We start from the raw sequence: 72,089 nt of genomic DNA on the forward strand, positions 1-72,089 counted from the left end.
TATTAGCATGTGTTTGGGACCTGGTGACAGCAGGGACCTGGATTTCCCCCAACAGGGATTCGGTTTCTATGAGATGCCCATGAATGGCTTCGGTTTTGGCCAACTGGTCAGCCAAGTAATTTCCAGTATTTTCTGATACCTCTATTTCCAGTAGATGGTCATATCATTAGAGCTCACCAGATAATCAATTAATTTAATTAATTTCCTATGCTTTAGCGGTTTGTTATTTGCACACAGCATGCCTCGATTTTTCCAATTAATCAGGTGTTCCACGAACCCATTCCTGACATAATCTGAATAAGTGATTATGACCGGTTCTTTGAATTGGTGTTGCACGGAAGTAAGGATGGCTTGATGTACCGCCATCAACTCTGCCACCTGACGGGGACCTATTTTGAACCCAGCAGAGGGTTTTGGGGAGTCATTCACTCAGCTATTCCCAATGCCAGCTGCTAGATCTTTTTCCCTGTGATTATCAACATGGTAGGAGCACCCATCCACATAAACTGTGGGTATACCCTGACATGTGTCTTCCTCATGTACTTTGTGCGGGGAAGTTCGGTACGCCTCCATATTGTCATTAGTCTTTAGACTTTCGTCTTTGAGACAGTTTTCTTGAGCACAGTCATTTAAGTCAGCCAATCCTTGTGCTTGAGGACTCTTCTTGTTTGGTCATATATGACCTCCACAGGAAAGCCTTGCATGGGCAGAATCCAAGAAGTAATTTTAGAATTACTCATGTTCCCGGTTTGGATTTGGTCACTTTGGCGATATTGCAAATGCTGGTGAGGAGTCTCCATTTTGATGTGCCCCCCCTGGATTCGTCAACTCCCACACCATTGCTAGGAGTGCCTTTTTGCAATGGTTGAATTTTTCCACCACAGAGGACAAAGTCTTGCTTGCGTAAAAGATTACTTGGTTGACCTTGTTGTGCTTTTGGTATTATACCGCTGTTAAGCAAGTATCTGAGAACCCTGTCTCCAAGAAGAACTCCTTGTTCTTCATGGGGTAAGCCAAACAAGGGGCTTGGAAAAGGCTTCTCTTGAGTTGTTTTACTGCCTCTCAGACAAAGCTGAGACCAGATCCATGGAAAGAGAAGAGAGCACCAAGGTCCCGCTAAGGGCTATATCTCAGACAAAGCTGAGACCAGATGAATGGAAACAGAAAAGAGCACCAAGGTCCCGCTGAGAGCTATATATCAGACAAAGCTGAGACCAGATCCAGGGAAAGGGAAGAGAGCAACAAGGTCACACTGAGGGTTATTTCTCTTACAAAGCTGAGACCAGATCCAGGGAAAGAGAAGAGAGCACATGGTCCCGCTGAGCGATAGATCTCAGACAAAGCTGAGACCTTATCAGGGAAAGAGACGAGAGCACCAAGGTCCCCATAAGAGCTTTATCTCAGACAAAGCTCAGACCAGATTCAGTGAAAGAGAAGAGAGCACCATTGTCCCGCTGAGGGCTATATCTCAGACAAAGCTGAGACCAGATCCAGTGAAAGAGAAGAGAGCACCATGGTCCCAGTGATAGCTATATCTCTTACAAAGCTGGGAAAAGATCCAGGGAAAGAGAAGAGAGCACTAAGATCCTGCTGAGGTCACTATCACAGACAAAGCTGAGACCAGATACATGGAAAAAGAAGAGAGCACCAAGGTCCCGCTGAGGGTTATATCTCTTACAAAGCTGAGACCAGATACATGGAAAAAGAAGAGAGCACCAAGGTCCAGCTGAGGGCTATATCTCAGACAAAGCTGAGACCAGATCCTGGGAAAGAGAAGAGAGCACCAAGGTCTCGCTGAGGGCTATATCTCAGACAAACCTGAGACCAGATCCAGGGAAAGAGAAAAGCGCACCAAGGTCCAGCTGAGAGCCATATCTCACACAAAGCTGAGACCATATCCAGGGAAAGAGAAGAGAGCACCAAGGTCCAGCTGAGAGCCATATCTCACACAAAGTTGAGACCATATCCAGGGAAAGAGAAGAGAGCACCAAGGTCCCGCTGAGGGTTATATCTCTTACAAAGCTGAGACCAGATACATGGAAAAAGAAGAGAGCACCAAGGTCCAGCTGAGGGCTATATCTCAAACAAAGCTGAGACCAGATCTTGGGAAAGAGAAGAAAGCATCAAGGTCCCACTGGGAGCTATATCTCAGACAAAGCTGAGACCAGATCCAGGGAATGAGGACAGAGCACCAAGATCCCACTGAGGGTTGTATCTCTTACATAGCTGAGATCAGATTCAGAAAAAAAGAATAGAGCACCAAGGTCCTACTGAGAATATATCGCAGACAAAGCTGAGACCAGATCCAGGGAAAGAGAAGAGAGCACCAAGATCCCGCTGATAACTATATCTAAGACAAAGCTGAGACTAGATCCAGGGAAAGAGAAAAGAGCACTAAGGTCCTGCTGAGGGCTATATCTCATACAAAGCTGAGACCAGATCTAGCCAAAGATAAGAGAGGACCAAGGTCCCCCTGAGAGCTATATATCAGACAAAGCTGAGACCAGATCTAGGCAAAGATAAGAGAGGACCAAGGTCCCCCTGAGAACTATATATCAGACAAAGTTGAGACCAGATCCAGGGAAAGAGAAGAGATCACCAGGTCCAGCTGAGAGATAGATTTCAGACAAAGCTGAGACCAGATCTAGGCAAAGAGAAGAGAGTACCAAGGTCCCCCTGAGAGCTATATATCAGACAAAGCTGAGACCAGATCCAGGCAAAGAGAAGAGATCACCAAGGTCCAGCTGAGAGATAGATCTCAGACAACGCTGAGACCATATCCAGGGAAAGAGAAGAGAGCACCAAGGTCCTGCTAAGAGCTATATCTCAGACAAAGCTGAGACTAGATCCAGGTAAAGAGAGGAGATCACCATGTTCCCAGTGAGGGCTATATCTCTTACATAGCTGAGACCAGATCCAGGGAAAGAGAAGAGAGCACCATGGTCCCGCTGACGGTTATATCTCTTACATATCTGAGACCAGATCCAGGAAAAGAGAAGAGAGCACCAAGGTCCTGCTGAGGGCTATATCTTAGACAAAGCTGAGACCAGATCCAGGGAAAGAGAAGAGAGCACCAAGGTCCCGCTGAGGGCTATATCTCAGACAAAGCTGAGACCAGATGAATGGAAACAGAAAAGAGCACCAAGGTCCCGCTGAGAGCTATATATCAGACAAAGCTGAGACCAGATCCAGGGAAAGGGAAGAGAGCAACAAGGTCACACTGAGGGTTATTTCTCTTACAAAGCTGAGACCAGATCCAGGGAAAGAGAAGAGAGCACATGGTCCCACTGAGCGATAGATCTCAGACAAAGCTGAGACCTTATCAGGGAAAGAGACGAGAGCACCAAGGTCCCCCTAAGAGCTATATCTCAGACAAAGCTCAGACCAGATTCAGTGAAAGAGAAGAGAGCACCATTGTCCCGCTGAGGGCTATATCTCAGACAAAGCTGAGACCAGATCCAGTGAAAGAGAAGAGAGCACCATGGTCCCAGTGATAGCTATATCTCTTACAAAGCTGAGACAAGATCCAGGGAAAGAGAAGAGAGCCCTAAGATACTGCTGAGGTCACTATCACAGACAAAGCTGAGACCAGATACATGGAAAAAGAAGAGAGCACCAAGGTCCTGCTGAGGGCTATATCTCAGACAAAGCTGAGACCAGATCCAGGGAAAGAGAAAAGAGCCCCAAGGTCCAGCTGAGAGCCATATCTCACACAAAGCTGAGACCATATCCAGGGAAAGAAAAGAGAGCACCAAGGTCCCGCTGAGGGTTATATCTCTAACAAAGCTGAGACCAGATACATGGAAAAAGAAGAGAGCACCAAGGTCCAGCTGAGGGCTATATCTCAGACAAAGCTGAGACCAGATCCTGGAAAGAGAAGAGAGCACCAAGGTCTCGCTGAGGGCTATATCTCAGACAAAGCTGAGACCAGATCCAGGGAAAGAGAAAAGCGCACCAAGGTCCAGCTGAGAGCCATATCTCACACAAAGCTGAGACCATATCCAGGGAAAGAGAAGAGAGCACCAAGGTCCAGCTGAGAGCCATATCTCACACAAAGCTGAGACCATATCCAGGGAAAGAGAAGAGAGCACCAAGGTCCCGTTGAGGGTTATATCTCTTACAAAGCTGAGACCAGATACATGGAAAAAGAAGAGAGCACCAAGGTCCAGCTGAGGGCTATATCTCAAACAAAGCTGAGACCAGATCCTGGGAAAGAGAAGAAAGCATCAAGGTCCCACTGGGAGCTATATCTCAGACAAAGCTGAGACCAGATCCAGGGAATGAGGACAGAACACCAAGATCCCACTGAGGGTTGTATCTCTTACATAGCTGAGATCAGATTCAGAAAAAAAGAATAGAGCACCAAGGTCCTACTGAGAATATATCGCAGACATAGCTGAGACCAGATCCAGGGAAAGAGAAGAGAGCACCAAGATCCCGCTGATAACTATATCTAAGACAAAGCTGAGACTAGATCCAGGGAAAGAGAAAAGAGCACTAAGGTCCTGCTGAGGGCTATATCTCATACAAAGCTGAGACCAGATCTAGCCAAAGATAAGAGAGGACCAAGGTCCCCCTGAGAGCTATATATCAGACAAAGCTGAGACCAGATCTAGGCAAAGATAAGAGAGGACCAAGGTCCCCCTGAGAACTATATATCAGACAAAGCTGAGACCAGATCCAGGGAAAGGGAAGAGAGCAACAAGGTCACACTGAGGGTTATTTCTCTTACAAAGCTGAGACCAGATCCAGGGAAAGAGAAGAGAGCACATGGTCCCACTGAGCGATAGATCTCAGACAAAGCTGAGACCTTATCAGGGAAAGAGACGAGAGCACCAAGGTCCCCCTAAGAGCTATATCTCAGACAAAGCTCAGACCAGATTCAGTGAAAGAGAAGAGAGCACCATTGTCCCGCTGAGGGCTATATCTCAGACAAAGCTGAGACCAGATCCAGTGAAAGAGAAGAGAGCACCATGGTCCCAGTGATAGCTATATCTCTTACAAAGCTGAGACAAGATCCAGGGAAAGAGAAGAGTGCCCTAAGATCCTGCTGAGGTCACTATCACAGACAAAGCTGAGACCAGATACATGGAAAAAGAAGAGAGCACCAAGGTCCTGCTGAGGGCTATATCTCAGACAAAGCTGAGACCAGATCCAGGGAAAGAGAAAAGAGCCCCAAGGTCCAGCTGAGAGCCATATCTCACACAAAGCTGAGACCATATCCAGGGAAAGAGAAGAGAGCACCAAGGTCCCGCTGAGGGTTATATCTCTTACAAAGCTGAGACCAGATACATGGAAAAAGAAGAGAGCACCAAGGTCCAGCTGAGGGCTATATCTCAGACAAAGCTGAGACCAGATCCTGGGAAAGAGAAGAGAGCACCAAGGTCTCGCTGAGGGCTATATCTCAGACAAAGCTGAGACCAGATCCAGGGAAAGAGAAAAGCGCACCAAGGTCCAGCTAAGAGCCATATCTCACACAAAGCTGAGACCATATCCAGGGAAAGAGAAGAGAGCACCAAGGTCCAGCTGAGAGCCATATCTCACACAAAGCTGAGACCATATCCAGGGAAAGAGAAGAGAGCACCAAGGTCCCGTTGAGGGTTATATCTCTTACAAAGCTGAGACCAGATACATGGAAAAAGAAGAGAGCACCAAGGTCCAGCTGAGGGCTATATCTCAAACAAAGCTGAGACCAGATCCTGGGAAAGAGAAGAAAGCATCAAGGTCCCACTGGGAGCTATATCTCAGACAAAGCTGAGACCAGATCCAGGGAATGAGGACAGAGCACCAAGATCCCACTGAGGGTTGTATCTCTTACATAGCTGAGATCAGATTCAGAAAAAAAGAATAGAGCACCAAGGTCCTACTGAGAATATATCGCAGACAAAGCTGAGACCAGATCCAGGGAAAGAGAAGAGAGCACCAAGATCCCGCTGATAACTATATCTAAGACAAAGCTGAGACTAGATCCAGGGAAAGAGAAAAGAGCACTAAGGTCCTGCTGAGGGCTATATCTCATACAAAGCTGAGCCCAGATCTAGCCAAAGATAAGAGAGGACCAAGGTCCCCCTGAGAGCTATATATCAGACAAAGCTGAGACCAGATCTAGGCAAAGATAAGAGAGGACCAAGGTCCCCCTGAGAACTATATATCAGACAAAGCTGAGACCAGATCCAGGGAAAGAGAAGAGATCACCAGGTCCAGCTGAGAGATATATTTCAGACAAAGCTGAGACCAGATCTAGGCAAAGAGAAGAGAGTACCAAGGTCCCCCTGAGAGCTATATATCAGACAAAGCCGAGACCAGATCCAGGCAAAGAGAAGAGATCACCAAGGTCCAGCTGAGAGATAGATCTCAGACAACGCTGAGACCATATCCAGGGAAAGAGAAGAGAGCACCAAGGTCCTGCTAAGAGCTATATCTCAGACAAAGCTGAGACTAGATCCAGGTAAAGAGAGGAGATCACCATGTTCCCAGTGAGGGCTATATCTCTTACATAGCTGAGACCAGATCCAGGGAAAGAGAAGAGAGCACCATGGTCCCGCTGACGGTTATATCTCTTACATATCTGAGACCAGATCCAGGAAAAGAGAAGAGAGCACCAAGGTCCTGCTGAGGGCTATATCTTAGACAAAGCTGAGACCAGATCCAGGGAAAGCGAAGAGAGCACCAAGGTCCCACTGAGAGATATATCTTAGACAAAGATGAGACCAGATCCAGGTAAAATGATGAGAGCACTAAGGTCCCGCTGAGCCTACATCTCTTACATAGCTGAGACCAGATCCAGGGAAAGAGAATAGAGCACCAAGGTCCCTCTGAGGGTTATATCTCTAACAAAGTTGACACCAGATCCAGGGTTAGAGAAGAGAGCACCAAGATCCCGCTGAGGGCTATATCTCTTACAAAGCTGAGACTGATCCAGAGAAGCAAGAGCATGCTGGGGGCTATACTTCAGATTCTTGCACAGCCCAAACCCAGAGAAGAAGAGATGGTGACAATTCAGCGGAGAGCTTTATCTCAGACAAAGCGAAGACCTGAACCAAAGAAAGAGACATGAACTCACCATTCAAGCTCATACTTCGTACTGACTCAAACACAACTCTTTGGTAACACTGAATTCGAGGATACTGATACAGTATCCTAGATGTACTATTACTGGTGGCTAAGAAAATGAGACTACATGGACATACGAATGAATACAAATAAAAAAATGTAGAGGATGTGCTGTTTCATTTCTTCTCCAAAAAGATGATATGTGCATTTTGGGGAGGGTGTTCTGTGCGGCAGCACAAATGATGCCCTGTCCAGTCCGCTAGTGTAAATTATTGAAGGGACAGTGGACAGGTAAAGAGCATCTGCCACATCCTTTCATAAAATACACATGCATTTGAAAATTGTTAAAACCAGTTTGAGCCATTCTGACATATGGCTTGAACAGTCCTGAGGTGAAAAGGACATTTACCGGCTCAACTTGGTGCGACTCGCGATCCAATACTATGGAGCTCGAATGGCATGAAGCAATTTAAACCTTTTATTCAAATGTTTGAACAAGTATTCAAGTCATGCACTTCAGAGCTTGCCTAACCCTAATCCAATAAAAAGCTGAGATCTGATCCAGAGAAGGAGAAGAGAACACCAACAACCTGATCAAGCTTTATCTCAAATGCTGGAAGAGCCTAGAAAGAGAAGAAAAGAGAATGAGTGGGCCTGCTGATTGATGTTGCTCAGACAAATCTGGGACCAGATTTAGAGAAGGAAGACACCATGAACCTGCAGAGAGCTATATCTCAGAAAACACTAAGGCCAGATTCAGGGAAGGCAAAGTAAACACTAGGAGGCAGATGAGGGCTATAACAAGGACAAAATTGAGATCATATCTGGAGAAGGGAAGCGGACACCAAGAGTCTGCTGAGGGCTAAACCTCAAACAAAGCTTAAACCAGATTCAGAGAAGGAGAGTAGAGCAATAAGAGCCTGCCGAGGGCATAACCTCAGATGCTGGCAGAAACCCCAACTCAGAGAAGAAGAAGAGAAGACAATGGGCCAGTTTAGGGCTATATCCCAGACAAATCTGAGACCAGAGAAGGATAAGCAGATTTAGAAGATGATGCCAAGAGGCCATTTAGAGCTATATTTCAGACAAAGCTGAGAAAAGACCCAGAGCTGTGGAAAATAACACCAAAAGCCTGATCGGTCTATATCTCAGACCCTGGAAGAACCCAGATTTGGAGAAGTAGAAGAGAAGGCATTCAGCCTGCAGAGAGCGATTTCTCAAATAAAGATGAGACTTGATCCAGAGCAAAAGAGATCTCACCAAGCCTGGCAAGGGGTCTATGCACTACATATGCAGAATAACTATTTACATGGGATAAATATACTTCATTCTAAGAAATCATTCAACATAGCAAACAAATGAAAACATTTTAAAAAAACAGCAAGAAGGGAAAAATGTATTTAAAAAAGAACAATTGAATGCACATGGATATGTATAAAAAATAGATGAACAACCAATACAGTATTTTAGAGAAAGATGTATACAAATGAATGACCCACAATATAAGTAAGATAACACATAAATCAATTCACACATAAGTTTAAAAAAAATGATGGTTATAGTCAAATAAATGAGGACTAGAGCTGCTATCCTTTCTTTTGTGCAAACCTAGCTGAGAAATAACTGAGCACTGTACGGAGCGGACACATCCATAACATTACAGGTAGGGTGTGGGTGTAACTGAGATTTCTGAAATGGGTTGAGAGAGCCGAGAATGGGGCAACCTGGAGGGAGAGAAGTATAGTTGAGTGGAGTGATCAGTGATTAGAGAAAACAAAGCTGGGACAGCATCCAAACATTCAAATCGTGTTGTTCTCTAAATGTAAATAAAAACAATTGCTTAAATACTACAAATGTGTCATCAATGATGTCCCAATATAATCTCTGTTTACAAAACCTATGGGAACACGGATAGGTTAGTGGGTTTGGCAACATATAGATTCCATAGGGGTTAAACATTTAATTGGTTTACAAGTATCTGATGGCTCCACCCGGAACCACCCCTTAATGGATAAGGGTAGAAAATGGATCATCTCTATGAGAAGTGGTTGGTTGGCATACTAACAATGGGTGGCACGACACTAAGGATTTTGATAGGTTGGATTTCTGCTAAACAACCTTGAACACTTGACAGGTCGTCAAGATATGAGCCAGGTATAGAGTAGGGGGAGAGAGGCTCATGGACTGTTCTTTCTTCAATTAAAAAGTTACCATTCCTCATTCTCAGGCCATGAGACCGAGCAATCCTTTTGTACTTGGCCTTGTGTGGCATCTCGTGCCTATGTGTGCATTTAGGGAGCACTGCAGGTGTTTTATCTATGTTGGCATCTAATTAATAGTCAGTGTTCTCTAATTATGGGCCACATGCTAAAAGACTATATACAATTGAATGATCTCCTATTTATTGAGATTTTAGGTAATATTAAGGTGTGTGTCCTTTTTCCTATTGCCACCAGGGACACTGTTGAGTTATTCGTCATGGAGTTTTTTGGCCAACATTTTTACTGCACCTGGCTAACAGAGACTGGTTGTACCCTTTGTAAGGGATCAAGAGTAAGATTCGGACACAGAAGTGAGTTTCAATACAATGTTGATACTTTATTGGTATAAGGATAATAAGAGGGGTTGGGGAAATCCTTTCTGATCCTAATTCTAGGAGTGATTTCCCTCCCTCAACAGGACTAATGAACATCTGTGTCAGGATGTTTAACAAAAGAGGCCCTCTCTCCTCTGTCCAAAAATTCTAATCTGACCATTACACTCTGAACTTAATACAATGTGTACAGGAAGGTTCTAATAAGCTATATACTTTTAGCTTGTTTCAAATGTTCGCAACACAAAGGTTCAAGGTGCATAACAGAAAAAAAAGATATAAAGGTTTTGATAGAGAAAAGGGATCCTCCCTTCCACTAGGGTTCCTCTCCGGCGTATTGTTATTTTCACGGATTGTTCATTCAATGTTCACGGGAAAGTGATTGGTCCCTTGAAACTCCTTACTTCTTTACAATTCCATAGGTTTATGAAAATATACTTCTCCTTTATAACATTCCCTCTCAGCATTCAACACTTTAACATTGGGGAATCTTCTCTACCAGTTGTATTGTTTTATTTGTACTTGGTCTCAATTTGGTTTTACTCCTTGGGTATGAGTCTTCCCTTGAATTCCATTTTTATGTATATGCAATTTCCTTTTCTGTTCAGTCTCTCTCACTCATTCCTTTTTTTCCACCTCTGACATTTGTTCTTATTAGAATATGTGTGTCTTTCCTTTCAGTCCTTGAAAGGAGTTTAGATCTTCCCTATTGTGGTTGCAACTTCTGGTCGCTCTCATGTCTCTTCTCTCCTGGTTTGATCCCTTGCCAGGACACCACTCTATTTCTCTTCTCATGAAAAAGTTTCACTTCTCTCTCCTGGCCTACTCTTTAGCCAGGATATTACTTCTCTTTTTACTCCTGGTTTACTCTCCTGCCAGGATAGGACTTCAATTTCTATTCCTGTTTCACTCTTTTGCCAGGACGTCACTGTGTTTCTCACCCCTGGTTTATTTTTCTGCCAGGGTATCACTTTGCTCCTTATATATCTCTCAGACTCAACATTTATTTTATGCATTAGCTTGTTAGGGCTTTCGCCTTCTTTATTTACTCTTTATTTTATCCAGTTCACAAAAGCTTTTGACAGTTGTGTCACTGATTCCTTTCCAACATTCACGTTGTGTCCTTTGCGTCTCTGACCCATTTTCAAACTTTTTTTTTTTTTGTTCAACTGCAGACAGTCATCACATTATGTTATACTCTATAGTACATTTGCATCATCCTTGTTTGTTTAAACCTCACACAATCCCCAACTCCCCCTTCCCATAGCCTAATTTACCCCATATATTCCTATACCACATCAACATCTATATTCCGTACCACACCAGTTTGTCCATCGCTGTCCGGGTCATGTGCCGGCTCTTGTCCACTTGTCCACCTACTGTGGAGGGAATCAGCTCCTCAATTAACTGACTCCAAGCAACCACCCCTCCATCCTACTGATCTTCATTTTCAACCTTGTCTATATTTGTATCAGTTCTTTTTGAGGCTTGGGTCTCTGATCCCTTTTCACCTTTGTCAATATTTGCATCAGTTCCTTTTGTTAAAATGTGTACTTTCATTTTGTTTTCACCAAGATTCATATGCATGTTATCCTCTCCTTTGGAATATTGGGGCACCAACCCTCTTTTCAAAGTATTGTCATTTACATCCGTTCATTTGTTAATTTCAATGAGTTCCTCTTGCATTTTCAATGCAACCCAAAATCTGATCATAGCCACCCTGATAACCCATTCAGTATCCCTGGGCTTACCAGATGTCTCTGGCTGTGATCACAGCTTCTCTATGGTTTCTTGTTCAGTCCAGTCAGCCCGGTTCATCTTTCCTCTGATCTCTCTCAGTTCGGGCAGCTTCTATTGCTCCTGGCTGGCAGGCGGCAGCCTGCTTTCAGCACGGCTTCTACTTGCGTTGTCTGTCCTCACTTCTGTGATGCAATTCACACTATTTCACTTTCTCACGCCCTCTTCAGCGCTCTCACAGATTCCTGACAGTTTTCTACTCAGTCACGCTTCCCATTCCCATCAGCTGTGTCAGTTTTAAACTTCCCGACAGAAGTTGAAAGTTTCCAAAGACTAGTGTGTAGCGTTGGCTTCCCACCTCTAGTCCTCTTCATTTCTCCCACTCTTCCTCGTCTCAGTACTTACATGGGAAGAGGAAGGCAAACAGGGTATTTGACTGAATAAACCTGGGATGTCTTCATCTATGCTGCAATAGGCCATACAGGTATGTTGTAGAGGTGTATGGGTGTCACGAGGAGTTAAGGTTTTCAAGTTACTTCAACTATGGATTCACTCCCTCCCTGGAGTTGGTCTTCACCCATGAGGTCCTCATTCAGATAGCCAACCCCAGGGTCAGAGACAGGTAGCATCTGCCTTTCCCTGGCCACAAAGGAGAAGTCAGTGTGCCTATAGTGCTTGCATCTTGGGAATTGCGATCTCGTGCTTCCGTTATGACATTCCAACCCTCTCTTATTTCACTGTAACCTTAGTTCTAGTTGCCAGCTACTGTCTAAACTCTGCATGTATGTATTTCTGCAGATTCAGACTTTTGAGTGTTCCAGAGTGTCTTGATATGGGCAAAATCTTCCTCGGGGCCAGCCCTTTGAGAGCAAAAATACCCAATTCAGCCCAAAATACAGGTTCTATTGTGCTGAGCAGTGATCTCATGCTAGTGACAAATGACACCCTCAAAGTTTTAGCATATTTATTCTAAGCAGTGAATTTCATATACATTTGGGATTCAAGTTAAAGAATATTACAAAGCATAAAACTTAGAGCAATGCAAAATATAGTGAAACATGGAACTTAGATAAACATAGAGAAACATAGAGAAATATAGAGAAACATAGAGAAACACAGTCTTACGTCCCTTTAATCAGCACTGGGAGACCCTGGGCTCTCATAAGCTAGCTGTAAACAAGCTGTAAACAAGCCCCGCTCAGAGAAACAGTGCTGCAGGACGCCGTAAGAGCCAATTCCGGGCACTTGTTTCTGCACGAATCAAGTCCACAGGACGATCTCCCACCGAGTCATGTGTGCATGGATATTTTATAATCTCGTGCTGTCAGTCACCATGACGCATAGTTCCAGAACTTTCCCTGTGCAAAATATGGGCTTGCTCATGGAAAAAACCCAACCCTCTCTGAGATGCTCCCTGCTCGCTCCTACCCCTCCCTTGGAGCCTTCTCCGCGAAAACACTGGAATGTCCTTATCAGCGTGTGGGCAAGGCCGTACCAGGCCTTCTCAGGGGAACAGGATTTGTTTACGAAGCCAAGCAGGGCTACAGTTAGAAAGGCAGAATATTCAGATGGAAGCAGGGATGTATTAACCCCATCTGCAAGCTCTAAAAGGCATGCACTCATAGCTTAGTGTTTATAGCGCTTAAGACTGGCTATCTAAGCGCTATATAGGTGCCATGATGTTCCAAACACTCCAAAAATACCTATTAGCTACAGAGCTAGGGGCCCTCTCCCTGCCTGTCTATCAACAATGCATAATGTGACCTATTTCATACTAGGCCTGCATATTCCTTGTAGCTCACTACTGCATAATGGAAGTGCTACAACAGACTACTGTCAGCATTTTTAGCACATACTTTGAATACACTATTGGCTTTCAGCGGCTAATGCTGTCATCTAAAGCCCTGATTGGCAAGGTTGCAATTTCGTGTATCACTACACAGAGGTCATGAGGTCTTTGCTCATTCAAAACCATGCTGTGGCTTCCATTTTAAAGAAGATGGCTGCCCAATTACACTCTTGTTTCTGTGTTAGCAAACTAAATTCATGTGTCGTTCATGTTGCATTCACCTTCTACATCAGTCATGTTAATGTTCTTCATGTATGTGGTTGCTATGTTAATATTCTTCATGTCTCAATGCATATATTACCTATTGTATGTGTTCTTCATGTAGAGTGTATGTTTGCTTCGTGTCAAATGCATGTGCTGTTTCTGGGACAATGTTAGTTTGAATATTTTTGCCATCTCCACCTCACATTGTCCCCAAGTCCTGTTGTATCTGCAGGGGATAAGGGTGGAACGGTTGTCTCAGTGAGTAACGTCTCTCACCCTTGCAGTATTGTTGCGGGGAAGAGGCAGAAGTTATGGATGACATATTCATCTGCTTCCCAACACTCCCTCCTCTGGTTAAGTCCTCAACCACACACATTCTTTGCCTCTCCCCCAGATGGGGCTCAATGGGGATCCATATTTTACTCCACCCCTCAAGCTACCTCCACGTCTAATGTGTTCCTCTGCACTCCAGGGCATCTAGTAACGTTCCCCAGAGGAGTCAAAATGCCCACAGGGCTTTGTGTAATTGTGGGGATCTTGAGGATATGTAAGTTTTGACCCAGGAGGTGCAATAGGGCTTTCCATTGTTTGACTACGGGGGAAGTCATCCATTTGTGTATACTCATGCACGTGAGTATCCAAGTTTATTACTATTTTCATTCCTACTGCCTATTTGGCAGTCTTTTTGCATTGGCTTATTATTATTCTCAAAGTACACAAAGCTAGCTGTACTAGTACCAGTATGGACAGTACTATTTTGAATGTGTTAGCCAGCCGGTGAGTATCTATGAGAACAGGTAGGTAAACCAGTCATCATCCGCAGTGTCTTCCACCTGTTCCACCATTTGTGTGTGCAGTTGTTTCAAGGTGACTATTCCCTCAATGAGGTCCCATTTTCCTCATCGTAAGCAAATTGTATGCCTGCAAGATGGGCCAATTTTTCCACACACACCACCTTTCATGGCTGTAATAAGGTCAAAGACAAACCTGTTTTGGAATGTCATGAGCCTGACTGCTCTCAGCTCTTCCCTTATGGCATTGAAGCCATTCACAGTTGCATTTATAGCCTGCAGCAGTTCCCATTGGGTAATTTGCAACCGTTTAGCATTTGTATGTGCCTACATCTGGCAGTTAAGAACTGAACAATGTATGCTTGTCTGATATGTCGCCATACACCTTTGCTGCTTTTACTGAGGGATAGTTATATCTCTGTGCATTTAAGGGTGAGGGACCTCTTACTTCTAGGTGTGCGTTCATCTGGGGAAAATCACCAATCTGCACCTCACTCTGCGGCATTACTACGGACAGTGCACTTATTACCACTAGGGAGCACAGGCATCCCAATCCGGTGAGAGCTGTATGTGCGCTCCGGAACCACGAGCCCAATAATGGTCCAGTAATGCTGCTGTGCCTACTTTAATTCCAGGCTCATCAAAAATGTGTTTGTACCCTTTGTGTTGTCCTATTTTTACTGTGCCCATATTTCTTATGTATAGAGTGGAATTCCTCAAGGGTACTATGTGGAGTGGGCCTGCTTCATACTCTACCCATGTTAGTATTTTAGTGTATTTTGTCCATTCATGAGGCATTCCTTATTTTCCTTTTGCACAACCACTCACGTTTTTTGTTGCTATCCTTGATTTTACCTAATTCCAGCTGCACCTGCAGGGGATAAGGGCCGAACGGTTGTCTCAGTGAGTAACGTCTCTCACCCTTGCGGTCTTGTTGCGGGGTAGGGGCAGAAGCTATGGATGACATATTCATCTGCCTCCCAACAGCAGAAGCTGATGAAGATTTGTCAGTGCTGATGGGGGAAGATTTCAACATGATGTTTGGAGGCCCCCCCCCCACCTTAAAACTGGGAAACCATTCCAGGGCACCCATGGGGTGAGCATAATAATAATAATATTAATAATAATAATGCATTTCTAATATAATGCTACACTGCCATAGGTCCCAGAGAGCTATATAATAAATAAGTCAAAAGGAAAGTTGTAGATTATCATGGGAAGCAGCTAGCAGGGAGCTGAAGCACAAAATGTTTGCTGAAAAGCTATTAATCACTCTTTGACAGCAAGGTGCTGATGTCAGGGAATCCAGAGCAAAAGGGTCAATGATGTGATAAGAGGGAGGTGATGGCCCGAGTGTGCCAGCAAAAGGAAGCCTCTAATGTGTATTATGCACAAATTTAATGTCCCATATGGACATGCTTCTGTGTCAGGTGACTGCCAACATGAGGCCGCTGCTCTCGTCCCCCAGTGTCTAGGGCTCATTTCAACTGAAAAAGCTGAAAGGCCCTCCCACATCTGATTTTTCTTTAATTCAGATGTGAGTAACTAACATTTGGGAAAACTCTTCACCCAGTTCTGAGTTTGACCGCAGACTTAATTCCTTCCAGACCCTATGTCTTGGGCTGCACGCCTCAGCAGGCCCACTCTCACAGGTCAGTCTTGTATAACAGGGGTTCTGGCAAAACTCAAGCTCACCATCTGGAGAGAAGAATCCACTCTGTGAGTCTCTTGTATTTCAGACTCTCAGTAATGCTTTGAAAGGGAAGATTATGGTGGCCAACATAATGGAGCTAATTTTCAATGAGACCGTGAGGGGAATCTAATATGTAATATCCTTGTGTTAGGCTTTAATGCACTAGATTCCCATCACGGCTCATTTTCATTCATTTGTATGGCAGAGATGATGGGGCAGAACGTAATCGCACTGTTAGTAGGAGTACACTGTACACACTCACTGTTATTGTAGTTTGAGTTGGAGCACCCTTGCTGTTATCAGGTGTCAAGTCCTAAAAAAAAGTGCTGGGACTCATTAACATACCAATTGAATGTGGCGTCCCCAGAAATTAGCATATCAAGGTGCCCTCCAAAAAAGGTGGCGGGAACCCTGAAAAAAGTGGGGGGCCTCCGTCCACCCGCATGTACCCTAGATTTGAGCCCTGTCACGGTTTTATTACACAGCACACTCTGCCAGGGACTTCTTCTATGACAATGAATGTGGCGTACAATAAAGCGCTTTTATTTTTAATAAACCACCGGTACCATTAGGCCTCCAACCTGTCTCACGCCCAACCCCCAAAAGCACCCTGTGTCACAATGGACCAGGAATCAGGCCGGTGTGTATCAATCAGATATTTATTAATTTATTATTTATGAAAAAGGAAAATGAAACAATTTCACACCCACCATTCTTGTGGTAACACAAATGCACTAATCTCTACAAAACTATTAGGTTACAATATTCTGTTACAATTCACACAATCTTTAATGGCAAAAGAAATATGTTATAAAGAGATAGCACCAACGGTTTAGCACTCCGCCCTGCAACACCCACTCCCAAATATCAGCTAACTTGATCCCTTTGAATGGAAGGCAGTGGCAAGGAGTAGGAATAGAGAAAGAAAATTGAATTTGGGGTAAGGCCCACCACCCCAAGATGGGAAGCCAGCAAGTAAAGTGAAAACCCATTTTTTGGAGCAAAATGGCAGGATGGGATTTTGATTATTAATCACAACTGCTAGGGGAAGAAATAAAAGAAAATGTGTGTTGCTACACTTGATGAGATAGGGAATCGTACATAATACTAATCAGCACGTTAGAGCAAAGTAGAAATAAAGTAGGAAAATCGGTTTTGGGAGAAAGCAAATGCAAAAGGGAAACATGCAATCGCAAATGGAAATTCGGTTTACACCGGATTTTCAATGACAGGCAGCTCAGGGAAGGGTTTTAGCCCAGAATAGGAAACTCGGTTTTCAATGACAAGGACAGAGGCACATAACAGGTCAACTTGTAGGCAAAAGGGATTGCTCTCAACGGGACTATGGTTTGGGGTTTTAATAGGACAGATGCAAATAGGAAATTGTGGGGTGATGCACAAAATACACGGACAAACTCGGTTTTCAGTTACAAGGAGACTAATTCTGTTGAGGCAACACTTTAATTGATATAACAATTAAATAAAGACACCAGGGTCAAGGCGATTAATTTCGAATGTCAACCATCTGGTACTGTGAAATTCAATGGGGGAATTAAATGATATACTTAAAATTATGCTAAGGATTTACACAGACACTGAGAGGTTTACCAAAGGGAATATGCTAACATTCACAGGCTAAACACAGTTCTAGGGGAAGGTGACTGAATTACACTAGCAATGTGGAATTGCCGGGAGGATAGCTCAGCGGCAGCGTGCGCGTCTTGGAAGCAAGACGACACGAAGCAACAACAGGTTCGATCCCCGGGTCCGCGCTTAGAAACCTCTGGGTGTTTAAGCGCGTTATAAATACGTAACTAAGACAAAAAAAAAAATATGCAACTAAGAAAAACAAACAATTCCTGTAACAGCGCCTCGATTCCTGCGGGCTGTGTGAGCGCTTTATAAATGTAAAAAATGTAAATGTAAATGGGGTTTTCAATTGGGGAATTATTGGTTGCAATGCTACAAAAGAAAGGGCTTATACAACTTAGAGCTGGGGTTATTTGCTACTTAAAAAGTAAGCCTTGGTTTAGGATTCAGGACAGCCAGCTGGATCTCAGGGCACTCTGGTCAGCTAGGCCAGGGATCTGGTCACTGCACTCTGCCTTGGTATGGGTTTCCGGAAAAAAAGCCAGCTGGATCTCAGGACACTCTTGACAGCTAAGCAAGGTGTCTGGTCACTGCACACTCAAAGATGGTAAGGTACACCTTCTCTCTGTCCTCCTTCTCCTGTCTCCCCGGATTTCTGTGTGTCTTGAGTGCTCTCTAATTACCCCTACTGCTTGGATAGGACAGTTTACCATTCCTCTCTCTGACCCCTGGCATGATTGGTTCAAAGACAGAGAACACCATCTACGTGTTTGTATTTATTGCTATTTGTTGTTCTCTTTGCCACTTTTTGACAAGAAACAGTTATGTCTCATAACTTCATAATTTTGTTAGCCCCTGCTATTTGCATAGGATATGTGGTTTTAATTGGGTATTGGGAATTAGGTAAGCCAATCAGAAACTCTGTTCGATGTAGCATGGCCCGGTGGCACATTTCTGCACATTTCTGTCCTTTTCATAAAATGTATAACAGTTAAAAAGCATGGTAAAAATTGAATTTTTCATCTTTCCACCAATTGTCATAACTGTCCCAGTTTTAGATCAGCCAGAAAACCATTCTAACTGGCCATTTCAGACTACAAAGTACTAGAAAAATGCACTTTATCTCTTTAAAACCGCCTGGAAATTACACAAAGACATAGCATAAAACAGAATTATTTCTCATTCTAATTGCTGCGAAAAAAAGCCCAAAAATGAAATCAGTCCTTTAATGTCAATTGGGAGGATCTCTCCCCCTTGTGAGTGGGGCACTTCATCCCCCACAGCCAGTGCCCAGAGATTTTTTGACCCCATTTGAAGTTGTCAGTTTGTTCTTTGTATGGGTGCAGGAAGGCGCTCACACACCCTAGTCAAACTTTAGCCACACTTGCTTTCTTTGAAATCCCTGAGCCCCTGCCTTCAAGTCTGGCAGAGCAGGGAATTAAGACATCCTCAGTAACCTCACATTTGACTGCAGAGTGGTTCACTGGTAGGTGTGACTTCCAGTGGGAGCAGGGCTTTTAATTGTGAAGCTTCCTGCCTTAGCCCCAAACTGGTTTTTCCGTTATTGTGTGCCTCTTCAAAGGTGACTGATGTCTTTTGGGTGGAATTATAATGTATGTTACATTTAACCAACCCCCACAGCATATTTCCCTGAAATTTCTGTGTGAGCAGTGCTATTTTTTGCTTTGGCCTTTTAAAGTCATTTTTGTCACACGTGCGCAAGCCATTTTTTTCATCTAATTATTTGAAATCCTGTCTTGTATGTGATGAGATTATTTAATTTCTCCTTTTTGAGCAAGTTTTCATTTGCTGTTGGTCCATTGACAATGTGGCGTAGGCCCCTTTCCACATGGTTCTCCTATTTGACATGAACAAAAGAAAAAAACAAGCTGTTTTTCATTTACAGTATTTTAAGGGCTGCTGTTCAAGTGAAATAGAAAGCAAAAGCTGTGTCTGGTTGTAGTGTTGAAATTCTTGTCCCTCATGTGAATTATAAGTAAAACAAGGCTGTTTTTTCTTAATGCAGTGTATAGCTTCTTGTCATTCAAGTGAAATAAAAGCAGTGCAGGGCCGCTTTTGAATGCGGTTCATAACTTCTTAACATTTAGGTGAAATAAAAGCAACGCAGGGCCATTTTTGGATACAGTGCATAACTTCTTGTCATTTAGGTGAAATAAAAGCAATGCTGGGCTGTTTTTGGGTGACAGTGTTCAACTGCTTGCCACTCATGTGACAGGGAATGCAAAGCACAGCATTTTTTGGTGGCAGTGTTTAAATGCGGTTTTTCAGGTGAACAGGATTTCTGTTTAGGCCCTTTAATTGCACCCCACAGCCCTGGCTGTTATCCAGCTGTGAGTTGAAGCTGCTCCATTTCTGAAGTGCGTATTGAAGAACCCCTCACAAATATTGCAGTGCAGGATGACTTATCACTCACTGTTAACACAGGGTCCAATGTGGTACTCCTCACTGCTAGTCCAGGGTTGAGAGTATGCGTCACTCACTGTTAAAGTGGCGTGGAAAGAAGTACTCCGAATTCCTACTGCAGAGTTGAGAGAAAGTACCATCACTGTTAATGCGGGGTTGTATGCAGTACTCATCTCTGTTAATGCAGGGTGAAGTAGGGTACTCCTCACTGCTACTGCGGGTTTACAGAAGTACCCCACACTGTTAATGTAGAGTGGAATGCACTACTCCTCATTCCTACTGCAGAGTTCAGAGGAAGTACCTATCACTGTTAATGCAGGGTGGTATACAGTACTCATCACTGTTAATGCAGGGTGAAGTGTGGTACTCCTCAGTGCTACTGCGGTTTTAGAGAAGTACCCCATACTGTTAATGTACAGTAGAATGCAGTACTCCTCACTCCTAATGCAGAGTTGAGAGGAAGTAACTCTCGCTGTTGATGCAAGTTGGAAACAGGCACTTCAAAATCCTACTACAGAGTTGAGAGGAAGTACCCATCACTGTTAATGCAAGGTGGAATGTGATACTCATCCCTACTACTGCAGTATTGAGTGGACATAACCCCCTCACAGTTAATACAGGGTGGTAAGCAAAACTCTTCACTGTTAATGCAGGGTGAAGTGAGGTACTCCCCACTGCTACTGCGGTTTTAGAGAAGTAACCCACACTGTTAATGCAGTGTAGAATGCAGTACTCCTCACTAACACTGCAGAGTTGAAAGGAAGTACCCCTCACTTTTAATGCAGGGTGGAATGAGTTACTCCTCACTGTTACTCCAGGGTTTATAGGACATACTCCCTCACAGCTAATGCAGGGTGGAATGTAGTACTCCTCAGTGTTAATACAGGTTGAATTGAGGTACTCTTTATTGCTGTGTTAGGTCTCAAAGGAAGTACCCTCGCTGTTAATGCAGAGTGAAATGATGTACTACACACTGTTAATGCACAGTGAGATAAAGTAGTCTTCACTGTTAATTCAGAGTGGTACAAAGAACTCATGTACATGCCAGGTGAGATGAAGTAATCCTCATTCATTTATTTATTTATTTGTGGTGTTATGTTTCAGATATACCTTTCCCACGCAGCATACATCACACAAATACATCAGTTACAATTAACAATTTAGGACCCGATTAACAAAAGTTAAAATGGCAATATGTCATGAAATTTGCTGCGTATTTATAATATGATGCCAAAATTGGACTGTCATTAACGTAATTTCATGGTGATCAAATCTTCTAAACAAGTACAAATGCAAAGGCATCAGGGGTACACAACCAACTAGTAAATGTGTTAAAGTTTCTACTTCTAAATGACAATAACGACATAGTCTGTCAGACATTGTTGTCCTGTGCCTGGCCCCCACCATGTCCATTGTTAAAAAAAAAAGATTGAATTTAAATCTTAAAAAAACTAATCTAACAATGTGAGGGATGCTTTAATAAATAGCCTAGAACAAATTAAAAGCTTTAGTTTCTAATCTAAAATGATTAAAATGGTGATAGTTCATAATTTGCACTCTATTAAGGATCCAATTGTGTTCATATATTTTTCTTTTAACACTATCCGGCTGGGATAACAACTCCTCTTTATTGTAATAAGTTAATTATTCCAATGTATTACCCAGGATTCTGGCAATTTACAAGAGGAAGTCCCATGTGTTCAAATAGCTTCAAAAAAGACCATCTTTAAAAAAAAAAATTATTTTATTTGGTTAATTTAAACCTTTACAAAAATGAAATTCATCATTATAAAAACACAAAGCAAATCCACAAAAGAAATACCACCATAGACAAAAAAAAAATAAACAAAAATGAAATATAAAATTAACCATGGAATTAGTCTGGTGATAAATCAGATAAAATACTTTCAGATAAAATACTTTCTAAAAACAAACAACCAGGGATTCCAAAAATGATCTAGTCAACTACAGCGGATAAGATTGGGCAGAAAGCACAAAAACAGAGAGGGATACAGTGTAACAGAATATGGCAAATCCCACATCTGCAATTGGATTATTCCAGCCTAAAGATGCAGCGAGTTGATAAAGCCAGCCAGGGCCAGCTGTTTCCATTGTAGATCTTTTTTTTATTTTTTATTTTTATTAAGAATTGATTTAGTTGACAATCAACTTTTTCAATTATGACATTAGTTCTTAAACACATTATTATTGTCAGCTTATATGCATCCAACATTGATAACAGACAATAGATAAAATGGTAATTAAAACATACACAAACATTTATAAAAACCTCAGAACTCAAGCACTAAGCATAATGCATAAAATTGACTAAAAGATACAGAGTGCAAAACAGCTTTAAACAGATACGTTGTTGTCCGCAGATGGGAGGTTAAGTTGACTACAAACTTAACTATGTCAATTATTAAGCTGGTTTTAGAAGCGTTAAAAAATTCATTCCACATCTGTCCCTTTGTTAAAATAATTCTGTGCTTAAAATGTTTATACAAATCATTTTCCCTTAATTCAGATAAAGACTGACATTCAATTATTAGCTGCATCATAGTTTCATGTTGAGCTTCCAAGTACATAATCTACAGATGGGAGAGACAGTCAGCCCCTTAACATATGATGCCATTTTTACAATAGTTGGTAAAAGGTTTAGTCTAAATCTTAAAAAATGTATCAGCATAGGCTCTGTCTGGGAATGCTTGGATGTAAATTGGAACCACATTCAAGAGATTCTCAGGAAATGCTCCTAATTTGAACTCTTGGTAATTGACACACATTTCCCTCGTATCAATCCAATCTTTCGTATACAATTTAAGTTTTGCTTTGTCCAGAGCTTCAAGTAGTAAGTCTACAGATATGGTAGCATCTAATGAAATGTCTAAGCATTGGTTCTTCCACTTAGTTAGAGAGTTAGTGGATGGATTCTTTAAAAGTTGTTTTAGTACGGGAAATAGATTTTTTGTGTTGTCTGATGAAAGGAGCACTTTTCTATACAGGGCCAGCATTGACCAATTTACGGCACTTTGCAGGGAGATGAGGCCCATTTCATGACGTATTACAGCAATTGGAATGCTCTGCGGTACCGGTAATATTGTTTTCCGGATTATGCCTTCAAGGGAGTTCCATCTTACCTCCTCAGTCAGTAACTTGGTCTGTGCACCGTAGGTTATGATGGGCATGGCCTTTTGTAAGTAAAACATACGCACTGGTATTAAGGAAAATCTTCCGTATTTGCGATGAATGGCTTTAGCCTGATTAGCAATCATTCTCATTCTTATCGTCAATTCTTCTTTGTAAGGATAGTCTTGTGGATGAGTGTTCAAATTTACTCCTAGATATTTGTATGACGTGATTTGAGCCAGATTTTCTTTGGCTAACTTCCAATTAAAGCTGAATTTGTGCTTTTTGTTAGCTGCGTTAAACACCAGAATATTGGATTTTTTGGTGTGTATGGTTAGGTTTTTATCTTGCGCAAAAGTGGTAAGTGCAGCTAGTTTTCTATTCAAGCCGATTGGGGTTCTGTCGAACAGGAATAAGTCGTCGGCATATAGTAAGTACGGAATGTGATGGTTGCCGAGTCGGGGAGAGAAAGAACGCGTGTTAGACAGGGCTTTATAGAAATCAGAGATGTAGAAATTAAATGAAATAGATGCAAACGGACAGCCCTGTTTCAAGCCCGTGTTTGTATCAATGGGTTCCGAAAGAGCACCATCCGTTGTTAATTTTACTTTGATAGATGTATTAACATAAAATTGTTGGATTAAATAAAAAATGTATCGAGGACAGTTGGCTTTATCTAGTTTTTCCCATAGTGTATTTCTAGAGACCGAATCAAAAGCTTGTTTAAAGTCAACCAGGGCGATGAAAATAGGATGTTTTTTCCTGAAGGCATCATTCTTGATGGCCACAATAATGAGCAGATTTAGAGCTGTTCCAATGCCTGGGACAAATCCTGATTGAAATGGATCCATCAGGTCATACTGGATCAGCCATTTGGTAAAGTCACGAATGATAAGCCTTGCTATGATCTTCCCACGCACGTCTAGTAGTGCAATAGGTCTGTAGTTGCATGGGTCTAGCCTGTCACCTTGCTTAAAGATTGGAATGACAATTGCCTCTTGCCACGATGGCGGTATTATGGTAGATTGTAAGATGTTTTGAAATATTGTATTCAACAATTCCGCCCATGCTTCAGGATTTGCTTTAAGGATGAAATTTGACAGCATGTCCGGGCCCGGAGCTCTAGATGAGCTTAGTTTTTTTATTATAATAACAATATCCAAGATATCAGGTGGCTCTTGTAGAAGTTGTAGGTCAGTAGTGTCGTAAAAGAGTACATTTCGATAGAAAGTACTCTGCGATTCTTCATTTATACCATTCAACTGCATAGAATTATGTGCATTTCTAGAAGTTGAGTTTATGGTCTGCCATATCTGTGTTGTAGATTTGTTCAGTAAGGCTTTAAACATTGTTTCTGCATCATTTTGTTTTTGAGTATGCAGGATCTGTTTAATTTTATTTTTATATTTTGTTTTTAGGGATGTTTTCAAGGCAGAGTTGGCGTTCCAAGGGAAAACTCTTATAGCTTTCCTGAGTTCTTTTTTTAAATTAGTAATTTCATTGTTTGGTCTGTGTTTGTATACAAGCCTAGGTTTCCAATTTTTTGCATTGTTTTGAGCTATGATCTGAATATTATCATTATAAAACAACTAGGTATGTTGAGGTTCAGCAATAGTTGCGGATTCAACTTTGGTTTGTAAGAAATGAATGGATTTGGAGTTCCATTTGATACGGTTCTTAGCTGAATTTATTTCACTGGAACCTTGAAAGTATTTTTCTGGACTAGTTTGGAAGGGGAGCCACTGTACTTCGAGGATGTTGTGATCGCTTGCCTTGGTGGAAATTACTTCGAATTCTTGTACCAATCTATTTGCGTTACTTGAAACAAACATGTAATAAAGTACAGAATGAGAGGACGCTCTAGACCAAGTTGGTTGTGGCGGGGAATCGCGTTTAGAATTGCCATTGAGGACATAGAACTGCCTTATGTCCATTAAAGCCTTCCATGTGTCCACTCTAGAGTTTTTAAGTATCTTAGAGGAATTTACTAGATCCATGTTGAAATCAACATCAATAATAGTTACAGCGTTGTTGGTATTTAGAAGGATATTGGCTAGTTAATCTTCAATTTTATTAAAAAAGAGAGGTTCAGAAGGAGACTAGGGGTTCCAGTAGATATTTATTACTGTTGTCATAGGGAAGAAAGGGTGATTTTTATTTTTAGTTTGAATAATAACAGGTTGGATACCGTGATCACGAGATGGTAAGGATTCCATGTATTGTTGGGAGTCAAGGCGAACTGCCATTGGTAGCCCTGCAGCTGGTCTCCCTTTTGTCTGTTTAGAAGCCGGAACAGCAAGGATTTGGTGGTCTGGCCAAACTGGAGAAGTAGTCATCCACGTTTCTTGGAGTAAAACGAGATCATATTTATTCAGTTGAGTATTTTTTGAGTTGAGTAAATGTGAGCACCCTTGTGTATTTCACGAGGCCATTGAGCAAGTACGCAGGTCTATTGACCCTGCCAGCTAATGGCTGTTTGCTGTTTTAGCAGTTGCCAGCCAGGACCATTTGGAGATTGGATCAGGTGCTACTGGAGCAACTGACTGATTGCACTTCCAGCCAGAGTTTGATTCTCCTTTGTTGGAAGTTTTGCCCCATGCTATGTTTGTAGCACCAGAGGACGGGTCAGGTTGGCTCAACTTTGGTCGATTCACTAGTTCTAGAGCTAAGCCCTTGTCATAAATGAGATGTCTCTGTTTCCAGATGTAATTCCTGATTATTAATGAAGGTATTTAAATGTCAACGGTGTCTTGGTATGCTGGTTTCGGATAGGAAACTCGTTGAATGTCATTGGAAGTGATGTGTCGTAAAGCAGGAATACACTGGAGCACAGTCAATAAAGTGACTCGGTTAGGAAATGGGTCAGAATGAATTCTGTCAATCATTGTTATTCTTATGTTAGATTTGTCTAAATTCTCCTCTAGGGCCGAATTCGCAGTTGGACATGATTGCAACTGTTCATGCTCTCGGACTGGGGGACATAAGGAGGGCATTTGTGGAGCAAGATTTATTTTGTCCGCTTGTCCAATTGACACCGACGTAGGGGAAATTGTAAAGGGAGTTCTTTTTATTATATCTTTTCGTTTTTGTTCAAGGGTTTTGAAGGGAATACTGAAGTTATTTAAATTAACACAGAACTTGGGGCTGTCATTCGCTTGATTTGGATCATGCAAACTTTGATGGAACAACATCAGCAATTAGATCATTATTGTCCAAGTATACAGACATATTCGTTAGTTCATCTTGAGTAACCGAACTCCCAATGGTGGGGCATGAGACTTCCGGCAAGATTTTATCAACAGGAGGAACATCAAGTGTCTTACCTGGGACGTCAGCCTGGTCGGGCGTAGCCGCAGTCTCAACTGCCGGGGCCACTAGTGCGGAGACTCGGAAACAGCAGAGGCGGGGGATTTGTCATTGTTGCTCAGAGTTGAAAGGTTAGCAACAAATGCCTTCCTTTTAGATATTTTCTGTTTTTCTCAAAGAAAATGCTGGGCTCATTGGAGGTATTTAATACCGCTCTCCACTCATCCATTCACTTCCGATTTCGTCTTTTTTTCCTCTGCATCTTCTGAGATTGGCGACAAAAGACGTCGTAAAGCAGCGGGTCGACCTTGGCGCGGGTTCGATTGTAATTGCTTGATTTTTGGCAATGGGACTATTATCATTGCATTCAAGAATGGACGAAGACTGTCTCAGAATCTCAACTGAGGAATTAATCTCTTCAGTCACTGCCGCGTCGACAGGATGGGACAGTGGAAGCTCTTGTTGCTCAACATTCAGAGATGCATCGATTGGGGCAGTTTTTGGTATAGCTGTCAGATTCCATGCCAACCAATCGACCTTGTTAGTGTTACGGACTTGCTGGTCGTGCAGAGTATAAATACCTCCGTCCCCAAGTACCACACAGGCAATACCAGAAACACTGCCTGTGCAATCTTTAAGGCCACAGGTGTGGTAGTCTGTCGGGCCTGGATTCGGGAACAGCCAGAAGAACCCCTTGAACGCTGTAAGGCAAAAATGTTTATGTACAGGGCAGAAATGTAATAACACAAAAATACAGGAATAGGTATCTAAGCACTGCTTACCTATGAGCACTGAAGGGTCACCCAGAGATGGGAGAAGGACTGGACCCCGGGCAATGATCCGGACTAGCTTCTCCTAGTGGGGGTTTGGCCCAAGTGAGCCACCGGGATAGCTTGATGTCAGGGGCACAGATAGGTAAGCACCTAGCGTAGGGCCAATGACCAGAGTTCCAAAACAAGGCGTAATCCGTAGAGTATTCAAAAGACAATTCCGTGGTCTGGCAACAAGTGTTCAAAGTTCCAAAGCAGATTCGGGGCGTAGGCAAAGATAGTCCGTGAGACGAAAACGTGGTCGAGAGGGAAATCCAAAGTTCACAATGAAAAACAAAGCGTCACACAATCCTGGAGGAAAACAGCTGTTAAGCAAGGCTTCCGTGTTTCCGAACGCATTTAACCAATAGCAGAAGTCATGTGATGCGTAACACGGAAGCGCTGATGCGTGATGGAACGTCACATGATCCGCGACGTGCAGGTCTCCGTGGAAGGCGTCGGTGTGACCAAGCGGGATTCTACAATTTAGTTGCCAATAATGGGAGGGGCGACACACGCCAGGTCTGTCATAACGTGCTCTACTAGGGGCGAGAGAACGTAAAAATGTTCGTGTGCCTGGGTGTGTGTGTCGGGTGATGGGATGAATGGAGGCTGAAGGCGGGTGTAGACGTGTACTTGTAGGGGGTGCACTTGGTTGTGCGGAAGACGTGACAGAGTCCCCCCTCAATGACCCACGACCCCGTGGGCAGGCAGGGCAATCCCTATGGAAACGTGCAACAAGAAGCGGGGCATGGACATCCCGGGAGGGAACCCAAGAGTGATCCTCAGGACCATAACCCACCCAGTCCACGAGATATTGGAGCCGACCTCTGTGAAAACGAGAACCCAAGATGGCACTGACTTCAAAGACATCAGGGGAGGACACAGAGACAGGGGCGGGTGGAGTATTGATACGGGTAGGAGCAAGGCAGGGCTTGAGGAGGGAGGTATGGAATACCGGATGGATCCGCCAAGTAGGAGGAACAGAAAGGCGTAAAGCCACAGGATACAGGACCTTGGCAATCTTGTAGGGACCAACAAAATGAGGCAGCAACTTGCGACAACCAGGGATACGTAGGTGTCGAGTCGACAGCCAAACCCGGTCGCCCACGCGATACTCAGGTGCCACTGCCCGCCTCCTGTCCGCCTTCGCCTTCATTACCGTCTGGGCCTCACGGAGATGGACAAAGGTCTGTGCATGGACTTCGGCCAGATCGCGAGCACAGGCGTTAGCAGCAGGAGTAGCAGAGGAGAAATCAGGAAGTGGAAGGGTGCGTGGATGTTGCCCATACATGGAATAGAATGGGGAAAAACCAGTAGCTGAATGACGTGAGTTGTTGTAAGCAAATTCAGCGAGATGGAGCATGTTGAGCCAAGAATCTTGGTACTGGAGGGTCAGACAACGCAGATATTGTTCTAGGGCTTGATTCACCCTCTCAGTCTGCCCATCGTTTACTGGGTGATAGGCTGAGGAGAAGCGTGCGTCAATACCCAGGAGCTTGGTAAGGGCACGCCAAAAGCAGGACGTAAATTGTGACCCACGATCCGATATGATGACCTGTGGAAGACCAAAGAGACAAAAGATTGATTTGAAGAATAAGCGGGCCAATGTCGGAGCTGAGGGTATGCCGGTGCAGGGAATGAAACGGGCCATCTTAGTGTAGGAGTCGATGATAACCCATATGGTGTCATAACCCTGTTTGCGGGGTAGGTCCGTGACAAGGTCCATAGAGATCGTGTGCCATGGCTTGGGGGGAATGGGTAATGGCTGGAGCAACCCCAGAGGACGTCCTCTACGTGACTTACATTGAGCGCAAATCGAACAGGTGTTTATGTAGTTCTCTATATCCCTTCTCATGGACGGCCACCAGCACCACCGCTGTAGTAGTTCTAGAGTGCGTTGTTGCCCTGGATGACCGTTTATAGCAGCATCGTAAGACCAGACAAGCGCCTGGTTGCGTATGTCGCATGTGGGAAGGAACAGCTTGTTCTGGATGAACGGCAACCCCTCCTGAAGAACAATGTCCCATTCCGCAAGTGCATGTGGGTGTTGAGAGACCCATTGTCTAACGGCAGTAAGCATGGACGGGGATGGTGTACACAACATACAGATAACACGGCCCTTCCCCAACAGTGTGTCTGGGAATGAAGACAGTGGTTCCCCCCCCGGGAGAGCGGGAAAGCACGTCTACCTTGCCGTGGATGAGACCAGGCCGGTGCTTGACTACGAAATCAAATGCGGCAAAAAACAAGTGCCAACGCACTTGTCTACTGTTCACGCACTTAAGAGAGGCCAGGTCTTGTAAGTTCTTATGGTCCGTGTATACCACTGTTTGATGCCTCGCCCCCATGAGATGATGTCGCCATGTTTGGAGCGCGTCCTTGATGGCCAGCAGTTCTTTCTCGGTCACCGTGTAAGGAGACTCGGCTACGGAGAACTTCCGTGAGTGGTATGCTACCGGATGCAAACTACCCGTGGTTGGACAAGGTTGAGATAGTACGGCACCCAGTGCAAAGGAGGAAGTGTCTGCCTCTAACACGAATGGAAGGTCTGGATCAGGGTGTTGCAATACTGGGGCAGAAACTAACCTGGCCTTAAGTGTATCGAAGGCCTCTTGGTGTACAGAGGTCCAGGTGAACGGAACACAAGGGCTGGTCAGAGCAGTGAGTGAAGAAACAATGGAAGAGAAGCCGGCGATAAATCACCGATAGAAGTTAGCAAAGCCGAGAAATGACTGGAGTTGTTTGAGATTGACAGGGGTCGGCCACTCAGTGACCGCACGGACCTTTGATTGATTCATGGACAAGCCTCCGGGGGGAATATGAAAACCCAGAAACTCCACCTCCCTCGAATGGAAAAAACACTTTTCCGGCTTGGCGAACAAGGCGTTTTTCTTGAGGCGCGAGAGAACTTCTCTTACCTGAGCTACATGTTCCTCCAGGGAGGACGAATAGATCAAAATGTCGTCTAAATAACCACTACAAATATATCCAAGATGTCAGAGAAGATTTTGTTGATGAAACGTTGGAACGTTGCGGGGCATTACAGAGCCCGAAGGCCATCACGGTATACTCAAATAACCCCTGTCTAGAGCAAAATGCGGTTTTTCATTCGTCTCCACGCCGCATGCGGATCAAGTTGTACGCCCCTCTTAGGTCTAGCTTGGTAAATATAGTTGCCTTCGTCAACCTATCCAGTAGCGTGGAGATGAGCGGGATGGGGTATCGGTTCTTTACGGTGATGGAATTCAATCGTCTATAGTCTACGCACGGGCGCAAATCGCCTTCCTTTTTTGGCACAAAAAATATAGGGCTGGCAGCTGGGGAACAGGAAGGACGGATGTGACCCAAACGTAAAGCCTGTTGAATGTATTCCTTCAATGCCTGTTCCTCAGACTGCGACAATGAGTAGATCCTGCCCCTTGGTATGGGGGCATCTGGGAGAAGGTCAATAGGGCAATCATAGGGTCTATGAGGAGGCAGACCTTCCGCTGTGGCCTTATCAAAGACCTTGTGATAATCGTGGTAATCAGCGGGGATACCTGCCATAACGGCCCCCACGGTGTGCGAGGATGTGGCGTCCGGTGCTACATCAACAATACGGGAGGAAGCCATAGCGCCAAGGATCATGGCGGATGAGGTGAGCGAGTCAGATTCTGTTAGGCAGAAATGCTGGCATACCTCAGACTCAAACGTTACTTGACCTGTTCCCCAGTCGATCAAATGGTTGTGGTGTCTCAACCATGGAATCCCCAAAATGATGCCGAACTGTGGCGTGGTGATGAGGTCGAAGGAGATGTACTCCCTATGGGTGCTTTGTATAACCACTTCCAGAGATGCGGTCTGATGCTTAATCGGACCAGAAGCCAGAGAAGTGCCATCAACCGCTTGCACCGGTTCCGGGTGTTCTTTTTTAATCAGTGGTAGATTGAGATGATGGGCTAATGCAATGTCGATGAAACAGCCAGTGGCCCCTGAGTCAATCACGATGTGCACAGCATGGACGATCTCCCTAGTAGGCTTCAATAAGGCGTGAACTACAACCGGTCTGATAAAACCGAAAGTGGGCTCAGTGGGGGTTGTAGATCGGCTCGCCGGTGCCCCCTGTCTCATTGGCGAACCTTCTGAAAACCCGGCGTCTTGTTCTTTGGTCGTCGGGAGCATCCCTTTACATAGTGCCCGTTTAGCCCGCAATAAAAACAGGCATTATCGGACCTTTGACGTTCTCGTTCAAACTGTGTTATAGGACTCCGGATCCCGCCTATTTGCATAGGTTCGGAGCTAGTAGAGGGAGCCGGGACTGACTGGCTAGTGAATGTATTTTCTGCCTTCCGTTCGGATCTATGGGCATCCAACTGTAATGCGAGATCTACTAGGTCCGAGAACACAGAGGGAAGGGCAGGAACCACAGAGAGAGCGTCTTTCATGGTATTACATAGACCTCGGTAAAACACGATTACCTTCTTTTCCTCTGGCCAGGAAGTCTCTGCAGAGAGGTGATTGTATCGGATAATGTACTCAATTAGCGTTTGCCTACCCTGTGTGAGGTCTAACAACTCCAGGTCCCTTGACTGGGCCTTATAACGAGTATCGAACACTTTAGCCATCTCTGTCACTAAAAGATCAAAGTCGTACAAAGCAGGATGGTCATTCTCCAGTAACGGGTTTGCCCAGGTAGCCGCTACCCCGGACAAATGCGACAAAAGGAAGGCGGCTTTCGTGACAGAATCGGGGAAGGCCTGGGGTCTACACAGGAAGTGGAGTTTGCATTGATTTATGAAAGTGCGATACTTCCGGGGGTCGCCCTGGTAGCGTTCTGGAGCAGCGAGAGGGAAGGAGGTCGGGAGCAATACAGGAGTGGGGACAGGGGCAGGAGTAGGGGCGGGTTGGACTGGAGGGGCGGGGTCCCCAAATTCAGTGTCTGCGGGCAGGGGATAACGTGTGCTCTGCAAAGCATCAAGACGATGGTGTATGGCGGTTGTGGCAGCGACCATGTCGGTCCTAAGGGCCGCCACGGCCTGCATTAAAGCGGTCACTGGGTCCCCGGCGGAGGGATTCATGGTCTGAACGACCAAGAGGCTTCCCAGTCTGTTACGGACTTGCTGGTCGTGCAGAGTATGAATACCTACGTCCCCAAGTACCACACAGGCAATACCAGAAACACTGCCTGTGCAATCTTTGAGGCCACAGCTGTGGTAGTCTGTCGGGCCTGGATTCGGGAACAGCCAGAAGAACCCCTTGAATGCTGTAAGGCAAAAATGTTTATGTACAGGGCAGAAATGTAATAACACAAAAATACAGGAATAGGTATCTAAGCAGTGCTTACCTATGAGCACTGAAGGGTCACCCAGAGATGGGAGAAGGACTGGACCCCGGGCAATGATCCGGGATAGCTTCTCCTAGTGGGGGTTTGGCCCAAGTGAGCCACCGGGATAGCTTGATGTCAGGGGCACAGACAGGTAAACACCTAGCGTAGGGCCAATGGCCAGAGTTCAAAAACAAGACGTAATCCGTAGAGTATTCAAAAGACAATTCCGTGGTCTGGCAACAAGTGTTCAAAGTTCCAAAGCAGATTCGGGGCGTAGGCAAAGATAGTCCGTGAGACGAAAACGTGGTCGAGAGTGAAATCCAAAGTTCACAATGAAAAACAAAGCGTCACACAATCCTGGAGGAAAACAGCTGTTAAGCAACGCTTCCGTGTTTCCAAACGCATTTAACCAATAGCAGAAGTCATGTGATGCGTAACACGGAAGCGCTGATGCGTGATGGAACGTCACATGATCCGCGACGCGCAGGTCTCCGTGGAAGGCGTCGGGTGTTGTGACCAAGCGGGATTCTCCAATTTAGTTGCCAAACACGCCAGGTCTGTCATAACATGCTCTACTAGGGGCGAGAGAACGTAAAGATGTTCGTGCACCTGGGTGTGTGTGTCGGGTGATGGGATGAATGGAGGCTGAAGGCGGGTGTAGACGTGTACCTGTAGGGGGTGCACTTGGTTGTGCGGAAGACGTGACAGTTAGTTAGCTAGTATGGATGCATTAATGGCATTTAATGCTAGTGCACAAGGTTGGGAACAGGAGGGAACCCAAATGAGGGTCTTGCTAAAGGTTTGGCATAAGAAAGAGGGAGGGGCGTGTTAGACTCAGGTGAAGAAATGATGTCATTTGGACGATCTGTGGGGTATAATTCTGGTGATATAGATAGTGTATGATCGACTATCCCCTCAGCATCCACCTTGTAGCCTGAGATAGGGTTAGTGGATATTGCTTGAGTTGAGTGCGCAACGGGGCATATAGGGTCAGTGTGTAAACTTCATGTCAGTAAAGAATGTGCAGTCTGAATCCCAGATTCTGCAGCTTCAGCCTGAATTGTCAGTCCTCTCAGAATTTCCGAATAGAGGGGTTGGGGAGTAGGTGAAATCATAGATTGGGAGAGAGAGATGTTGTGCTCGAACTCTGGATCCCGACAGGAATCAAATGTGCCTAAACAGGGATCCTCGGTTGTGTGAATATGATCAGTATCATAGGATGCCATAGTGTGATCAGAAAGAAATTGAATCAACGGAGGAGCATCTTGGGTGGTAGGCAAGTTAATGGGCAACTTGCGTGTGCCTTGTGGGAGCTGAGTTGGCAACATGGAAGTGGGTGGTCTAACCGGGGGGGAACCCAAGGAGGCTAGATGGAAACCAGGGCGTGTGGTTAAGGGCATCCACTGATAACAGAATGGAGGGGGAGGCATGCCGGCCGTGAGCCGCAACATTGTAGAGTGACAAACCTTTTTATTTATTTTTTATTTATGTCTGGTATGTTAAGCAGACAAAGCTTGACTCCTTTGTTAAGAAGGCACCACTAATTAATGGAGCAGTAAACGGCTCAGGTAACAAGGATTGAAAAGATTGCACAGTTTAAATTTACAATTGTTCGTTTAAGATTGCCCATGAACTGGTAACGTGAAAGGGAAAGCCTTCAATTTGAGCACTTGGCTCGAGAGCAGACACAGAGAGTTTCAGCAGGCCTGCAAGACAGAGTGCACTTGTTAGCGACTTGGGAGAATTAGGACTAAGTTCTTGCAAAGTAGAGCAAGGTAGATTCGTCCGTCCTCCGATGCAAGCAGCCGGCTTCTTGAAAGGAAATGTACACAAGCTTGTCAACCGCAGCGCACTTCATAATAGTTAGCAGCACAGCTGACACTGTTGGATCCCCTAGTGCTAGGGGTTGGCACACCCTTATGCACCGATTTATCTAGAATCAGGACAGCTGTTTGAAATTAGTTTTAGAGAATACTAGATACTCTGAGACACGGTGGTGTACACCGGGTGAAAGCAAGAAACAGATATAAAAGGGAGCACGCCGGTCAGCGTCAGAGACTTGGGCAGGAAAAGGTTAACATACAACACGGGTGGACAGGAAGGGGAGGCAACCCCTTAACAAAAAGAGTTGGCAAAAAGAGTTGGCAGCAAAAGGGATAGAGGAAAAGCCAGGGCTAAGCAAAAAATGAGTAAAGGCAGAATTAGAGGCAAGGACAGAGACAGAAAACAGAAAACGAAAAGCGAACAGCGGACAGCAGACAGTACTAGTCGGTACTCGCTTCTGGTGCGCGTGGGCTGTTGCTTTATAGGCAGGTCATGTGAGCAGGGGGCGTGGCTAGTGGGCGAGAAGAAAATATGCAATTAAAGCTCGTTGTTAACTTCATGTTAGGTTCATAAAGGTTCATAAAGGTTCATAAAGGTTCGTAGAGGTTCATAAAGTTCATAAGTGTTGATAGGGGCCCATCTATTCCAAGTGGCATGCGCGAGTAGCATAGCGGTTATACCCAAGTTAAAGTTGCAGTGCCGTGTTGATCCGGGCAGCGTGGGAAGCAGAACAGCAGACAGTACTTGTCGGTACTCGCTTATGGTGCGCGCGCGCTGGTGCGCGCGGGCTGTTGCTTTATAGGCAGGTCACGTGAGCAGGGGGCGTGGCCAAGTTAAAGTTGCAGTGTCGTGTTGATCCGGGCAGTGTGGGAAGCAGAACAGCAGACAGTACTCGTCGGTACTCGCTTCTGGTATACTTGGTATGGTTACTTAGTTGCATACAGTAATGGAGCTGGAATCTCTGGTTTATTTTCTGTGGTTTAGTATGGTAGGCACTAAATCATTTTCCGGGTACTCGCTCATCCGTTATGTTACTGGAGAGTTAATTTTCATCAGCAGCGGCAAGAGAGAAAATGGCCGGCTGTAGATGACATAGAACGCCTTATTCTTGCTAGTGGAGAATCCAGCACAAGTATCTTCATCATATAGATAGGGAGACACTGCCAATGGTTTAAGGTCCAGGTTCCTTAGAGTTTCAAATATAGTCATACAGAACCTACAGGAGGCTTGTTCCATCAAGAGTAGGGATCTGCTAAATTGGATTTCTCTAGTAGGGAGCAAATTCTACCTCACTTTCAGAAGAATGCCCCTATAGAACCGATTAGGGAATTGTAGCAAGATCTTAGTCAGGGTTCATCTTCGTCTATGCTCGTGGGTCAAATGACTCATCGAGGAATAGGAATGGAAAACATCCATATTTTGCTCCCAATCATAATCGAGTAGTGCCTGCTTAGTGCACACCGGGTTATTAATCAAAGTTTCTACCGTAATCCCAATCTCATCCAAAATGAGGACTGGCCATGTCTTAAAGGCCTTTAATACTGGCGAGTTATCCAAGTTTTGACTAATAAGTTGATAAAGTGAGTTAGGGATGGGAGAAATAATTTTCGAGTACAGGACAAGCAGATGCCATTGGACCCGAGCCCATATTGATACAGTTCCCAGCTCAAAATGAATTACTGCGACTGGTACCGCATTAGGTCCGCCCAAAATACACCTCCACATTTTCCCCTCAATTCTATTCAGAATGATATCTGATCTTAACTCTAGGCCATAGATCAATTTAGGCACCATTTTACCTTCATAGAACATAATCAAGAGTTTAAGGGAGAATCTGCCAAACGTCCGATCGATTCGGATAACTTGGGCTTCCAGAAGTTTTGCCTTATGTAGCAAGATCTCATTCGCTGTTTTAACAATTCTCGAGGCAGAAAAATGGAAGCCCAAGTACCGTACCGAGTCTGTCAACCCCAATGGCATGGCTCCCACAGTACACACAGGACCTTTAGTTGTCACCTTCTCTTTTTTTAATGCAAGAACCTTTGCTTTAGTTGGGTTAATAAGTAGCTAGTTATCATTGGCAAAGGTTTCAAAATTCTTTAATGATCTTTGTAGCCCAATTTTGGTGCAGTCAAATTTCAATACGTCGTCAGCGTATATTAGGCAGACAATTTTCTCATTGCCGATCCTTGGGGCAAACAATTCCTCTTTAGCCAACGAAATTGTCACCTCTGAGAAGTACTGGTTAAATAACCAAGGGGCCAGGAGACACCCTGGTCTCACCCCCCGATAATATTGAATTTGCCTAGATAGATCCCCCTTTTGATTTAATCGCACCTGGATACCACAGTTTTCATACACCCCAGAGATCAGTCTTAGCAGCCCTTCAGGCAGGCCCCATTTGGTTAATTTGGCCCACAATTTGCTACGATCGATAGAATCGAAAGCTGCAGTTAGATCAATCGAGGCCATATACGTGCAGCCCCTTGGTTACAGCCAGGCCTCCTCCTGTACACACTTCAGTGCCAACCCATTGACATTGGTGGAGTGACCCTATCTGAAGCCAGTCTGGAATTGATTGAGCGGGTGATAGATAGATGCCCACTCCTCCAAGTGTGAGCCCACTCCTCCAAGTGTGTGAGCAGAAATGCCAAAAAGATTTTGCAGTCAGCATCGATAAGTGAGATTGGATGATAGTTGCTGGGTTCGGTTCTGCCCCACACTTGAAGATGGTAATCAAATGTGCAGTATTCCAGGAGCCCGGAGTGTTCCTAGTAGAGATGATGGCCCTCATTAGGACTCCAGCAGAAATCCATGGTGCTATTATTCCATTCCAAGGTTGGCAGGCCGATAATTCCCCATGCCACCATGCCCCTTCCCATTTTTGCCCCATATGGCATAATGGGAATGGGGAAGGCGGTAAGTACGGTACCGCAAATTGCAGTACCGTACTTGCCTCGAGAGTCCATTTGCAGGCCCCTACTTTAACGGCTGGTCTAGACCAGCCGTTAAGGTCGGGTCCCGCAATGGGACCTCGTAGTAAGGGGTTAAAGGTTTAACGGCGCCGACACCTTTTACGGTGCTGTTAACCCCTTAACGCCTGGGTCCTATTGAGGCCCGATATCTTTAAATTCCAGAAGCAACAGATTAGACCACAGATTACGGTCTTCCTTAAGGGCTGCATTAGTAAGTTCATTAGGGCCGGGTGTGCGGGTGGACTTTGATCTTGTTATTAGACCCTGGACAATATGCAGGTCTAAATGGGGATTCCAAGTATCATTTCTATTCATATTGGATTCAATCAAGGTATTGTTCAACGGGAGCCCAAATATCTCTTCATAGTATTTCACCCAGGCTTGTTCCGAGATGGAATTAAGCTGAGATACGACATAATTAGGGTCTTGCCTATAAATTAGGTACCAGAATGCACTAACATCAGCTCTAATCAGGATGCCAAGCATCAATTCTGCATCTCGTTGTAAGATGGTATGCCTATGGGATTTACAGAGATTGCTATAGGCCTGTCTCACCTTCCTAATTGATACATTGCAGGTTGCCTGCTGGAGATTGTTGGACCTGATCTTACAAATTTCCTTTCTCATAGACCTTGTTGCTTCCGCTGATTCAGCACTGAAGCCATAGCTATGTTTAGAAAATGGTTTGCCCCTACTCCCCTGGGCTGCCCCACTACCTGTCACTATTCCCCCCACAAGTTTTCGGAGCTCATTAGCATTGAAACATCTGGTTTTCCAATCATGGGAAGATTGATCAAGTGCACTTCTTACCCTTGCATTCAGCAGAAGTATGTTCCGGTTAGACCATTTAACAGCGGTCCCGGCAAAATTGGCAGTAACTCGAGGTTGAATCAAAAGCTCCCTAGTGTTGTGTAGCAGATCAAAAGAGGCTATCAGAATAGAGTGGTCACTCAATCAGTTTCCTCACCTCAAAAGACTGGCAGTGGGTTATAAGAAAGGAGTCCACCAATATATCATCAATCATGGAGGCACTTAGGCCTCTGTGCCACGTATTCCAGTCTAATGCGGTAGTTTGATTGGTAGCTCTTCCCACCGTTGGTGGAGACATGACCCTTCAACCCTACCTTCCACTTGATGCCCCGTGATCTTTTTGCTGAGCCCCCACCACTATAATCTTCCCAGTTCCACAAGGGGCCCTGATGGTCACAGTCCGCATTAAGATCACTGAGCACCATTATTCTTCCATTCAGATTTCCCTCACTCCAGGAATCTATGATATCACCAATAGTGGTTAGGAAGTCATCTAAAGATGCAATCCCCTTATGCTAGTATATGTTAATGAGGAGGAGCGTAACCCTATCATTACATGAGCGGAGTTCAATCCCCAATGCCGCAAATGAGAGGTTTCAACTTTCTCCCGTTAACCCCAAACGAGTTATCAATAGCAATCAGCAATCCCCCTGATGGTCTACCCCCAGTACTTTCTTTCCCCAGTTGCACAAATACAGTAAAACCATCTAGGGTAGGGGCTGAGGTAAGCCATGTCTCCTGTATGCATACACAGTTGGCCAGTCTTAGTTCATTCACACATTCCTGATTAGTAAATAAGTGCGAGTTACCTCGGGAGTTCCAGGATTTTACCGTAAACTGGGTCTCCCACAGGGCAACTGTCGCACCAAGACACTTGTCATGGAACCAATTTTTGCCACAATGTGGAGTTTATCGTTGCCCAATTTACATCATTCATTTCTCCTATTTCTGCCTTGTGTAAAGGCCCCGATTTGCCCAGGATACCTACGGTAGATTTTATCGTTTGGTAACCAATTGCCCTCTTCTCCTCCTCCACCCTCTGAGCATCTATGCCAATCGCAGAAAGAGCCTCCCTCTGAGTTAGTATAAGTTCCCCCACCAATGGAGATGCCAAGTCATTGATACTAATACCCATTTGGCTCTTTAATGGAAATGAATCTTTGAGTATATCATCAGAGGCCACCAGTGCAAGTGAAGGGACTTCAGAGAAGATGGTCAAAATATTAGCATGGTTCAAACAGATATTAATAGTTGGGTCCATGTTACTGCTAATCTGGATTCAATATGGCCTGTTTTTACAGCCCTCAGAAGTAAGTTCCATGTCAGAGCTGTCCCTATTAGCAAGTGGCTTGTCCGATTTGCCTGAGTTTGCCTTTTGGAGCAAAGGGACATATTTGGGGGCGGGGAGATAAAGTCACTGTACGATATCCTTTACCCCAGCCGAAATTTGGGGGTGGGTAGCTGACTCTGTGATGGCTCCTTCAACCTCCAAAAACCTTGATTTGCCCCCACCACAGCCCTCACTCAATTTGGGAACCCCAATCTCGGGGCACCAGCGATGCCCGATATGGGGGGGGATAAAGAGTCGTTTTAACATATCCTTTGCCCCAGCTGAAATTCGGGGATATGTAGCTGGTACTGGAATGGCTCCCTCAACCTCCAGAAACCTTTCTTTACCCCCACCGCAGCTCTCACTCATTTTGGATACTCCAATCTCAGGTGCACCAGCCATACCAACTGTAGGGGGTAACCCCTCAGCCTCCTCTCGAAGGACTAAAGGAGTGATCTACCAATCCCATGGTTGGACTGTACCTCAGCCACTTTGCAGGGCCCCCAAACAGACTCAATTCGTTCACTAATTCCCTGAGAGGGGTACTCATCCCACCCTGCAGTAAAATGGATTAAGGTAGAGATTCGAGATGAGGGAAGTATGGCCAAATTCTTAGAAAAAGATGGTTTAAAGCCATCCTTTAGTGGATTAGGTTTCTCAACAGACTCAGAAGCCTTTAGGAGCCCAGGCACTCAGGCCTACTGATCTCCCGTACAGCGACTCCGCCAGCATTAATTTCCAATCTGAAATCCGTTTGAGTCATAGAATCCACTTTCTTAACTGCTGGTGGTAAGGCCAATATTGGGAAATCAATTTCTCCAACGGGAGACCGAGCCGTACGAAACAGGGAAGTGTGGGCTGTTCTAATGGATAGGAGCCAATTTTTGCGAAGACCCTGTTTGCCTCTTGTCTGTCTCCTCCTGGCACCAAACCCCCTTTTGTTTGGTTGGCGTTTCATTTTAGACATTTCATTACTCAAGTCTTCATTGCCATACCCTTCCTCAGGCAATTTTGTATCGTTGGTGAGGTCAACAACAACAGGGATAGTGGGTGTCAAGTTTTGGACCAGATCCATAGCTGGAGCTGGATTAGTAGGGCATTCAATTACAATGTGGTCCTCTGATATTTGAATAGTCACTATGGGTGCAACACCACAGGAGGGTGGCACTGAAATCACTTGCTCAGCCCCCAAAGGTTGCGGGAGTTGAGGACATAGATGGGCCATCTTCATACCACCAAACCCTTCCCGCCCAGCACGAGATATTCCCAGACGTACCTCTGTTCTCAACTCCTCTAGTTTGAGCATAACCTCAGTCAGTACTCCATTAGTTGACTTCAGTTCAGCTCACACATTGTCATAAAGTGAGACAAAAGAACTCAAAACCACATTTAAAGCCGATACTGTAGGATGTGTCAACCGGATCCGTTCATCAACCTCCCTCCGAGTGTGGTGCAGGGCCGAAGAGTCATTCGGGCCCTCCTGCCCCCTTGCTGGCGATAGTTGGTCATTTTCAAGATGGCCAAATTCCGGAGAAATTCCAGTAAGCATGTCCACTAATGGGGATGGAGAGTCCACGATCGGTACATTCGCACCCTTCTCAGCGGAGGGAACCAGCGTTAATGGTGGATCACACTTCAGATCAGCTTCTGCTTGGTCCGCCACCTCAATAATACTGATATCAGTAAGGTCCTTCATGGCTGAAGAATTAGGCTGGGAGATCATAACTGTGTGATCTAACATGGCCTTACATTTTATTCCCCGAAAGACTTTGAGTTCAGTACTAGTGATGATAGATTTGGGGAAATAGTGGTCCATAACACGTTGACCTGAGATAGGTTTAGGGCCTGGGGTAGAATTTGGTGTTTGAAACCGAATGGCCCGACCTCCTCTTTCAGTGTGGTGACATTGGACTTCATGCACCCCATAGGAGGAGACATTGGTAGTCATCACCTGTGGAGTGGAGTCATCTATTGGGAAAGAGGATACCAATTGATAGGGTATTTGTACATGGCCTACCAGTCGTTCAGTTTCCAGGTCATGGACATACTGGCTATGAGGCATCTTAGACATGGACACAGGGGGATTGTTCAAATCGAGTGTGAGTAAAGGCAGGCGATCTCCAGTTGATACACATGTCAATGACCTTCCCAGCCTTAGGGCTATGTCTCCCACTTGAGGAATATCCACTGCTTGTAAAATAGTCGTACGGCTAATAGGCTTTGGGTAGCAGCTGTTTCCAGGTCTCCTCCACTGCGTAAGCCAGAGCGCATGGTGGGTTTGAACAACTGTGTTTACGTCTATGGGACCACTCCTAGGTCAAAGGGGAACACCAAAGGGCAACCCCCGCATTCCCAAGGATCGCCAAATTAGTTTCTTCACAGTAAACCCCACTGGAAATCAGAGATTGTACTGAGACATACACCAGTCAATACAAGATACAAAAACAAAGAAAGGTAAATGCAGTTATTTAAAGAGGTTCCAAGGTACAGCACGCACAGTCACCGAAACACCAAGCAAAATGACTACAACGTCAAGGTTAATCACCGCTGTTTCAGTAGGTCCGTATAGGTAGCGTCTCACTCAAGTGGCAGTCAGTTTATAAGCCAATCAGAATGCCGCCACGATGTAGTACGATAAATATCAAGTACTAACACAAGACAGGGAGCATTTAGAGAAGGGCAGCACCGAGGCACCCATCCAGTAGTCAAACAGTTACCAGCCCCTTTGTATATCAATAGTTAATATTTTTTTTTTGTTTTTCCATGGACTGCCAAGCCCAGCCTGGTTGAATTATCGATTCAGCTTACCGCTTTCTGGTAATAGCCGACACCGTCTAATGCAGTCAGTGATGATGCTGGCAACTGAAGAGAGGCTCACAGAGGTGGCATCCAGCGCCCAGCACCAAAGCAAACAGCCAAACAGCAGTCCAAAAGTGCCCTTAACGAGCGCGGGCTTCAAAAAAGACCAACTGATGGAGGGCTTGGCAGTTTAGAATTTAATTGAAGAAACTTCCAATCGATTCGGGCCTTGATTGAGACTATCCCGAGCTCATGCCAGATTAGGCCTATTGTTATTCCCCGAGGTAAAGCTGAAGCTTTCCTCAATATTAATGCCCCACTTTGGTCCCAGTCAGCCCCACCCGACATGATTTCAGCACCAAAGACCACTATGTTCAGCTGATAAAGCCGCAAGGGGGGCAATGGAGAACTGGGAAGATCGCCTGTAGTTGCCAAACCTTTAGCTGAAGTATGCAAAGCTTTACATGTTTCATTCTTATTCGCTTTATCATAGAACGTCAACCCAAGGTATCTAAACTGGTGCACAATCTCAAATCTGCAGTACTCCAGATACCAGTGAGAAATGTTCCCTTTCCCCCCAGGTGGGTGCCTAGCCTTCAGTATCATTAATTTAGTTTTATCCACATTCACATTAAGATCTAGTTCAAGTAAGTGCCTACTTAAGGCATCCAAGGAGAGCTGAAGGATTCTGATCGCAAATAATTAAATCATCAGCGTACGCCATATAAAGTATAGGGATTAGTCCCAAATGAGGGAGGTGCATGTCAAAGATGAACTGATATCGTGAATGTAAACATTAAACAGAAATGGCACCAGAATGCACCCTTGCCAGAAGCTATTCAAGGGTGAGATGAAGTAATGCACTCTATTAATACAGGGTATAATCGAACATCTCACATTTATGGGATGCAGTGATCTTGTCAGCCACCCACACACACACTCACACCTCACACAATGTTCTTGCAGTGTGACTTCAATTAACCCCTTCCTGGTTCATCTAGTGCCTAGGTGTCACCTATGAACCACCACATTATCTTATTCTCCATCCCCACCTCACACCAGCACACCACCTCTCCACTCCCTCCCACCTTGTCATGATGCACACGTAACCTCACCAAAGACCGCTTCCTTCTGTCTACTCACCAATAGCACCTGCCCAGCCACCACCATCATGGATCCCACCATCCTTGTCAACACCTATAATGTTTTAATACCCAAGAAGTTGAAACTCTTGATCCCCTCAAGCTGCGCAAGCTCGATTCTACCACCGACAACAACTCGTGGTTCACCCCGGACCTCGCATTTATTTGTGCTAAGAAGCGAGCCAGCGAAGCAGTATGGTGTTGCAACCCAAATACTTCCACCAAATCTCACTTCATGACCATTGCCAGGGAATAAACTTGACGAACGCCGTGCTATTGCACGAGCCATCATTAGGGCGGAACTGGATTATTGCATCGTTCTTCTCACTGACATCACTGAAAAAAACCTGAACAAATTACAAGTTATCCAGAACAATGCCCTCAGGGTTGCCCTCAACCTCTCAAAATACGATCACATCACTGCCGGCTGGAAAAACGTCCACTGGCTTCCAATTTGAGACCGTATCAAATTCAAGACCCTGGCCACCACCCATCAAAAGTGCACCTTCTTACCCCTAACAAAGACTGGCCCCGATTAAACATATCAGACCCACACTCCTCTGCAACAGTCACAAGCTGGTCACTCCCAGATTCAAAAGAGCTGGTGGATCAAGCTTCCCTGTCACTGCCCACCTCCTCTGGAACTCCCTACCACTTGCTCTCCGAACAGAACCGTCTTACAAATCCCCCAGGAAACAACTTAAGACGTGGATTTTCACCTGGCTATCCCTCCACCTACCATGACACTTCCTTGACTCCTTTATCCCACCACAACGCCCTGACATTGCAACTTGGCATTTCATTGATACCTGCTACCCTCATGTTTATCAATTGTACCTCATGCAACTAGCGTCCAGTTGTCTGCGGGCTCGCACGCAATTTACAAATGCAAAAATAAATATGTCCCCACCATTCCTGCGTCACATCACACCCCATGGCCAAAACATTGCATCCCGTATATTGTAACCCCACCCCCAACATTACATCATATGCTACCCAGTATATTATGTGCAGAAATCCATTGTTAGTAGCTAGGTTCACACTATTTAAAACCCCAAAAACAAATAGTCTTTGGCTTCAATTTTGTGGCACAAACAGACACCGTGCCTCATAATGGGTTGAGCTGACAATTGCTTGGCAGTGGAGATATAGGGTTGAAGGGAAGGGATGCTACTGGTTTGGCTCTACACTCAGCGCCAGTGAGTCCCTGCCACTCCCAGAGCCTGGGAGGTGCCTGGGGATTGGTGCAACGCGTCTGCAGAACCAGCCGAAGGGTCACCTCTGTCCCTGTGGAAGTGTAGAAAGGTATTCATTCTCAATCATCTGTCCACCCTAAACAAACCCTAACCACGTGCATTCTCATGCGCCTACATGGGCCCAACACTGCAAATGCATTCTGTTCCAGTCTAGGCTCTGGCTGGGAGCTAGCAAAGGGAAATAGAAGGGAAACGCTAATAAGATGCGTGCCTTTAATGGGCAATGTGCAAGTGCAGCTCTCACAGTCCCTCTTCTCCCCAGGGCCCACAACTGCATGGCCTTGCTTCTCAACAATGCATCTCATCTGTAACTACTATGCATCTGGGTGTCACAGAGACACTTTTAGAATCAAGGCCACACAGTGATTGTGTTTTGTATGAATCTGTGTATGTACATACACAATATTTAACAAATACGCCCAAAATGTCTAGAATGTGTTTTTTTTACACTATTTATAATGTGCTTTGGCTTATAGCAACTATTTCACGTACTTTAAATTAAATGTCATCCCCATTAATAACAACTTCATACAAAAACATTTCTAAAATAGCTTAATTGCAGTACAGCATATAACTAATCTACATAGTATCCTTAAAGACACTTAAACGATTGCTTTCACAAAACTAGTAGTGACAAAATCAAAGATATTTGGAAGGAATTCACAAATCTAACCCAGAAGCCTTTTGCAGAGAGCATAGAGGAGTTCCAACAAAACAACCCATAGAATGCAGTCCCCATTCTACAGTCTTCTTACATTCTTTCTTTCGATGTTTAAGAGAATCTAATTGACTTTGATCTTTTCCCAATGTACGCGCTCGGTTTGCTCTGATATCATTTGTCTGGTGACTGTTTTATCTAGTGCAGCAAACAATTATATGTGGGGAAAAAAACATTAGATATTCTCTCAAATACTGCCTATTCCAGAGGTAAGGATAGTTTGGAGGTAAGGATAGTTGGGAGGTAAGGATAGTTGGAGAAGCACTTGAAACCAAAGCCTCAGATTTAATTTCACAGATTATTATTACTTTAAGTAGGGACCAGTCCTGATTTTATGCAAGTACTACTTTACAATAATCCAAACCCAGTGCTTGTTTGAGAGAAAATAAAGTTTCTACTAGCCATTTGTATTCCTCAGCTTATCCATGGCTGGCAAATATATCAACTCTAATTTAGCTGTAAAGTTATCAACGCAAGGGGCAGTGATGTGGCTGAGGGTGGGCACTGCATGTGTATGGCATCAGCTGCAGGTTCAAAGCTGTGCTTGAGTGTGGGCTCTCAGTTCTGGGTGGAAGCCTAACAGCCTCTTCTTCCTCTGCAGGTGCCTCTGAGCTGACTGACCTGGGTACCTTACTGACCGTTATGAGAAACGGTAACACCAGTGAAGTCTCTATGGTGTTCCAGAAAAATACTTTTCTCAATACCTGTTGAAAAAAATCTGAAGTTTTTTCTCAGTAATAGGTCGAGGTAGCCGTGCATGCATGCATAATTTACAATTGTATATTAACAGGTTAATAGTTTAAAAAATGTTTTACTTTGATCGAGTTTTGAACAGCTTCTAACGTGGGGATTTACGGTAAATAATCCGGGCCAAATATTTTAAAATGTGGCTGCTTCAGTTACGAAATGTTTTCGCAGGTGCCTTGATGTCATCTGGAATTGGTACACTGAAAAGAAAATGGGAAAATCAATTTTGAGATATATACATATAAAATGCATCTATTTAAGACGCATGCACAGAATGAATGTCCATTTGCATACGAACTTTATGCACAGGGTATGAGTTTTGTAGTTCGTACATTACACAATTTACACCTTTCATACTTTAACAATTAACATCTCCTGGAAACTCGCATCAAAGGCAAGTCTCAGTTGACTTTGATGTTGGTTTCAAGTTGAAGGACACTGTAGCAAGAGGAGTATGAGTTTCACAATTCATACATTACGCAGTTTGCATCTAAAAACTCACATGAAAGTCACTGTTGATTTTACACATGTGCCTACTGCACATCTCTATTAAGCACCCTACATGTCTGATCAAAAGCCCTCCCGCTGCTGAGGTTAGATCAACTACCTACCTTAACTACAACAGGTCCTCAGTTACAAATTCCATATGAGCAAAGAATCTGCTGATTGTGTAGAATGCTTAATACTATAGAATCTGCTCAACATGTGTTAACCTCTTCTGGAGGTTTGAATGCCCTTTATTTATCTGTAGGTTAGGTAGGTGTGTACATAAATATGAAACCATCTGCAGTAATGAGTTCTGGCATTCTTGCCTAAACTCTAATAATACTGCAGTATGGATTGCTTTGTTTGTAATTTGGGAAGTTGCTGCGAGCAATCTAATGTCTGGGACAATGGATGAAAAATGAAATTAAGATATCCAATTATTTTATGAGCCATAAAGTAAGATGTCATAATGTGAGTATATGCATATAGCAATTTGTAGTTTCTTTTAAGACATTTTTCTTTAGGAATGAATTTTAGGATTTTACTATCATATTAATCGTATATCTTTGGATGATGAAATATGTTCTTGTTTTGTAATGTGTGAATTATTGTATTTATATGTGGAATGTTCTTTAGAATTAAAACGCATTAATAATAATCATTTAAAAAAGTATGAGTTTTGCAGTTCATGCATTATAAAATTAACATATCAAAGGCAAGTCACATTTGACCTTGATGTCAGTTTTCGAGTGATGGAATAAATGTACACTTTTAATACGAACTGAACACAGAGTGTATGAGTTTTACAGTTTGTACAGTTCCTCTCCAACCGACCCTCCCAGGTCCTACTTGTGTCCTTCCTTTCCTCTATCTCACTCTCCACTTGTGGTGTTCCCCAGGGGTCTAACCTCTCTCCCTGGCTTTTCAACCAATACCTGCACCCCTCGCCCACCGCATTGCTCTCTCTGCTCCAATGTTCAGTGCTATGTAGATGACTTGTTTTCAGGCTCCCCTCTGCCACTTATTCTCCCTCACTCATTTCTGACTGTCTACAATCGAGGAGTGGTGCGCCGCCAATGACCTCTGCTTTAATGCCAGTAAAACAGAGATCCTCCTCATCATCTCTCCTGCAACTTCATTCCCTGTCACTCTCTGGTCGGCCTCCCTTGGCCCTCTCCCTGCTCGCACCTGTGAGGCTAAGAAGCTCTGGGTCATCTTCGACTCCATGCTCTCCTTTTCTCCACACATCTCTGACGTCTCTAAGAAGTCAAACTGCCAACAGCACCTCCTCAGAGTTATTCTTCCTTTCCTCTCCTTCTCATAAAAGCTAGAAGCTCGCTGTCTCTATAGCTCTGGTACTCTCTAGGCTGGACTACCTCAACAGCCTCTTTCTAAATCTGCCTGCTACTACTCTCTGCCCTCTGCAACTCATCCAGAACAGGATTGAAAGACTTGTACTTGGCCTCAAGCCCAGGGATCGTATACTTCAGTCCAAAAATCTCTGCATTGGCTCCTAGTGGCTACAAGGATTAAGTTGAAGACCCTTTGCATTGTCCACAAGGCCTTCTCAGGCCTGGGTCAGCAATACCTTCAACTCTCCCTTCGGAAATACCTTCCTACTCTAGCTCTTTGCTCCTCCACCTCCAACTAACTCAGGCTCAGTCGCTTCTCCAATAAACAAGTTGGGGGTAGATAACTTTCTTCAGCTGGGGCCTCCCAGTGGAACAGCCTCCTGCCTCTCTGAAACTTGAGGAGAACCATTTTCAGTTCCAGAAGCACCTCAAGACCTTCCTCTTTGCTTCTGCCTTCACTCTTCCTCGCCCCTGCTGATCTCTGTCTGTTTCGGCACTGGGCACCTGACAACCCTCTGATTCCAGGTCCAGATCCTGCAAACCCAGCCGCAAACCCATACTGCCTCCTGGCAATACTTGCACTTGGGTCTGTATCTCCAACCCTACAGTTCCCTTCCTGCACTTATTGACACCCGTTGTCTGCACCTTATTTTTGCACTTGCCACCTGCTGGCTGCACTACCTGGTGTTGTTTTGATTACTTGTTCAGCAGTTTCCACTCTTCCCCTGCCCCTTGCATTTTCCTCCTTCCCTCTCCCCTGCACTTGCGCGTTCTCAGTGTCAATGGGCCTAGTAATATTGTTGTTTTGTCCTCCCCAATGCCATTTGATTTTTTGTATTAACACTTACTGAGAATTTAGAGAGGTGTTTTTGATTTATATAACAGTATGAGTATTCAGGTTTATGCATTACCCTTTTTGTGGAAGTTATATATATTAAGTGAGAGTGTGAATAAATAACAGAACGAATGGTGTTATATGGATGTAGATGTTGTAAATAAAAGATACTTTGGTGTATTACAAAAGCTGGTATATGAACAAATATTTGAAAGTTATATATAAATAAACATATTTTTAGACGAAAATTGGTGATGTCAAGACTAAGAAATGTTCTGATCTCATTCGCCAAGGTCCATATTTGTTGTTGTTCTGATATATTTAGCCTAAAGGACCTTTGGCTGTTTAGGCACCCTTATTTTTGAAATTCTCATCCATTGCACCTTCACCAGTTCACCAGTTCCTCCTGTGTGAACTGGTGAACTGTGTGAAATGGTGATCCTGCAGATCACAACATCAGACACATATGGACAAAGCAAGCCTTGTCAGTACTAGTGTAGCGAAAAAAAAGCATACATGAAAAGAATTACATAGTTACACAAAATGATTTGACGCACAGGTACAATGTATCAATATGATAATGCTCTTGCATTGGTTTTAAGAGATTTTCCTGATACCCAAAATTACATAGAATCAAATGTTAATAAACAATATTGAATAAAACATAAAGGCATGCGGGGTGAAATATAGCCCCTGGATGCCTGTAATACAGAGGCCAGAGACATCTGTGCATGCTCTGTGAAATATAAGGTCAGCACAGAAGTGATGTCGGACATAACACCTATGGAATAAAAAACAGGCCTAAAATCTAAGGAAAGAAAGTGGGCCTGACTCTAAAAAGTGCAAAAGTATGTGCAATGCCTTTCGGGAAGGAAAAGAAAGACACGTGGCAATGATGTTTTGATTCAATCCATGAAGAGTTGCACTAAGACATTTAGAAACCACAGTGCACAGTATCTTCAATGGGATTCTAGAATCGTGCCCCAAGCAGCTGAAGTAAAACAGAGTTTCTTACATGAAAATTAAATAAAAGAATGCCATTTTCGTTTTTCCCTCCAAAGTAACAATATGTTAAGCGAAATGCCCACTAGAGTTCAAGCTTGGGCATGGTGTTCTCATATACATGTACAATCCAGAAGTAATCTGCATGGATCGTGAAACTGTGCTTAACCCTTTAACTGCCACAGGTTTTTTCCCCCAGTGCCAAGGCATTTTTGGGTGACTTAGGTATGTCGCCATTCAATGCCTTTGTAACTTTTTTGTTACATGTGATATCTTGGCCAGATTTGGCCCCTTTCTTCCCACATGTAGGCGGTCATACCTTCACACAGGAATCCTGGGTTGCTGTAGGGGGGTAAGAGAAAATAACCAAAAAGTGTGAAAATGTTGGGTTGGGTGCGACAAGGCCAATAGAATAATGTACAAAGAAGCCTGTGGTTTTTTTCCTTGTAAGAGCTAGGAACAAATAGTTTGCTGTGCTGAATTCCCCAATTTCCTGACTTTCAGGAACAGGTTGAGTGGAAACAAATACAAATTATTTTGATGTGGTTATGAAACATTTTGTGAGAGGAAGGCGATTTTGGCCATTCTTGCCAAATGGACATGCGTGGATGGAATGGAAGAAAAGGGTAGGAAAGCTGAATTGGAGGACAGAAAGGTATACAAATCGGTAAAGTACACAAAATTCCAAATTTTGGAAGGGGTGATTTGAGCAGGTCAGGCAACAACTAGGTAGGGGACAATTCCATAGTTTGGGGAAAAAGCAGGAAAATGACCAAAAAAAATGGAATGTGGTGGACATGGTTGGCTTGGTACGGCAAAGGCTTCTATGAATTTTGAGAAAAACAATGCTCAGATACCTTCCCCGACTCTTGCAATTAGGAAATCACACATTTTTGTAGTGTTTCAAAAAACAAGCATTACCACAAGCCAAACACTGAGCCATGGTACACAGGAGTTTTATGCTTATGGCATGAACAGACATACTTAGCATGCATAATCCTGCTCCGTGAGTATGAACTGACCGCCTCACGGAGCAGGAGCTCCCAACTACACTGCTGAAGCAGTGCACCTCCTTGTGAAGGTGAAGCAGGAGCTTCCCTTCAGCAGGGTACGCTTGGAGCTTTTTTCCGCCCACCACCGCCGATCACGCCTTATCTCGCATTTTTATCTTCAACAAATGCGGGCTATGCGCACCGATGCCGTGCATACCCCCAGCCTGCTCAGCAAAGCTGCCTGAATCCATCAGCTGAGTCCTATCCATTTTGAGCACCTTGCTGGATGCACAAGGCGACCATTCCAAGATGGCCACCAAGCCCCCTTTGTCTCCACTTCCTGGCTTCCGCTGCCGGTTTGGCCACGGGCCCCATCCATTGGCCTGCACCGTCTACAAAGGAACCAATCCGGAGCTGGGAGGCGTGAGCCAGCATCCTGAATGAAGGCCATCAGGAACAAAAGCTGTTTCCTGTCTCAGCCTGTCTTTGCCTCACCTTGCCTCTTGCCAGAGACCCTGCATCGCCGGATCTGAAACAAGGGCACAGACCCAAAGGTACTGTTGTATTGCGCACCATTCCGTTACTTATTAATACAGCCTTTATCAGTGACTATATTTCCTGGCTGCCATACTGACTTTACGTCGCTGCCGACATATAATGCACAACTTATGGACATTATCGTATCCTCTTGCTTGCTGCTGCATACAGCAGCAAGGTTCACTGCATTATCCCCACACGATACTGCATTCAGCCACATGACATCACTCTCCCGAATGCTAACATGTATACTGCATTCATCGCTCTGCCTGTTTACTTAACAAACGACTTGCATATTGCTCGTTCTACGTGCTGTCTATCCTACCTGCCCTTTGCTTTGAGTCATGCAGCTAACTGTTACCTATGCCCTACCTGCTTAATCTAGACCAACTATCCACAGGCCAATCAGTCTGATACTCCTCTTTTATTGCCCACAGCAACTAAAACTGAAATGATCTGCCTACCTCCATACCCCTGCCTTGCTCAGCTACTAGTAGCTTCTGCAATTAGCCTCTGCACTGTACACACTAGCCAACCATTTACTGACCGCCAGCACTGCACGACCCTATTAACTAAGTCGCCTTTTGCTGTAAATGTACACAAATGAAAATGTATTCAGCCTATTGCATACGACCAACCATTGCCTACACCTCGATTGATAGTTGCATATAGCATAATGGTCACTACTAATAGAGAATGGTATTTAAACTTGACTCCTGTATCCAGTATATTTGACTCTGCTACCTGAAACTGTATTTTAGCTTGTTAACTGCATCTAGCCTGTCGGCATTCCGACATCTGAAACTGTACCTAGCCTGATAGTTGCATCCAGCCCGCCTGTATTCTGACATCTGAAATTTTGACTGTCTGCATTTTGCCATCTGAAACTGCACCTAGCATGATAGTTGCATCTAGCCTGTCTGCATTTTGTCATCTGAAATTGCACCTAGCATGATAGTTGATCTAGCCTGTCTGCATCTTGTCATCTGAAATCGCACCTAGCCTGATACTTGCATTTAGCTTTCATGTATTTTGCCATCCGCAATTGCACCTAGCCAGATAGTTACATCTAGCCTGTCTGCATTCTGACATCTGAAACTGTACCAGCCTAATAGTTGCATTTATCCTGCATGTACTCGGCCATTAGCATGTACGCTCTAGGTCTAGGTAAACATATTATAGCTACCCATTACAGGACAGCTTGGTTACCACTCTACATTGCCTCTTCCATCATACTAGCAGTACAAACCCACAGCTTGGCCACCAAATCTGACACATTGGTCCTCTGCACCATGCCCTCTCCAATCTATTTCACCGAGCCTACTATGCCTGGCACACAACAACTTAATACAGGACTTAAAATGAACCAGCATCAAGAATATTCTACCGCACAATTGCCATGTAATACTGCGGACAGAAATCTTAGATTACGCGCTCGCCTGTCTAAACTACATGAGTTACCAGCCAAGAAAACTGAACAACTAAAGCACCTAAAAAAACACCTACCCCTGAAGGTAACTGCAGAGCTTACTATAAAATACTCCAATCCCAAAAGACCCACACTGAACTGCACTAAACTGACCCCCAAAGGTAGACCTAATACCACTCATCTCCACCTAGAAATCCACAAACCTAATTTCAAAGGAGCGCTTATAAATGCTAGGTCTCTAGTCGCACATGCAACACAGATATCAGATATCATTCTAACAGACAACCTAGACTTCCTTGCCATCTCAGAATCCTGGCTACATGACGCGGCAGGCCCTGCCTTATCGCTAGCAGTTCCCGTTAACTATACAATCCTGTGAGCTGACAGACACACCTCTCGAGGTGGGGGTCTAGCAATTATAGCTAAGACTAGCCTAGACATGAGAACTATCACAACTCCTTCTATGAAATCTTGTGAATGCCTCATGGTCAAAATCGCCACCGCTAACTCCCAAACACTAAACATCTTTCTTATCTATAGACCACAAGGTCCCGTTGGAACCTTTGCGGAGGATATTTCTACGACCTTATCCAATAACCTAAAAAAACACTTCCCAAACAATAGTGCTAGGTGACCTTAATTTAGGCTACAATGACACTAAGGATATCCAATCAATGGCTACTGCCTTGACTCTGAAAGAGTTGGGATTCTCCCAGAAAGATAACCTACCCACGCACAACAAAAGCCAAATCCTCGATTGGATAGCAGAACACTACTGCGAAGTAAGTATCACGGATAGTGTACCTCAGATTTGGACTGATCACCACCTGCTACTATTTACATTGACAACTAATCCTGCCACTGCCCAGTCCTCACTCACCCCACCTGTGCCCACGAGGAACAATAAACTCATGAGAGCGGAAAAATTGATGCCCGTCATAATACCTAAACTTAACTTGGTCCCAGACAATATGGATCCCAATTTGCTAGTCGAACAGTACAACAAAACTATGAACTCAGCCCTTGACCTCATAGCTCCGCTCAAATTAAGGAACAGCAAACTGAAAAAGCATCTCAACTCATGGTTTACTCCTCACCTAAAAAACCTTAGGCTGATTAAAAGAAAACTTGAAACCGCTTGGAGACTCGCTCCATCAGATGGAAACAAACTCAACTGCTAAGTATGTCTGTTCATGCCATAAGCATAAAACTCCTGTGTACCATGGCTCAGTGTTTGGCTTGTGGTAATGCTTGTTTTTTGAAACACTACAAAAATGTGTGATTTCCTAATTGCAAGAGTCGGGGAAGGTATCTGAGCATTGTTTTTCTCAAAATTCATAGAAGCCATTGCCGTACCAAGCCAACCATGTCCACCACATTCCATTTTTTTTGGTCATTTTCCTGCTTTTTCCCCAAACTATGGAATTGTCCCCTACCTAGTTGTTGCCTGACCTAAGGCCTCTTCCCAATACAAGAAAGACATTCTATTAGCCAAACAGGAAACCTATAATACTAGAATATCTCAATCTAAATCTAGTGTCAGAGAATTGTTCAGCATTTTGAAAGAATTGGAAACACCTATTGTACCACAAGAAAACTGCACCAAAGACGAAAAATGGTGCTCCAGTATACAACATGCCTTAACGAATAAAGTCACCAACCTACAATCTAAAATTGCCCTCAAGAAAGCATCTCTAACACCTCACAGCCCTCAGAGTTCAGCGCCACCCCCACAGTCCAAACAAGAATCACGATTCTGCTTCTCTAAAGTATCGACCACTGAGGTGGAAAAGGTCATAATGGGACTTGAACTGTCCAATTTCAAAGGCGATCAATGCCCAGCACAACTTATTAAGGACGCTGTGAGAGAATTATCGCCATTCATAACCAAACTCATCAACTCCTCCTTCACCATAGGTGTGGTACCGAACAATCTAAAAGAGTCTTGGGTACTGCCCCTATTAAAGAAGCAAACCCTTGACCCGGCCATTCCCACAAACTTCAGGCCTATCACGACTGTGCCCTTTCTTCTAAAGATTTTTAGATAAGGAGGCCTATATGCAAATACAAAACTTCCTAGAATCCAACCACCTACTCGGATCCCGCCAATCTGGGTTCCTCCCACAACATGGGACTAAGACAGCCTTAATTGATCTTAAGGCTCAAATAGATGAGTGTAGAGACAATGGCCAAGCAGCCCTACTCCTCCTTCTGGACCTTTCAGCTGCATTCGACCTAGTCGAACATACAGTCTTATGCAGCCACCTAGACTCCGCAGCCCATTTCTCTAAAGAGGCTATAACGTGGATCAAGTCCTTCCTGAGTAACCGAACTATGAGAATCTTCTCGCCATCAGCCTCAGCAGACCCGATCCCTATAGCCTGCGGTGTACCACAAGGATCCTGTGTGTCACCTACACTTTACAATGTATTCACTAAGCCCCTCTTTGATGAAATGGATCATCTGGGTATCGCCTACACGAACTATGCAGATGATACCCAGATCGACCTTCCACTTTCAGGAGATTACGCCGAGGATCTGGCTCTAATGAATAGAATCTATAGCATCGTTCAGGCATGGATGGCCACTCATGGCCTATGCATGAACGACGACAAAACGGAGCTCATCATCTTAGCCACCCCAACTTACATATCCAAACTCAGCCCTGACTATGCCAACTTCATTATCGACGGTAATAACATAAAAGTAGCTAAAGAAGTGAAGACCCTAGGCTTTTACCTAGACGCCACCATTAACTTTTCTAAACAAGTCAACTCACTAGCCTCTGCTTCTGCATACACATGCAAACTTATCAGAGCTAGCAAACAATTCCTCTCCACAGACAGCTGCATTACGCTTGCCAGAGCCCTTATATTCTTCAAATTGGATTACTGCAATGGATGCTACATTGGAGCGAACAAACATACCATCCATAAAATCCAGGTCCTCCAGAACAATGCCCTGAGAGCAGCTCTTAAGATCAACAGAAATGAGCATATATCTTCTGTAAGACGAGAATACAAATGGCTATCCACTTTTGATAAAATTCAACTTAAGATCGCCTCCCTTACGCACAAATGTCTCAACAATAAAGCACTGCCTTACCTCACAGACAGGTTATGTAAAAGAACCTCATCCAGACTAACAAGAACAGCCAATACAAACTGCCTCCAAGATCCGCGATTCAAACTCTGAACTATAGGAGAACACAGCATCCCAGTCAAGGCTGTGCAGCTGTGGAACTCCCTACCCCCTGGCATTAGAGAACCTCAGCCCTTCTCTAAATTCAGACAGAATTTGACCAAGTGGCTAAAAGTAAACAATTTCTAACTACCCTGACCTGCACCTCTCTATTGACGCACCTCTCTCTTGACGTCTACCCTCAGCTCCCGGAATTTGTTTATTATGTACTTGAAGTACTGAGCGCAACCCAATACGATGATATTTGAACTTGTTTTCTGCATTGTAATGATCTTGGTACCACTCGACCTGTTAAGCCACACTGTATATAGCTGAATATTGTAATCTTTTGACTATCCTGTACATATGCACCCTGTAATTATGCTACTCGACCTCTGATTCTGCCTTGTATATACTTGTTCATTGTAACATTTCTGATGCCCCTGTATATTCCTTATTTACCATGTACCTGTAACTAAGCTGAACACATTCCTATCTTTTGCGCCCTGATGCCCCAGGGTCTGGTGCGCATTATAAATAATAAACTAAACTAAACTAAACTAAACTAAACTAAACGAAACTATGTGTAAATCAGGAAAATCAATGTGGTGAGGAATGGCAAGCATACATTTTTTGAAAGAGCACAGGTAGACCTTTTCAAGAATAGATGACTTGTGTAGGTTACAAAAGTGGGACGCGTAGGCCATATGTTTTTGGCGGCTTATTTCAGTGGGTGAGCTGAGTGAAATGTGTGGAAATTGTGTTTTTCCCCCCAAATTTTGACTTTGCTGGGGGTTCTGGGTAATACATTCTGGGCTGATTTGCGCAAGTCAGACCTGTGTGCATTCCCACGGGTGTCCTCTTTTCAGAAATGCATGGGGTTCCCTGTTTTCCTTGCTGGATTCAACACCCTAGGCCAAATCTGTAGATTGCCCACATGAACAAAATGTGTTGTGCCGAAAGGCTTGGGGTTACCAATGGGTTAACCTTTTCCTTTTGCACCCAGGTAGGTGCACACACACCTGTGAGGTACCGTTTTCATCGGGACACCTGTGGGAACGTGGGAAGTTATAATAGCTGTTGTTGGCAAGGTGTTTCGGTGAGTGGACAGAGGGAAATGTCTCTGAAATCGGCTGGAAATAAACACAATTCTCAGACATTTCGCTCTTGCCACCGACTGAAACACGCCGCCTACAACACATGACCTACCTTCCCACGACCCACACGTGTTCCGATGAAAACGGTACCTCACATTTGTGGTGCACCTACCTGGGTGCAAAGGGGAAAGCCTAAAACACGGCTAACCCCAAGTCTTTTCGGACAGCAGAATTTCAGGATTTTTTCAGAAGCGCACACCATACAGATATGGGCCTAGGGCTTCCAAGCCACCAAGGAAAACAGGGACCCCATGCATTTTTGAAAAGAAGACACCCATGGGAATCCAAAGATGTCTGACTTGTGCAAATCTCCCCAGAATGTATTACTCACAAGCCCTGCCAAACACCCACATGGGAGAAGGGTGCCCAAGGCCAGGGACATTATCGCCAACTTTGCTGGAGCTCTGGCTGGCCTGCATTACAGCTTCTCCCAACCAGGGAGTCCCAGCCGTGTGTCAATACCTCCCCTAAGGGAAAAGGTGTAATGCAGCCCAGCCGCAACTCCAGGACGGTTGGAGGTGATGTCCGCAGCTTTGGACATACATGTACCATGTGGGTGTAGCGTCCCCTAAGCACCACGGCAGCCTCAGGAAGCCCCAGCAGGATCCCCATTCCTCCCCAGAGGTGACATCTGTAAAGTAGCACATCCAGATGTGCAGCCTGGTCTTGCAGATGGACAACCCACATGGGAGACATCCACTCCCAGGGAAACACCAATGTTCTGCTGGCATGGGGGGCAATTTGTGGCCTGCCCTTGCAATTGTGTCCCAGCCCACCAACATATCTGACCAGATGGCCCATTCCCACCCACACCACCAACAATCCAGCCCCAGCATCGCCCACCCCACTGACAGTGGTCCCTAACCATAGAATAATAAAAAGCAGTACTCACATAACGTTGCAGGTGCTCACATAGAAAAAGCTGTAAATTAAACAAAAAACATTTGTTACCTACGGTCACCCCAGCAAAAACAAATCTACACTCATACTTTCCAATCATGCCCCCCTTTGCAAGCCATCCCTGGTGGTCTACTGAACCTCAACCCCCCCCCCAGTGAAAACAGATTTTCCCCTTCCTAGATGCAGTAATCTGCCCCCAGGGAGGGCTGCATGAGGTGCCCCCCCACACTCCATTTGGGGTGAGGGAGAGGCCCACCCCAAAACTTCAGACAGGCCCCCAAATGGATGGGGCAGTAAGGTTTGGGGACCCAAGGGGCAGATTGGTACACCAATGTGCCCATCTGCACCAAGGAAAGTTTGGTAAACAAAGAAACAAACTGAAAATGGTAGTCTGCACTTTAGGGGGGCTGAGGGACACCCTAAACCACTGGGGAATTTTGAAATGTAAAGAGGGGTGCCCCTCTCCATTCCCACCCCAATCGGAGGGGCAGGCCATATCATGTAGCGATCCTAGGGGGCAGATAAGGTGGGGCCTGTCATGCACTCCTCCCTTGGGTCAGGTGTCCCTTCCTAGGGGCAGATATCTGCCCCCAGGGAGGACTGCACAACATGGCCCCCATTCCATTTTGGTTGGGGAGTCAGGGGGCCACCACCCCTTCCCATTACAAAATTCCCCGGCGCTTTGGTGTGCCCCACAGCACCTCTCTAAAATGCTGTCTACCATTTTCACTTTTTTGCTTTGTTTACCCAACTCTCCTTGGCGCAGATGGGCACAATAGTGTGCCATTCTGCTACCAGGGTGCCCTAAACCAAACCTACTACCCCACCCAATGGGGGGCCTGTCCAAAATTTTGTGTTGGCCCTCTCCCCCTTCATGGGTGGGGCGGACACCTCATGCAGGCCTCCCTGGGCCTCCTACGAACGGCTGAGTGAGGTACACCCCCACCATTTGGGGTGTGGTGGGAGGGCACCACCACAAAAATGTGGGCCAGGCCCCCCATTGGGTGGGGCAGTAAGGTTTGGGCACCCTGGGGGCAGATTGGCACACCAATGTGCCCATCTGCGCCAGGGGAAGTTTGGTAAACAAAGAAAAAAACTGAAACTGGTAGGCTGCACTTTAGGGGGGGCTGAGGGACACCCTAAACTGCCAGGGAATTGTGAAATGTAAAGGGGGGTGCATCTCTCCATCCCCACCCCAAATAGAGGAGCAGGCCATCTCATGTAGCAATCCCGGGGGCAGGTAATAGGGGGCCTGTCATGCACTCCTCCCTGGGGTCAGATTTCCCTTCCTAGGAGCAGATAGCCCCCAGGGAGGGATGCATGACATAGCCCCCACTCCATTTTGGGTGGGGGGGGGCAGAGGGCCACCACCCCTTCCCATTACAAAATTCCCCAGCACTTTGGGGTGCTCCACAGCCCCCCTAAAATGTTGTCTACAATTTTGACTTTTTGCTTTGTTTACCCAACTCCCCTTGGATCAGATGGGCACAATAGTGTGCCATTTTGCCCCCAGGGTGCCCACAACCTACAGCCCCACCCATTGGAGGGCCTGTCTGACATTTTGTGGTGACCCTCTCCCCCTCACCCCAAATCGGTGGGGGGGCACCTCATGCAGGCCTCCCTGGGCCTCCTACAAAGGCCTGTGTGAGGTACACCCCCCTCCATTTGGGATGGGGGAGGAGAGGGCCACCAACAAATGTTGGACAGGCCCCCCAGTGGGTGTGGCAGTACGGTTTGGGCACCTTGGGGGCAGATTGGCACACTATTGTGCCCATTTGCGCCATGGGAAGTTTGGTAAACAAATAAACACATTGAAAATGGTACACTACACTTTAGGGGGCTGAGGGGCACCCTAAACCTCAGTGGAATTTTCCAATATAAAGGGGGGTGGCCCTCTCCCCCCACACCAAATGAAAGGGGGGCCATCTCATGTAGCCCTCTCTGGGGGCAGATAAGAGGGGGGCATTTTATGCAGCCCTCCCTGGGGTCAGATGCCCCTTCCTAAGAGCAGATAACTGCCCCCAGGGAGGGGTGCATACCATGGCCCGAGTCCATTTTGGGTGCAGGGGGAAGGGACACCACCTTTCCTCAAAATCAATTCGTTGGTGGTCTAATTGGGGGGCACTCCCCCAACATCATCCATTTTTTGCCCTTATTTTATTTTTCCTAAGGCCCATTCCCTAGGGGCAGTTGGGCACCGATCTGCCCTAGGTGGGCCCTAAACTGCAGGCCCCATCCTTTGTGGGCCTGTCTACACATTCTTGGTGGCCCTCACCCCCTTCCTCCAATTGGATGGGGGCGGCCACCTCATATACTCCTGCCTGGGGACAGAAATCTGCCCCCAGAGAGGGCTACAAGGGGTGGCCCTTTTTCCACTTGGGGTGGGAGGGAGAGGGCCACCACCCTTTCATGTACAAAAAGAAATTCCTGGTGGCTAGTGGCCCCCGGACCCACCCCTGACCCCCTTGTGTTTGTGTTTACTTTTTCCCCCAAATATCCCCCACCCTTAGGGCAGATAATCACCCATCTGCCCCCAGGGGGCCCTAACCTGCAGGCCCCATCCTTTGGGGGCCTGCACACTTATTCCTGGTGCCCCCCTCAAATTGGAGGGTGGGCACCTCATGTACTCCTGCCTGGGGGCAGAAATCTGCCCCCAGGTAGGGCTACAAGGGGTGGCCCCACTTTCAACTTGGTTATGTGAGAGGTAGGGCTACCATGCTTTCGTGTGCCAAAAATATCCCTGGTGCCCAGTGGCCCCCCATCCCCATTGCATTTTATTTTTTGTATTATTTTTTTTCAATTTGCCCCCTTCCCTGGGGGCTGATGATCAGCCATCTGCCTGCAGTGTTATCCATATGTGCCCCCATGCTTTTGAGGCCGGGCAAGAGGGCTGCTTACTGTGAGCAGCCCCCAACTCCCCCCACTTAAAACAGATCCCTGCTGGTCTAGTGGGCATTGCTGGGTGCAGATTGAGCGCTCTGCGCCCGATCTGTGCCCAGCAATGCCACAAAAAAGGTGTTGTTGGAAAGGGGAGTTCCTCCCCGTTCCAATGACACCTCCCTCAATCTTCGGCTTGAAATACAGCCGGAGATCGAGGGAGAGGGAGAAGGGAGTTTACCTTCTCTTTTCACTGCTGCAGCCCAAAATGGCTGCCGCAGTGAAATTACTTTCACTTTTACGTCGGTGTGCATTACGCACGCTGACGTGAAATTGAAGGTAATCCAGCCCCTGGGCAGTGAGGAGGGACATCCCCCTCACAAAGCCCGGGTGTTGGATTACTGTTTTGAGCGATCCCTGCTTTGCAGGGATCGCTCAAAACAAGATGCCTAAACAGTGAGGGAATTCCAAGGACGAGATACCTCGTCCTTCGCACTAAAGGGGTTAATAAGATGTCAATTAAAATTGAAATTGTGCGTGTGTTTAAAAGGCAATTTGAAACTGGGTGCTTGAAAGGCCATTGTTTCAGAAATTAACATTAACTTCTCGGCCCCTCTCCCCTTGCTACCTTGAACAGAAGGGCGTGGGGGTCACCATCAATCAAAGCCAGTACTTCACTATATAGAAAGAAATACAATGCTTTAGATGGGAAACACAGTGGAAAACTGATAACCCATGTCTGTTCTGGCAGTGCTTGTGACCTCCAGGTCACAAGTCCCATAAAAACATCCATTAGTGGCTATTTGCCATTGAAGGGGGAGTCGGAATCTAAACACAGACCTCTCACCTAGTCAAATGCCTAAAAAGAGTAATTAAACTTAAGAAAAGCTAGGGGCGAGGAGTGAGAGAGACTTGTGAAACAGAAGCTTGATTAAAATGGGAGAAAGACATTTTATTGCATAACATGGGCAGCGTACAAGTCACAATGGTCATTCCAGACTTTTATTAAAAGTGACTGTTGCCACCTTGTAACCATGCTGAAATGCCTATGGTGTGATAAACACAACTAAAGTTAATAAGGAAAATGTGATTTGGTCCTTCCCATAATTCCAAGAGAGGTGAAAGTTGATTTGATTGTGCCAGTAATTATTAATATGAAGACAGTAAAATGGCATATTTTTCACTGATATAGCTCCTGAGTAAATGAAGAAAAATGGTTCCTCTGCATAGGAAGGGCATGCGAGTTCTATTTGATTCGCCTTCAAATGTAGTTTTTAAAATGTATTCATTAATGTAAAGATTTGGAAATTAAGGGTACTTGCCATGTTGAGATATTTTGCTAGCTCTAAGCATGCCGAGCCCACCTGTCAAAGTGGGATAATGAAGCTCTCTCCTTCCACAGATCCCTCAAATCACTCCCCCATCCCTTGTCCTATCAGCACACAGGTGGGAGGTGGGTAGTGATCATTAACCAATCCCTTTCACGAGAATCATGACACGTTTGTGATGTCATTTGCCCTATAAATAGATTTGTTCGCATAAGAGCTGGGACTTCTTCCAATAATTCAGAGAGGAGACTTGCTGCTAAAATCTGGTGAGAAAACATCCCAGCAGAGAGGCCTATAGACTTACATTGGAGACAGGAGCCAGGAGACTTAGAAGCTGACTGGGACCCCCTGGAGGAAAGAGAGGAGGCCCTTGACTGACCCTCTTTGCTGTCCCAGCAGTGCCCTGATGCTCCCTGATGCCCAGTTCTAGGCCTCTCCTGTAAGTAGAACTACCCCAAAGCCAGAGATTGAGTAGGCGCTATATTCTTCCAGCATTCTTTTAGCTATTTCCCCATTGAAAATATCTTCTTTTTCTGTGTAGATCCCTAGCATATTTAATCAAAGTAAATCAATTAATTTCTCTATGGAAATCACAGGTGGTGTTTGCTGGCATTAGAAACAAACAGACTCTACCCAGTGTGTTTTGAGCTGGTATAGACATAGATATGGCTAAAGAATTAATCCCAAAGCCCTGCTTCCATGTGGGTGTGCAGGGTGTAAAAACACAATTCCCAATTGATCCCCTTAATTTTATTGATCCCCTTAATTTTAAATCAGAGGGGGGAGCCTGTTAGTGTTTTTGCATAGGCAAGGTGCAAAACAAAATTGCCACTTGGTATACAATGTGCCCTGACCAAAACCCCAAATCCCTGTGTGTTATTGTTAGGTGTAGCAAAACAAAGTTTTCCCATTTCTTTTCTGTCTCCCATATTGTTTCTGTGCTTAATACTCAAAATCCGATGTTCCCATTGTGTTCCCACTCCCTGCCACTGCCTTCCATTCAAAGGAGTCAAGCATAATTGATGTTTGGAGGGTGAGGGTTGCTGGGAGGAAAGGTTTCATAACACTGTGTGGTAAATCAGAAATTACTGTGTGTCTTGACCTGTCATTTCCCTGTATTGGTGGGTGATTTAAAAAGAGTTAATTGTGACTGCATAGCTCTGTGTTGGCGCTGTGGAGAAGTCATTGTGTTCTTTTGTTGCCACAGCGTTGGTGGCGGATGTAATTTGTTTGTCAAAATTTGATTTAAATAAATGAATTAATAAATATATTCTTAATACACACCGGCCTGGTTCTTAGTCCATTGTGGCACCGGGTATTTGTTGTAACGCTCACCTGATTCCCACGGAGGCGCTGGTCTTGGCAGGAAGGTGTCTGTGACTCGAAAAGTGATGTGCAGGACTCGATTGGCTTCTGGGGCCGAACCTCTTCGCACTGTGTGTCGAACTCGAAGAGTGAGATTTCTGCAGGTGAAAGAATATGGGGGTTAATGATCTGGGTTGTTGAATGTCCCTCTCTCTCTCTCTCTTCCTAGCTTCTCCGTAGAGCCCCCAGGTCAACGTGCTCACCTTAGATAGGTGAATGCTGGACTCTCCATCTGCGTCTGGTGCAGGGTGCCGTTGCCAGTTCCTTCACTGGTGAAACATAGGCCTCTTGACATCAGAGGATCGCTACCGTCGTTAACTGCACGAGCGGTGAGTTTCCGGACACCTTTTTAGTCCTTATTGTCTTTAGGTGCGTGGGCACGTTAATATAGAACAGGACTCTGTATAATGCTTTTTCCTATTTGTCTTGCAGGGCTCTTGAGATAGAAGATGGTGTGAAGAGCGCCGAAGTTGGAGCCAGAGCCTTGGAATGAAGCGCTTGGAAATGCGTAAGTAAATGCAAGCGCTCTAACTGTCTCTTTTCCCCTTACAGCTGTGAGTTCGTGCTGAAGAGATGCTGGAAAACGCCGGAGTATTTGCAGGCATTCTATTGTGGCGAGCGCGATGGGCGTAAGTAAATACCTGTCTAATGTCTCTTCTTTTGTCTTTCAGATGCTGGGTTGCAGCGTTGAAGAAATCCGGAATTCGCGGAGTGCCGGTAAGTAATAATAATGCTTTTGTCTTCACAGTCGGAGGTGCAGCGTGAAGAAATGGTCGCTGCCGATGGATCAGGTGAGGAAAGCGCTGCATGTAAAGGTTGCCGTGCTAACCTGTTGTTTCTTGTCTTTGCAGATGCTGCTGAAGACTGGATACAGGAATGGCAAGTATTGTTCTTGCAGGTTCAGGATCGGGAGGAAGAAAGGCTGGAACAGACTCGGTGAGCGGTCTGCTGCAGATGCAGAATAACGCGAAGCACGTTTCATCAATCGGGTGTGGTTTAAATAGCCTTGGAGTGATGAGGCGTCTTCCTCCACGGCCCCGCCTAGGTAAGAAAAGAATTCCAGTTCCAGAAGAGTTCCAGTTTTGTATCCAGGGAGTGGAGCTTGCCCCACCCAGGTAAGAAAGTAGTTCCTGTTCACAGAGGATTCCTATGTGGCTGGTAAGTAAGCAGCATGGTCTGCTGCAGGTAAGTCCACCCAAGCATCTTCAAACATATTATGAGCCCGGCGCTTCCAGTGCCGGGACCGATGGCTTTGATGAGCCTGGTGCCACCGGCGCCAGGACAAGGTCCAAAAGGTCCCAGTGGGGACCGCCTGGTGCCTAAAATAAAGGTTAGGGGCCTGCTTCCAAGGACATTGGGCTGGTCCTGACTCCTTGGAAGCAGTGATCATAACAGCACCCCCCCTCAAGGCCCCTCCCAAGCGTGTCTTCTCCGGGGGTTTTGGCTTGTCGGGGTGATTCAAATGGAATTTCTTGACCAGACGAGGTGCGTGGACATGTTCTGAGGGTTCCCAAGACCTTTCCTGGGGGCCGTATCCTTTCCAATCAACCAGGTAATATAATTTAGATTTGGAGATTTTGGAGTCTAGGATGTTCTTTACTTCGAACTCAAGTTCTCCATCTACTAAAACAGGTTCTGGGAGTTCGGTCAATCGGGTTCCTGGTTGCACTGGTTTTAGTAAGGAGACATGGAATACTGGATGTATTTTCATATGCGAAGGCAATTCCAATTTAACAGCCACCGGATTAATTATGGCAGAGATAAGATAGGGTCCAACGTATCTCGGGATGAAAGTGCGGGGTCCTTTTAGAGGTAGGTGCTTAGTGGATAACCAGACCTGATCTCCCACTGCGTAGTGAGGGGCCTCCTTACGGTGCTGATCTGCTCCTTTCTTGAATTGAGCTTTAGCTCTTTGCAGATAGGCAGTGGCTTCCTTAAAAGCACGAGTGATCTCCGAGTGCAAGTGATCCACAGCAGGTGTTTCGAATTCTTGGGGAGGATCCAGGTTAGAGGTTCTAGGATGGTGTCCGTATAATAGGAAGAAGGGAGTCTTCCCGGTTCCAGAATGAGTCAAATTGTTATAAGCGTATTCAGTGATCCAAAGAATGTCCTTCCAAGGGTTTTCAGTTTGTTGGAGCATGCAACGTAGATATTGCTCTAGAGTTTGATTTGTCCTCTCGGTTTGTCCGTCAGTTTGGGGATGGTGACTGGTAGAAAGTCTCACATCAATTTGGGCTAAACGACAGCAACTTCGCCAAAAGTGGGAGATGAATTGACTTCCCCTCTCGGAGACCAAAACCGAGGGGAAACCGTGTAACCGAACGATGTTTTCTAAGAATTCTCGGGCCAATACTGAAGCTGAACGTAGGCCCTTCAGGGGAATGAAGTGAGCCATCTTGGAGAATAGATCCACGACTACTAAAATGGTATTATACCCTGAGCATGGAGGTAAGTCCGTGATGAAATCCATGGACAGGGTATGCCATGGACAGGGAGGGATGTCTAGTGGGTGTAAGAGGCCGGCTGGTTTCTCCTTCTGACTTTTATTCTGGGCACACACACCCAGGAGATTACAAAGTCTCTAATATCCTTCTTCCATGATGGCCACCAGAAATGTCTTTTGATCTTTTCCATGGTTTTGGTTATGCCAGGGTGACCCTCCATTAGTGAATCGTGATAACAGGAGATTACCTGTTTTTGTATTTTCTCACTGGGCAAGTACAATCGTCCTCGGAAATATGGTAGGTCTCGATCCACTGAGAATTCTTTTCCCTTTAATTGCCAGTCCTGTAAGTCGGTCGGAGTTAGAAGTGATTTGACTGTAGTCTTGATGTCTTCAAAGGATTGAGCGCTGACCAAGCCCAAAATCCTTTGTTCTGGGATTATGGGTATTGGTTCTGGATTGGTCAAATGTTCATCTATTCCCATCCGGGAGAGGGCATCTGCTTTTCCATTTTTACTGCCTGGTCGATAAGTAATTATAAAGTCAAACTTAGCCAAAAACAGAGCCCAGCGAAGCTGCCTGGAAGACTGAGCTTTGGCCGTCTTCAGATACTGTAAGTTGCGGTGATCAGTCATTACGGTGACTGTGTGTCTGGCTCCCAAAAGATAATGCCGCCAGGCTTTAAAGGCCGATCTGATAGCTAAAAGTTCCTTGTCTGTAATTGAATAGTTGATCTCGGGAGCCGAGAATTTGCGGGACCAAAAGGCTACAGGATGTAATTGGTGTGTGACCGGATCTCTTTGTGATAATACTGCCCCCATAGCAAGACTAGAAGCATCTGTTTCTACGATGTAGGGGAGTTCTGGGCGAGGATGTTTTAGAACAGGTGCAGAAATGAATTTAGCTTTTAAGTCCTGAAAAGCTTGTTCCGCCTCGGTAGACCACTCAAAACGTTTGTTTTTCTTTAACAGAGCGGTGATGGGCTGGACTATTCGAGAGAATTCAGGAATGAATCTGCGGTAAAAGTTAGCGAAGCCTAACATGCTTTGAACTCCTTTTACAGAGGTTGGTGAAGGCCACTTGATGATTGCATCGACTTTCTTTGAATCCATATGGACTCCGTTAGGTGACAATATGAATCCCAGGAACTCAACTTCAGTTACGTTGAAAACGCATTTTTCGAGCTTAGCAAAAAGGTTATGTTGACGTAATCTCTCGAGGACCTCTCTAACGTGTTTCCGATGTTCTTCTTCAGATGATGAATAGACGAGGATGTCATCAATGTAGACAACAACACACACATCAATGAGTTCTCTAAGGACATCATTCATAAAATACTGGAAGGCGGCAGGAGCGTTGCAAAGTCCAAAGGGCATAACTTGATATTCAAACAGCCCATACTTGGTGCGGAAGGCCGTCTTCCATTCATCGCCCTCTTTTATTCGTACCAAGTGGTAGGCTCCTCTGAGATCCAACTTTGTATATATACATGCGTCTTTGACTTGGTCCAGGAGTTCAGGGATCAAAGGTAACGGGTATCTGTTTTTAACAGTGATTTGATTCAGGGCGCGGTAATCTATACAAGTCCTAAGGTCTCCTTCCTTTTTCGGAACGAAGAACAAAGCCGAGGAAGCTGGAGATTTTGAAGGACGGATAAACCCGTTAGCTAGGTATTGGTCCAGATATTGTCTGAGGTGAAGATTCTCTGGCTCGGTGAGGGCATAAATACTACTGCAAGGAGTTGTTGTTCCGGGTATCAGATCTATTTGACAGTCGTAAGACCTATGAGGAGGCAGGGTGTTAGCTTGATCCTTCCGAAAGACGTGTTGGAATTCCTGGTATACAGGAGGTAATTTGGGAACCTCAGAAGAGATTGCCGCCAGTGAAACATCAGGCCGAGGATAACAAGTGGTAAAACATTCTGGAAACTGAACCGTCTTTGCTCGCCAATCGATCTGAGGATTGTGCTTCTCTAACCAAGGGATCCCCAGAATGATCTGGAACTGAGGGGCCTTGATCACATCGAACACGATTTTCTCCCGGTGTCCATCTTGGCTCACTAACGTCACTTCTTGGGTGGCGTGCGTTACTGGTCCGGAGGCTATCTCCGTGCCATTCACTGTAGGAATGACGTCTTTAACTGCCTTAGGGACAAGAGGTAGATTCATCCTTTATACCATTTCACGGTCCACATAATTACCGATTGCTCCGCTGTCGATGTAAGCTTCAATTGCATGCAAACGATCCGGACGTTCAGGGCTAATGAGGACCATAGGCACCACGAAATGCGAGGTCACGTGACAGATTTTAACGCTCGGCAAGAGGACCTCTACACTTGTCGGGCTAGGTCGTTTCCCTGCTCAGAATTTGTGGTACAGGTATCTGCGGCTCCTACAGCCTTCTTAGCTGGTTTCACTGGACAGTCTCGAAGAAAGTGCCCCGAGTTTCCGCAATAGAGGCATAATTGCAGCTGTCTTCTTCTTTCCCGCTCTTTTTGGGTTAAAGGTCCTTTCATGCCCCCTATTTGCATGGGTTCCACAGTGTCAGCTCCCCTAGTAGAGGTCTGTGGTTTAGAAAACACTCGGGTATCAAATTTGGAACGATCAGCCTTCCTGTTCTGTAATCTGTGGTCCAATTGGACAACTAAGTCAATATAGTCTGAGCATTCTTGTGGAGGATTCACAACTTGAGCTAACACATCCTTGAGCTCTCCATGCAGGCCTCTGTAGAAAAGCGTTATTCTCTTATCCTCAGGCCATTGAGTTTCCACTATAAGTCTGTTGAATGAGGCTATATAAGTCAAGAGGTCTTGATTACCCTGTCGTAACGAAAGAAGTTCATTGTCCAAGGCCTGCCCTTGTGCATGTCTTGCGAACAGTTTCTGCATGCTGGACTGGAAGGCCTGGAAATTATGCAGAACCGGATCATCCTGAGTGACTAAAGGGATCGACCAATCTGCGGCGCTGCCACTGAGATAAGAAAGCACGAAAGCCACCTTGGTCTGATCTGTTGGGAAGGCAGCTGGTCGACATAAGAAGTGTAGGCGGCACTGGTTAATGAACACTGCAAATTTCTTTGGGTCACCAGAAAAGCGTTCGGGCGGAGCCAAGGGCACATTACCGGGTAGATTGATTTGCACTGGATTTAAGGATGATGCAGAAGGATAACTTCCTCCTGGAGCGGGCAAAGGTGTCTGTCCTGCCTGCGTTTGTAGCAATTGCCTAGCGAGGTCCTCTGTTCGCTCCTTGGAAATTATCAGCTCTCTTCTTAGAGAGTTTGTTTCCTGACGAGCTGCATGTACTTCTGCTCTTAGTTCCCCAAGCAACTGGGCTAATTGATCAGTGTCTGAGGATTCCATTGTGCCTGGGTAGGAGTTTTGCGGTGGGCTTCGCGTTCTGTAACGCTCACCTGATTCCCACGGAGGCGCTGGTCTTGGCAGGAAGGTGTCTTTGACTCGAAATGTGATGTGCAGGACTCGATTGGCTTCTGGGGCCGAACCTCTTCGCACTGTGTGTCGAACTCGAAGAGTGAGATTTCTGCAGGTGAAAGAATATGGGGGTTAATGATCTGGGTTGTTGAATGTCCCTCTCTCTCTCTCTCTTCCTAGCTTCTCCGTAGAGCCCCCAGGTCAACGTGCTCATCTTAGATAGGTGAATGCTGGACTCTCCATCTGCTTCTGGTGCAGGGTGCCGTTGCCAGTTCCTTCACTGGTGAAACATAGGCCTCTTGACATCAGAGGATTGCTACCGTCGTTAACTGCACGAGCGGTGAGTTTCCGGACACCTTTTTAGTCCTTATAGTCTTTAGGTGCATGGGCACGTTAATATAGAACAGGACTCTGTATAATGCTTTTTCCTATTTGTCTTGCAGGGCTCTTGAGATAGAAGATGGTGTGAAGAGAGCCGAAGTTGGAGCCAGAGCCTTAGAATGAAGCGCTTAGAAATGCGTAAGTAAATGCAAGCGCTCTAACTGTCTCTTTTCCCCTTACAGCTGTGAGTTCGTGCTGAAGAGATGCTGGAAAACGCCGGAGTATTTGCAGGCGTTCTATTGTGGCGAGCGCGATGGGCGTAAGTAAATACCTCTCTAATGTCTCTTCTTTTGTCTTTCAGATACTGGGTTGCAGCGTTGAAGAAATCTGGAATTCGCGGAGTGCCGGTAAGTAATAATAATGCTTTTGTCTTCACAGGCGGAGGTGCAGCGTGAAGAAATGGTCGCTGCCGATGGATCAGGTGAGGAAAGCGCTGCGTGTAAAGGTTGCCGTGCTAACCTGTTGTTTCTTGTCTTTGCAGGTGCTGCTGAAGACTGGATACAGGAATGGTAAGTATTGTTCTTGCAGGTTCAGGATTGGGAGGAAGAAAGGCTGGAACAGACTCGGTGAGCGTTCTGCTGCAGATGCAGAATAACGCGAAGCACGTTTCATCAATCGGGTGTGGTTTAAATAGCCTTGGAGTGATGAGACGTCTTTCTCCACGGCCCCGCCTAGGTAAGAAAAGAGTTCCAGTTCCAGAAGAGTTCCAGTGTTGTATCCAGGGAGTGGAGCTTGCCCCACCCAGGTAAGAAAGTAGTTCCTGTTCACAGAGGATTCCTATGTGGCTGGTAAGTAAGCAGCATGGTCTGCTGCAGGTAAGTCCACCCAAGCATCTTCAAACATATTATGAGCCCGGCGCTTCCAGTGCCGGGACCGATGGCTTTGATGAGCCTGGTGCCACCGGCGCCAGGACAAGGTCCAAAAGGTCCCAGTGGGGACCGGCTGGTGCCTAAGATAAAGGTTAGGGGCCTGCTTCCAAGGACGTTGGGCTGGTCCTGACTCCTTGGAAGCAGTCATCATGACATTTTTTTAGGGTTATGTGCAAGATGGGTTTGAGGCCTTACCAAATTGAACCAACTAAAAGCATACTGATTTGTTGTGCACCACTTCCTTTGGGGGAAAGTCACTTCCTGAGATGAGTGTGACCGCGTAATAAACCACGACAAAACTGGGGGCGTGTGCCACGATTGGTAGAAAGTTTTCTCTCATGACAGTGCAGTAGTTGTATTTCAGTGGATGGTAAGTTGTGTCGCATTGTGAAGGCGCCATCCAGACCTCTACCCTGGGTTTGTGTGTAGATAAAGAGTATTCATTGATTTTCATTGTAAGTACAAACTAAGCAGGAACAGGGTTGAGATTTTGCCCTTGCATAGAAAGCATATTAGGGGCAGAACACATTTCATAATGAGCACCATAGGAATCAATATGGCCAGGAAGCACATTCGATCCAAATTGTTTATTAAAAGTGAATGGGTAGAACAGGAGCATAAACATGGAAATCTAGAATGAAGCAGGAGGTTACCTCTGCAAATGTGGATATGTGGCCTGATAATGGCCTGTTACATCCGGCCCTGACAGACTTTTATATGACAGAGACTACTAAAGGTGAGCAAATTAAAATGGCTCAGCTCCAAGCATATTTGTACTTCCATATGATGATCATGGAAGAAAGATACCAGGTTAGTGTAGCCTCTGTGAAAAACCAATCTGAACTTTTGGATCAAGCACAGAGAGAGTTGAAGCAAGTAGAGGAAAAAGTGCAACAGAGTCAAAATTCTGAGTTAAAATTAGAAAACGTAATTCAGCAGCTAAAAGATGAGTTAGTGTCACAGCAGCAAACAAATTTGAGCGAGAGTCCCACATTTCCGCACTGAGAGAGGAATATCAAGAAGGTGTGGAAAATCTGAGAGATAGTCAACAAAAATTAAGTGAGCAAGTTGTGCACAATCGAGCAGATTAAGCAACTGAAAGATGAGAATAGTCAGCTGATCATTAGGGAGGTCAATTCCCAGGCAGAATTCGATCAGGAGTGCCAACATCTGATCGCTCTGAAATATAGAGAGAGCAGCTCAGGGAAGAGAATAGCAATTTGTGTCAGGAGAAAAGTGCCCTATTTCAGGAAGTGTGTCAGTTAAGGACAGACATGGAGAAACACAAGTTATGTTCTCAGTAACTGACTGACATGAGGATAGAAAATGAAAAATGAATGGTACATGTGAGGCAAGCAGAGTGGGACATAGAGCAGGTAACACAGGCCAACAATGCACAAAGGGAGGAAATGAGTCTCCTGCAAAAGAAGAGGTCTGAATAT

Source organism: Ambystoma mexicanum, chromosome 11, assembly GCF_040938575.1.
Source record: "Ambystoma mexicanum isolate Mex_15411 chromosome 11, UKY_AmexF1_1, whole genome shotgun sequence".
NCBI lineage: Eukaryota > Metazoa > Chordata > Amphibia > Caudata > Ambystomatidae > Ambystoma > Ambystoma mexicanum.